The sequence below is a fragment of the Diospyros lotus genome, chromosome 8 (genome assembly GCF_014633365.1).
Source record: "Diospyros lotus cultivar Yz01 chromosome 8, ASM1463336v1, whole genome shotgun sequence".
Lineage (NCBI taxonomy): Eukaryota > Viridiplantae > Streptophyta > Magnoliopsida > Ericales > Ebenaceae > Diospyros > Diospyros lotus.
In genome coordinates, this window is record NC_068345.1 from 30,228,820 (window position 1) to 30,289,767 (window position 60,948).

At 37.1% G+C, this 60,948-nt stretch overlaps 2 protein-coding genes across 4 annotated transcripts; both read right to left on the minus strand.

Moving 5' to 3' along the window:
- Nucleotides 1–8,303: 8,303 nt before the first annotated feature.
- Nucleotides 8,304–36,710, minus strand: LOC127808042 (uncharacterized). Of its 2 annotated transcripts, XR_008024857.1 has the most exons (10): nt 36,393–36,710; nt 35,189–35,300; nt 15,793–15,983; nt 15,600–15,694; nt 15,085–15,513; nt 13,502–13,610; nt 11,928–12,573; nt 11,224–11,632; nt 11,022–11,150; nt 8,304–8,567 (listed from the first exon to the last, which is right to left on the minus strand). XR_008024857.1 is itself a non-coding variant. In XM_052346355.1 (9 exons), the coding sequence occupies exons 1-8, from the start codon at nt 36,525–36,527 to the stop codon at nt 11,029–11,031; spliced, it is 1,839 nt and encodes a 612-aa protein (XP_052202315.1). In that variant the 5' UTR covers nt 36,528–36,708; the 3' UTR covers nt 8,304–8,567; nt 11,022–11,028. The 2 variants fall into 2 exon arrangements, 1 of the variants encoding a protein (XP_052202315.1); XM_052346355.1 differs by lacking the exon at nt 11,224–11,632 and having other exon boundaries at nt 36,393–36,708.
- A 9,997-nt stretch (nt 36,711–46,707) lies between these two features.
- Nucleotides 46,708–59,502, minus strand: LOC127808786 (uncharacterized). Of its 2 annotated transcripts, none has more exons than XM_052347407.1 (2): nt 58,210–59,502; nt 46,708–47,134 (listed from the first exon to the last, which is right to left on the minus strand). In XM_052347407.1, the coding sequence occupies exon 1, from the start codon at nt 59,417–59,419 to the stop codon at nt 58,433–58,435; it is 987 nt and encodes a 328-aa protein (XP_052203367.1). In that variant the 5' UTR covers nt 59,420–59,502; the 3' UTR covers nt 46,708–47,134; nt 58,210–58,432. The 2 variants fall into 2 exon arrangements, with proteins under 2 accessions (XP_052203367.1, XP_052203366.1); XM_052347406.1 differs by lacking the exon at nt 46,708–47,134 and adding an exon at nt 57,357–57,610.
- Between the last annotated feature and the right edge of the window lie 1,446 nt (nt 59,503–60,948).

Consider the following 60,948-nt stretch of genomic DNA (forward strand, 5'->3'; position numbering starts at 1 on the left):
AGGTATATTGTAATCTCTTTTGTATTTTAATCGCCTAAGGCATGTGAGATTAGTAGAAATCTGATAGAACGGATACTTGACTTGATCACGAGATTGGTCTGAAGAGAACTAACACTTGTTCTTATTTTTTGTAATTTGTTTTAGTTTTCTCTTTGTGCAATACTATTTTTTACTTTAGTTGCGATCTTGTAATCTGATTGTAATCTTGAGATTTTAGTCGATTAACTAGAGGCGGAACCTATGCTGTGAATATAATCTATTTTGATCCAAATACGTAACTCGTTATGTTTATATTTTGCGTGTGTGAGTTGTGGTTGTAATCTTTCAATTTTTATTTTTGCTTTTACGCTTGATTTGGTGTTTGATCAAGAAGTAGGTTGGGTTATAAAAATCTACAATATGTATTCCTTACTTCTTCCTCTGTCCGTCGCTTCTTCTCTCCAATCAAGCCTTGAATTACGCAATCGCAATCTTCATCTCTTTTTCGTTGCCAATATTTATTAAATATGTATGGTTTTTGATTCCATTATCATATTATATAATATTATATGTCCCCAACTCTATCTTCCATAAATTAATATTATAAAGCAACAAACCAACTCTTCAATCTCCAACTCCTTTTAAATATATATATATTTGCATCCAAAGTCTTTCTCCTTTTTATTATATATATTGCAACACATCTCACTTAGTCCTCCTTTTCCAATGAGTCTCACTATTCGTACAGAATGAGTGTTATAGATTGCTTTATAGTAATGGGTTATCGTGATAAATTGGCAATATATTAAGCGATGAAAGGATATGTTATCGTGATATCTCGCCCATCTAAATGAAAGAGAGAGGGAGAGAGATGGGAGAAAACCCTTTCTCTCAATTGACAGAGCCCACCGACGACCAACCGACCACCAGCGAAGCCACCACTCTCCATCGGCGATTGAGAAAGTGGGAGAAGCTACTTCCTCCACAACCCTTTCCTTGACGACCGTTCTCCCGATATCGCCATATCCACCGCCTCCAAGCTCTCATGTGTATGTTATCTATATACTTCAATCTTACCTTAGTATCAGTATTATCAGCATTTCTTTGGTCGTTGTCTAGCTTCTGCAAGATGTCTAATAATGTGCATTTTTTCTTTTAATTCAATATTCATGGCATAATGAAAAATGCAATTCCAGGCACTATGAATCGTCTTATGTGATTCTCACCTTGTTTTAGTCCAGATCTAAGTTGGAAAGTTCTTAGCAGTAGATATGCAAGAATCTTTTAGATCTAAGTTGGGAGGTTTTTGAATTGGGCCTTTTAGTGTTTAGAGTTTACTTTCAGTTGAACAAGAAGCCTGAAACTAGAAACATAGAGTTTTGATAGACAATGATCTGGATGGGCTTTTGCATTCAATTGTCCAAGATGTACCAAATCAGAGTGATCAATCAATAATTTCTCCCTTTTCTTACTACTATTGACAAATAATTTTTATCAAGTAATAGAGCAGCTCAGATTTTCTCATATTTGATACAACAAATAGAAATAGTCAATAAAATGAAGACAAAATTTAATATGACCTCCAACAAGTGATTGAGAAGACAAGCTTGCATGAGTTGTTGTTTGAGTAGCAACAACCCAAGATTGTCTTGCCAGTGACAAAGATTTTGTTAGAAGTCAAAGTCAGTATGAATTTGCATGTAATGTCATGGATTTGAGTTGCTAAGATCACTAGTCAGTAGTCATAGTAGTCACTATTGTTCTTAACCAATTTTTGTCGAATTAATATCTCATGAATCATGATAACAATTTTTAAACTAGAAAAAATGTGACCCTGTAATACTCATAGGGTTATCTTCACCTTGAAGTGACTGCATGAATGTCTTTTTTAAGTTTTCCAACTGCAAATATTCAAGACAATAAAACTATGAAAAATTGGTTGATCACTATATGGAACAGTATGGACAGTTTACAGATGGGAATAGAACTGGAACATATAAGTGCCTATTCTTCTATAAATTTCAATTGATTGATAGCCAAAATAGAAAATTGTCTAAATTTTTGAAAACTAGTATTGCCACCACAGAAATGAGTGTGAATTGAACTGGAACATATGTCTGAGCTAAAGGTAAATATAAAGTCTAAAACCTCCACATAATGCTCATTGGGGAGATACATGACACTTTTGAGGTGTTCCCTTATGTACACTTATACTTTTTAAGTTCATCAAGATTTCGAGAATCAAATTTGCTAAAGAAAACAATAAAACACAAGTGGGTTTAACACATCCCCCTCAGATGTGCTAATCAATGTCTTGGCAATATCTCTACATATCTCAGCTTTGAAGCAATGACCATGTATTCCAACTATAACCACCATTTCATTCAGTGTGAACATTCATACATTTCATTCAGTATGAACTTGATATGGTATCATATAGCTCTCTTTGATGTTACTTACGACATTTTCAAGCTGAAAAAGGGTATGCTTATCGATCATGGGAAGATCACTATATGGAACAGCAAAATCAACCTATAAAAAATTCACAAAAATAAGAATCAAATTATTTAAAGCAATATTCTCATCTACACCAGTCTAGGAAATTGAAAATCGATAAAAACATAATACACAAATGGGGGAACTTCAATGAAATATGAACTGCAACTTTTGCTTTTGTATTGTACACAAATGAAATATGAACTGCAACAAATGGGGGAAGTCTGTGGGTCATTTGCTTTTGTATTGTACTGTAACTTGTGATATTTGGATCCTCTTTTACTCTCATTTGAATGTGTGATGGTGTATAGTGGGTGATGTTACAAATTTGTAAGTTTAATTGAAAATATCATGAAGTGAACTTTCTAGATATTTGTGTACTTGTTTCTTCTTTAGCCACTATCTGTGTAATTGGTTTACAAGTGTGCATTGAAACTTGATTTTGGTTTTGCACTTGATTTTGTACTTCGCTGCTTTCAAAACTGACCCATCACCTGCGATTGGGGTGACCAACAACATCCGACATTTAAGATGGTCGACAAAGGTTAGAAATGTCATCTTAATGAACATGTAATTATCTTGTATGTGTAATTGATGTTTTTTCTTTCAAAATTGATTTGTTTATGAAGGAAATGAAAATTTTGAAATTGAGAATGATGAACTTTTGGGAGAAGATGATAATGTGATAATAAGGGAGGATACGAACAGATTGGATTATGAATTGTTAGGAGAAGATGGTTCGCTTGTGCCTAAGGTTGGGATGAAGTTCAATAATGAAAATGCAGTATTTGATTTTTACAAATCATATGCTTATGAAATAGGCTTCCCAATTAGGAAAAGAAACTCGAAGAAGGGTGACGATGGAGTTGTAAAGTATGTGACATTCACGTGTAGTCAAGAAGGCCGAAGAAGTAGCACTGCAAGCACTTCTTTGAAGCCTCAACCAATGACTCAAATAGGGTGTAAAGCTAGGGTGTTAGCATGTTTAATGACTTGTGGGGTGTGGTGGATTAACTCTGTCATTCTTGAACATAATCATCTAATAAGTCCTTCAAAGTCTAGGTTATATCGATGCAATCGGGAACTTAGTGCACATGTGAAACGCAGGCTTGAAGTAAATGATGTTGCTGGGATTCCATTATACAAAAGTTTTAACTCAGTAATTGTTGAGGCAGAGGGATATGACCAAATGACTTGCGTCGAAAAGGATTGTAGAAACTACATTGAAAAAGTCAGGCAGTTAAGACTCGCAGAAAGAGATGTTGTTGCAATACAAGCATACTTCTCAAGAATGCAAATTCAATGCCCTGTTTTTTATTTCAGTATTGATTTGGATGACGAGGCTCGACTAAAGAACGTGTTTTGGGCAGATAACAGGTGTAGGGAAACCTACAAGGAGTTCGACGATGTAGTCACATTTGATACCACATATCTTACGAATAAGTATGACATGTCGTTTGCTCATTTTGTTGGTGTGAATCATCATGGCCAATCAACACTGCTTGGATGTGGTTTAGTGTCGAATGAGGATACTGAGACTTTTGTTTGGCTCTTTAGGACATGGCTCTAGTGCATGCATGGTCAAGCTCCTACTGGCATAATAACGGACCAAGATAAGGTAATGCAGAATGCAATTCAGATAGTTTTTCCAAACACTAAGCATAGATGGTGTTTGTGGCATATTCTTAAGAAGTTACCAGAAAAATTTGGGAACCATGTTCATAAGGGTTCTATACATTCAGCAATCCACGATATAGTATATGAATCTCAAACTCCTGAAGAATTTGAACAGGGCTGGACTTCAATGATTAATATGTACACATTGCATGAGAACGAATGGTTGGCAGGACTTTATATAGAAAGAAATCGTTGGGTGCCATGTTTTTTGAAGACAAGTTTCTGGGAAAAGATGTCGACAACACAAAGGAGTGAGAGTATGAATGCGTTCTTCGATAGGTATGTTAACTCAAGGACTTCGTTGAAACAATTTGTTGAATAGTATGAACGAGCATTGAAGAGCCAAGTGGAAAAGGAGTTTCAAGCAGATTTTAAGTCATTTTCTCAAATGGTCCCATGTGCATCTAGGTACGAAATGGAGAAACAACTTTAGTCAGTCTACACAATATAAAAATTCAGGGAATATCAAGAAGAGTTCATCGGAATGATGTATTAACAGATTATATCCACTGATGAGGGTTTTATGGTGACGAGATACGACGTCCAAGAGGTTGTTATGTTCGACGGAGGGAGGAAGAGAAAAGTATTTACAGTTTCATTTCAGAGAGAGGACTATCATATTGTTTGCAGTTGTCATTTGTTTGAGTTTAGGGGAATACTATGCAGACATGCTATCTCAATTTTGGTACGCAATGATGTCACTACGCTTCCTGATATGTACATATTGAGGAGATGGAGGAAAGATGTGAGAAGAGCCTATTCGAGGGTCGCAGTCAACTACGATGGTTGGGTCAGTACTCCCGAACAAAGAATATATGATGAAATGCGTAAAGCATTTGACGAGGTTGCAGACTTGGCAACATATAGTGAATCACAAACTCGGACAGTTATGGAGTGGATTGAATTTCAAATGAATGACTTATCAAAAATAGGAACAAGTTGTGGGACTAATATCCCGTCCCAACAAAGTGTTCAAGTTGCATCCGGAAGTGGGGAACAGGAAAATATTAGCAGTAGGAACATTCAAGATCTGAACTGTGTGCGTCGCAAGGGAGCACCGAGGAAAAATCGCATAAAAGGCGCATTAGAATGAACTTCAAAGAAATCCAAGGTCGGTTTTGAAAATTTTTGTTTAAAATGTGGGCTCATTTAACTTTTATAAATTGTTTAAAGAAATGGCCATTTTTTACAATTGGATGTGTTTTTTTTAACTATTTTGATATTCATCTAAGTCATTATTTGTTATTTTGTACAGTTAGGTTCAAAAACAATGAAATGCAAAAACTTGAGCCAAACTGCATCACAGGAGGGACTGGTCGTCATTCAGTCATCACAACAGTCACATTACTTGAGCCAAACTGCATCCATGCTTACTCCACTCTCGTTTTCACAACAGCTAAAGCTAATGATAAAACTATAAGAAACTTTTTCTCATACTCAGTTAAGATCACATTTGAAATCAATCACAATATGCCATATGTTGCACACTCATTTTCATACTCAATTAAGCTAATGGGTTCCATGAGTATTGGCACATACAGCACATAAATATTTCATTAGAGTCAAACAAAGCATTCTCTCATAATCGATTATGTCTTTCATCACACAAAAGATACAAATATTAGCACATACATCACATAAATATAATTTTTGTGGTTAATGTTACTTATTTATGTGCAGGGTGTTCAATCAACAAATGTGCAGAGTGTTCAATCAACAAATTGAAGTTATGCTTACGAAATGAGTTTGACACCTACAATAGGGATTAGTCAACCTTTGGTTCCAAATTTTTTGCCACTTCAACGTCCCATGACAGGAGAAGTTGCCGAATTAGTAGGCTGCCTCCAATTTGCGCCATGGTACACCACCCTTGTCCAATTGGACTTTATAATATATTATATATTATATATATTTAATGCTCGACCTCCCTAGCTTCCTCTCAATCCCTTTATAATATTATATATATATATATATGTGCATGGAACGCCCTAGCTCAATTCTCCAATTTGCACTTTCTTCTCCAATTAGCAGTGTTCTAAAAAGGTGCTAGGCGGTAGGCGCCACCTAAAAAATTTAATATTTTTTTAATATATTCTTTCTTTCCCCCGCCCCTCAAATTTCAACGCGTTCTTACTCCCCTCACCCAAAAATTTCATAGCGCTCTCACTCTCTCAAACCTATCTCCTCTAAGCACATCGCTGCCCCCGCCATTGTCAATCGGACCGCTTGCCTCTTCTGAGCACATCGCTGCCCCTCACCATTGCCAATCAGATCGTCGCTGTGTTACCACAGGTAAGTTCGAAGGCTGTTACAATCCCTGTCCAACGGTGGCGGCGACGACGACGACAACGGAGTAGGGCGACCCAGGCCGATGCGGCGACAACTGCAACGATCATCACTGATGGAGTCAGGTGAGAGATCTCGAGCCCAAACCACGTCTGGGCAGCCAAGGAGACACCTTGCCGCCTTGGCCGCCTAAGAGCCTCCTGAGCCCGATTAATTGGGCCAGTGCCTAAGGGGACGATTTGGAGGAACTCGCGACGGCCATAGGCCACCTAACGCCTCTCCGTCGCCTTTTAGAACACTACCAATTAGGCTTTCAATTGAGAACTACTTCATTATTAATTCTTTACTTATATTATAATATTAATTTTAAAATTAATTTATAATATATATTTTTATGTCCAAATCTTTGAATTAATATGCTTTGTTAGATTTCTATACGAGATTAAAATAATATAAAATTCACATAACACACATTTTAAGTAAGAAAAATAACATAAGATTAAGATAAAAATTAAATAAAAATATATATACAATTAAGCCCTATCAGTTGTCAAGCATACAAACAAGGAGGAAAATATACTTAAAATATAAAAGGCAACACATAAGAAAGGTCTTTTCTTTCAACTGTTGCCGGTAGAAAAGACAACAAATTTGCATCCACAAATAGCTTAGTTTCTGCAAAAATACAGTGGGGGTGTTGATTGAACCAAAGGGGTTGCCACCCCAACAAGCTTGTGATTACAAGATCCCTTTACAGCCTGGCCATGAACCAATTTCAGGGAAACCATATTGCTACCCTCACTTTCAGATCTCAGAAATTGAGAAGATTGTTTATTAGATGCTTTCCACATGTATAATTTAACATAACAACAGTCCATACTCTTCTTCGATTATTTGTTAAGAAACAAAATAGTTCGTGGAGGATGTGTGTTGATTATAGGGCTTTGAATCAAATAACCATCAAGAATACCTATACCAATTATTGATGAGCTCTTAGATGAATTATATGATGCTCAAATGTTCTCCAAGTTAAACTTACGATCAAGATACCATCAAATTTGGACGAAGATACCACCAAATTTGGATGTATTCTGAAGATATGGCAAAGACCACATTCATAACTCATCAAGGACATTACAAGTTTCTTGGATGCCCTTCGATCTTATGAATGCCCCATCGACAATTTAAGCTCTCATGACTTGGATCCAAAGAAAATTGAGACCATGCTCACATGCCCAAGCCTCAAACACTTAAGGCACTTTAGAGATTTTTGGAATTGACCAATTACTACTATAAATTCATTCAGAACTACAAAAAGATTGTTGCTCCACTTACTCAAATGCTCAAGAAGGATTTCTTCAAGTGGGATGAGTCATCTTCAAAAGCATTCCTCACACTCAAGGAAGCCATGACTCATTAGTCTTAGCTCTACCCAATTTCCCAAGAACCTTTATTGTCGAGTGTGACACCTTAGGACCTGAAATAAGAGCACTCCTTATGTAGGATCAACCAATTACTTTCTTCAGCCATGCTCTTCAAGGTAAACATCTTTTGTTATCCACTTATGATAAAGAGATGTTGGCACTGTTGTTAACAATTAAAACATAGAGTTCTTACTTGTGAGAAAAAAAGTTTGCCATGAGAATTGATCACCAAAGTTTGGAGCGTTTGTGGACCCAAAAGATCACAACAATAGCTCAACAACGATGATTGTACAAGCTGATGGGTTCGATTTTATAATAGAATATAAGAGTGGAAGAGAAAATATACAAAATATTCATTTTTATCTTTTTTGTTAAATTTTGATAGTTTATCAACTTTTTTAAACCAAACACATAATTATATAAATAACAACTTAAAACACATTTATTCAAACACGTTATTAACTTAAATACTTCTCAATATCAAGTTTTACACAACTTATAATTATAAGAGCTTAAAAGTCTAAAAAAAAAAAAAGAGATTAAGCCAAACAGGCCCTTATAGAGCTGTCTAAGTACTAACTCTTAATAGGGATCAGGTACCGTTCCCCAATCTGTCAAGTCTTGGACAGGTACAGGAGACTGCTTTCTTATCTGGGATGTACTTTGTCTCCACTCCGATCACAAAATGGTGCAAGCGATCAAAACCTAGAAATGGTATGCCCACGTAGCGGAGTTCATGTTATTCCAATTGCATGAATATCAGATGAAATAAGAAAATTGCACATCGACAAGAAGTTGGCACCAATCCCCAAGTATAATTACAAGTAGTGTATAATAACAGTCGAGTACATCCTCAAGTTACCCATCAAAGGAAAATAAGGCTATTTCCTTTTTCGTTTTTGGGCCATTTTCTGTTTTCAATTTTTGAAAACATCGAAAATACGTTCTCTTTGTTATTTTTTAAAAAGCATTTTCAAAAATAACTAAAAATTTTGTTAAGAAAACCCAAAACAACATTGTTGTTTTGGGCGTTTTTACTGAAAACACAAAACAAATGCAAAATGCGGAAAACAGGCCCCCCGCACCCCCCGCGCGCACACACGCACAGACCCACTACCCCCCCTCTCTCTCTCTCTTTCCCCCTCTTTCTTCTCTCCATTCTCCTCTCTTCTTCAGGCCATCGACAGCCACCGCCACCGCCGTCGATCTTCAACTCCACCGCCACTGCGACTAACACCCCCCAACGCCACCGCGACCAATACCGCAACCACCGTCATCGACCTAGCCCCCCACAGCCATCGCGACCGCAACCAGCACCCCCTTCCGCCATTGCGACCAACACCCCCACCGCCACTGCCATCGTGAATAGCACCCCCCCAACACAGAAAACCCTAGATGAAGAAGATGGTTGACTCTTAATTTGATTTTTTTTTGTGTTATTTAATTTTATTTATTTATTAATATGAATATATGATATGTTTTGTTTGTATTAATTTTTTTAAATGATATTTCTAAGGTTATTGATTTTTTTATTTTATTTTATTTGAATTTTATTTTATAGTTTAAAGTATTTGAATCAAATTTATAATTTATTAATAAATATTTATTATTTATTTTAAATTAAATTTATTAAATAAAATATCATTATAACAAAAAAAAAATTAAAATTTAAAAACAAACGTGTTTTCTAATTTTTTGTTTTGAGAAATAATTTTTGAGAATGACAAAAAGAACGCATTTTCAAAAATTTCAAATCAAATTCAAAACACAAAACTCAAAATGAATTCAAAACTCAAAACACAAAACTAAAACATAAAGAGAACATCACTTAAAAGTTTAATTTCAAGAGGACTAGTGCAAAAATCTTTACCACCCAGCTCAACATTCTTGAAAATAAATCCAATAAAAAATCATGGTACATCTGGGCAATATTTCCTGCTCTCACCGACAAAGAAGGAAAATTTTAGTGACCTAACAATAAACATCTACTAATTTTCACCTTACAATATGATAAGGTTTAAGAAAGGAACAGCCTATTCTCTTTGCTGTTTTTAACCTGTTTTGAGTTTTTAATTTTTCAAAACATTGAAAACGCGTTCTCTTTTCTATTTTCAAAAACGCATTTTCAAAAACAAAACAAAAAAATTGTAAAGAAAACTCAAAACATTTTGTTGTTTTGGGTGTTTTTTTATAAAAACACACACAAAACACGAAAAAGAGATAGCCTCCCTCCCCCTCCCCCCAAGCCCCAACCCCAGCCTCCATTCTCGCATCTCTTCTCTCTTTCCTCTCTCTCTCAAGCCTCGCCAAACACCTCTCCTACCATCTCTGTCGCTGTTAGAGCCGCCGTCAACCTCGCTCGCCATCTTCGTCACTACCTCGCTCGCCATCTTCGTCACTGCCAGAGCTGCCGTTGACCTCGCCCACCACCGCCGAAAGCTGGCTCTCCCCCCAAATCTGGCAGACCCCATCCATTCTCTCTCTCTCCTCTCTTATCTCCAAAACACCCAAAAATCGCAAACCCAAAAACACAGCACCGCCATCGCCATCGCCGTCGACCACATCAGCCACTGCCACCGGGACCATCGCCGTCAACCACGCCCGCCAAAGCCGTGCAAGCCGCCGTCTACCGCCCACCCCCTTGCATCGCGTCCACCATCATCGCCTCCCCTCCGTGTGAGACCCATCCATTTTGTCTTCTATGTTTTTAATTTTTTTTTTATTTGATTTTTTTTGTTTTGTTTTATTTGAATACAAATATGTAATATAATTTTTTTGTATTATTTTTTTTAATAATAATTTATTAATAACTGTTTATAATTTATTTTAAATTAAATTTATTGAATAAAATATTATAAAATGACATTTTTCAAAATTTTAAAGTAACCGCGTTTTTTAATTTTTTGTTTTAAGAAACAGTTTTTCAAAATGACCAAAAAAACATGTTTTCAAAAATCTCAAAAGGGACACTCAAAACACAAAACTAAAAATGAATTCAAAACTCAAAATTAAAAATTGAAACATAAAGAGAACACCATCTCAAGTTCCGTTATGAAAGTACATTGCTACACACTGCAAAATACTAAATTTAACTCAACCAAGCGTGATGTATCCGAGAACCAAGTCCAAACAGGAAAGAAAAGATTGCAGAAAACTTACCTGAGTCTCATTTTTTGGTTTTATCAAATACTTCAATGTATCTTTTCGGTATTCCATATTGCTCAACTAGATGTCTCCCAAGATCATCGATAACACCCCCCTGAACCAGAACTTCATGTCCCTTCTTACCTGAATATAAAGAGAAGAATGTAAAAGCATGCAAAAGACACTCTTGAAGCAAGCAACCGCGGAATCACACTACCTGTGTTCCAAAACAGCCAGATGAAATGAGAACAAAGGAGTTCAGGACCAAGACACATCCAAGGACCCCAACCGAGACATCCAGCGAAAAGATGTATATTGTATATGGTAATCTACTAAAATAAAGATTTCATTCTGCATATATACACTCAAAAGAAACTATTATTGGCAGCGTGTAGAAGGTGCACACTATCATTTGTCTCATAAAATTCCTCCCTCCCTCCCTCCCCCACTTTCCCTCCCTCACCCACCTTTCACACAAACATAATTTCTCCTCCCTCTCCCTGTTTTGATATTCCTAACAAACCCTTTTCTTTCATCCATACAAATGCAGCACTGTATCTCTTATTTCTCCATCATTTTCCTTCTCTGTGAATAACAGGAGCACTGTAATCTGATTATAAGGTTGGCTGGGAAAGAAATAGAAGACTGGTATTCAGTTTAGAATCATCAGATCATTCCAAAATGACAGCAGCACACAGAAATCAGAAAATAAACTGAGGCGAAACACTATCTCCATAGAGTTTTCTCACCAATACAGTATGCATCAGACTGTTCTCGCTGAAACAGAATGGTATACTACAATGAACTACAAAGAAGACAACTTGAGATATGTCTATCTTATTTAAAGAATGCCATGCCTATTGTCTGATAACCACCAGAAAAATAAGACACACAAAGGAAATGGATAATAAGGTGGCATACCTGGTAGTTCTGCCACTGACGTGCTACAAGCAAATTTCTTCTGCAGCTCTGATGCCAATGTTTCAGCATCTATCAAAAATGACTCCAACCCTGACAGTTTGGTCACCTTCTTGTTACCTTGCCTTCGCTCTGTCATTATTTGGATTGTTTTGAGCGCACCTTTGCGGACAGCTGATTCACTTCCTCTAGTAACCCTGTGATGAGCTTGCATTCTGTTTATGAATGTAGAACCTAATTCCTTCTTATGAATTTCAGTTGGATAAGTTGAGCCTTTTTTGACGGTTCCCTTGTACAAAGCATCACATAGCATTGCATCCAAAACCACAGTGGACTTATCCATTGGTTTAACTAGGTTTTCTTGCTCGACATACCTGAATACAACTTCACTTGCTTCTGAGGCACTGTAAAATTTACCTGCATCAGCTCCTACAGAAGCAAAAATGCGATTGACATGCACACTTGGTTTATAGATCTCCACCACTTCCAATACTTTACAGGATCGTCCTTCACTGGTATTGTGATCAGCAGTTTGCTCATTTTTCTCCACTCTCCTTTTCTCTGGCTTGAAGGAAGTGTAGGCTGGATGATTGCGGTTAACTGAAACTAGAGTCACCTCTTTCTTATGCTTGTCTTCTTTTACTGACATCTGCAAATGGGAAAACAAAAAGAAAAAAAAGGACATCATATTTGTAGAGAATTATGATCTTTAGACTAGGCAACCATGTATCTTATATTTTAGATGTTCTTTATATCTTTAGAATATATTCTGCCCTTTCATTAGAGTAGGAAACAAGTATATAACCCTTGTACACACACCCCATTCAAGAAATATGAAATATCCATACAACCTATTGTATTTTCACAAGATACCCTAAAATTCTACAGTCTTAATTTACAGATTGCAAGGAAGCTAGAATCTACCATCCATATATCAAGGAGGAAGAAATATATTTCTGTGCTGACTCATTATCATAGAAATTATACTTTTCCAATATTTTCATTTATTGACAAGACTATATTCCTATTCACTTAGGAAATTACTTCACGCCATACATAACGGCTTATATGCTTAGCATCATAATCATAGCAGAAATAAATGGCCTATATCAGACAATTTTTATCTATTTTTCTTACCATTTCATGTAATCAGAACCCTCAGCTCCATTTTTATCATACCAATGATATTACATGTACAGATTTAGCAAATTTGAAGTCTTGGGTATCTTAGGTCTTTGGCTGAAATCTATTGACAACACAAATCCGTCATCCTCAAATTTACTTATTTTTACATATATGTTGACACTACAACTAACATAAAAAATTCATTATTATTTTAATACTAATTATGTTTGGTTGAAACCTTATACATAACCAAATACAGAACTTATGCTTGATAAAGTTAATTTGCTTGAAATAATTTAATCACTCCTGCTTCACATAGAATTCATAGTTTAAACAATATTGCATGGTTTTAGTAGGAATAACCACATCCACAATTGATATATTTGATGATTGTATCCAGGCCTATCATGCTTTAAATCAAGAAAACATTTTTGAAGAGGCAAGAAGTGTACCAATCCTGCAGACGATTTGGATTGTAACCACTTGGATAATTTCTTATATGATGACTTCTTGATATCCAAGCTGAGACCTGAAGGTCTAGAAGGTAATACATGACTTGACCTAGAACAACACGACAAACATTGTCTAACAAAGATGAGTGGAGGAACAAAAATGGCAGACATAATCAGACATGCTCATTTACAGGGTAAAGTGACTTTCCTAGCTTTAACCAGAAGTATCTACAAAAAACAAGCAAACTGTAATACAAAAGTTACACGGTAGCAGCAATTTGAACAAAAAACAAGAACATGTTTGTACAAAAACAATAAATTACACAGATTAAAATGTTTGAACAAAAAGAATTTCCATAATTTCTATGCCAGTACAATGTGCCCACATATTGGTCGCTCCAACCCCATGAATACAAAGGTTCCCAGCCAGGAGCTGGCATGACCATTGAACACCAAAAACTAAAAGGGTGACCCTCCTAACCACCTAGTCACCAAGCAAAAGACTAGGAGGTTTGATGTGAAACCACATTGTTTTTCTTCTTTTCTGTCCCCCAAATACATCCATCATCCTTGTCCCCTGTCAAGGTTATACGCCAATTTATCACTCCTGCTGCACATAAATCACTAAGCCACAACAAACTCGACCCTTCCCTCATTCAAAAGAATCTGAATTTACTAGAAAACTAAAACAAAGATAGACACAAAGGTCACATTGTTTGTGAATAAATTATACATCAACAGTCAACACAGATAAATTTTCACAAAAACAACATAGCAAGCTTTTACCCCACTATGTGGGGTCAGCTATATGAATTCTAGCTTTCTATTCTGTTACGATTTAGCAAGGAAAACTGATATTATTTCCAGTACACTACCTCGATATATGGATTTAGGAGAAGCACTACTCCACTACCCCTCTTCCTTAAAATAAGAAAACACTTAGCTAACCACCTAATCTGAAACAGATCACTCGCTAAGTTCATAACTTAGCCCACTACTACGTAAATACAACTGAAAAACACATCAGCAATTACATGGAAAAAAACAATAATTCACACATCAGATAATTCTGAAAAATTATCTGTTATTCCAGACATATTCATTTCTATCTATGAATTTTATTTTCTGTCACGCTCCATAATTAATATCAAAACTAAATGTCTCCCACCAAGTTTTTCTTAGTCATCCTTCACCTCTTTGGCTAATTATTTGTTCCATTCCATCTAGTCTCCTTACACGGGCCTCTATTAGTCTTCTCCTCTAAAATTTCACTAGTTTAAAAAAAAAAAGTCCACTACACCATTCCAATTTTAGAACACAAGTAGCATCCAACGTTCATAAAAAAATGAAAACAAAAAAAATGTACTCAAAAGACTTTCAAATTTTAAATAGACCTAACTTCAGCAAGTCATCACCAATGGACAAGATACAGTGAAAGAGCACACATTTATCCCAGTCATAACCATTGAGCAAGCCATGTGGTTGCCTAATGTGTGTGAAGAGCACGTACAGGATACATGTCAAATTTGGACACAACAATCATTTGGAGTATCTGCATAAAAGATGAAGAATATCAATCTTACCATAATGTACTTCCAGAAATGGGAAGATCTTTATCCTTCACTGTTGTATGCAATGCTTGCAAAAGGCATTTGTCCAAAAGTGCATCTATATCATCAGTAGATAGACTATGCTGGTCCTCAACATTTAATTTGTCAGTTGACACATTCTTAGTTAATTTTAGATCATCCACATCCACCACAACTGCTTGTTCAACAATATTGTCCCTCAAATCAGTATGAGCTACAGAAGCAGGATCATGGTCAGAAGAAGCATCTATAGCATCACTGCCATCCCCTGCTTCTTGATTTTTTATGCTGTTTTCTTGATCATTTAAGGCATCAGATTCATACAAATCAGAAGTTTGAGAAGTAGATGACAAAGAAGGATTTTCAAAAACAACGTCTTCTAGAAAACCAGCATTCGGAACATAATGACCTTCAACCAAGCCCCTGGGGAAAAAAAGCCCAGATAAAGGCCATGTCAGTCACATTCTACTCAATTTGATAGCTAAAATATGTGCCATATGCCACTTTACCAAAGTGAGTCTCGGTAATAATGAAGTATTCTCAAAGCCTTTCCGCGCAAACCAGCTTTTAAAGCTTCCGTACTTCTGATGGTGGTGATCCCAACCTGAACAAAAATGAATCAACAGAAATAACCTACATAATTCAGCCAACAGCAAGGGCATCAGCTCTACAGATTTAAAGGCAGAACAGTTAAAAGCTTACAGCAATTGGTGCCGGGTTTCCAGGAACTTTCACTGCCCATGGTTCCCCAGCTAAAAATGATGGTAGACCTTCTTCAGGGATGTAAATACCAGGGAACATCAAATCCGCTCCTCCAAGGATAAAACGAGAAACCTCACCCCCTTTCAGAAAAAATGCAGGCAACATTTCAGGGACCTTCCAGAGAGCATAAACTGCCAAGAAAGGATAAGGAAACAATTAACCCAGTGAAGAGTGCACCTGTGCAGAATTATTAAGACTTTCCCCAAACAAATGAGCCCCTTTTCTACCTCTAGCACAATAAAGGCATAACAAAAGGACAAGATTCACAAAAGAAAAAGTTACCATATTCCACTGACTATATCAAATGTAGGGAGACAAATTCATATCTTGACATCCCAACAGAAGCGCACACACCAGAGAGATCGCAATAATAATGAAATTTGAGCTTTCATTTATTCCATGTCTCAGTAGGAGCATCAAAGTTAAGCATGCCAAAAGATATAAAACTGACACTAAAACTGAAACCCCAGTTGCAATTACGACGTGAGTGAGTTGAGGTCAAGTGAGTTTGATTGTGCAAAAGTGTTTGGTAGATGACTAAAGTTGAGTTCAAATAAAATGTTAAATGACTAAAAAGGACAAAAATTATAGTTATATATAAGCCAATTATCAGGCAAATTGCTCATACACCTCCTAGGATTTCGACCTTTTGCCCAAACACCACTTATGGTTTGTTTTTAGCCATCCCTGTTCTTTTCTTAAATCGCCAAGATAGCCCTTCTGTGACTAACATTGTAAATTAAATGAAATTAAAATAAATAATCTATAATTAAAAAGAAAAATTAAAAACTAAAAAGAAAGAAAAAAAAAAAAAAAAAAGACAACAGCCATAACCCATCTGGGTTCTGACAGCTAAAACAATCATTGGGTTGCAATAATGGTTCTAGCAGCTAAAACCCATCTGGGTCACAACTATTGAAACCACATTGATGGTGTCACGTTCCTAGGGTTTTCCAAGGATGTAGAATGGAATTATGGAAGAAGTTGGAAGTGAGAGAATAAAAAGGGAGGGAGAAAGAAGGAGGAGGGGGAATTCAGAAGAATGGAAGGAGAATTAAGAGAGAGATAGAATTCAAATTCATTCATAAGCTGCCTATTATCTACTCTTCAGCCTATTTATAGGGTGTTACAGCCTTTCAGTTAGTAACAAACTGAAGTACAACACTATAACAGCCTAAGGCACAACTAAGGAAAAATACTTGCAAAGGAACAATTACTCCTAATGCCCTTGGGGTCGTGACAGATGGTTCCAACAGCCAGGACCCAGATGAGTTCCAATGACAAACTTCAATATGTTTTTATTTTTGTTTTTTAATTATTAATTAGAATTAATTTTAATTCATCTAATTAACGTCATTAGTCATAGAAGGGATATCTTGGCGATTTAAGAAAAGTACAGGGATAAATTTAACTTGAGGGGTGTATGGGCAATTTACCCCTAATTATATATAAATTTCATCATTACATATAAAGTATATTTTAACAAATCTTCGTATAATTTGATCCAGTTGAGTTAAAATATCAAATGACTAGAAAGGACATATAACCAACTACGAGTATCTTACAAAAAGTTGGATACTATATTATTTAAAATGTATATTTTAATAAATTTGCGTATAATTTATAATTACAGAATATGTAATTAATATGAAAATATATTTATTTTAACAAAAGAAAGAGAAAAAGAAAGAAATTTGGTTAGGGTTTTTATAGAGACGGGGAGAATTAAAAATTGTATTAGTTCTCTTAAAAGGGTAAATTTGTCTTAGGGTTTTGGTGAGGTTGAGTTTAGCAATCTTCATTTGCAATCCAGCAAAATGGATATGAACTAAGCATGGCGAAGTAATGGTGTCAACTCTTTGCTAGAGTAAATACAACTGAAGCAAGCCCCCCTCAAAATTTGGTTAATCACTCAAAAACCCCTAACTCATCATGTAGGGTACAGCAGCCAAACCTCCAGTATTGTCAGCAACCATTTGAGTTGCTCCAACAAAAGCTTATAGAGGGACAAAACAATTTGTCAGTCCGAATGAAGGTCTCTAGAACAATTAGGAAAACCTACTTCAGCAAAGGAAGACAGACTTCTTTCACCCCACACCCAGCCAAGTTCCCTCTCAATTAGCTCTGGGTAGCCACAGAAACTCACCCCTAGATTTTCTTTCTTCAGCGTTGGCTTTTCACTTTGGTAGACAAGCCTCTCTTGTGTCGAAAGGTCCTCTATGTCCTCAAAGGCTAATGGCATTCCCAGAAGTAACACGTGTGCTCAGAAGCCTGCTGCACATTGTTTACATGCTGAGGACTAAAAGATCCCTTGACAATTTCGACTTACTCAGGGTTAGAGGGCTCAAGTATTCCCCAATCTTGATCTGAACCAAAGAGAAGCCTGAACCCACAAACTCGAAGAGCCCAGATACCCCAGAGACTCAGGTGCTGCCTCCACAACCAGGCTAATTTTTCTCACTGGATGCTACTGCTGTAGGATTGTCAGGATCCTATCCAAATCAAAGTCTTCATCAAAAGCTCAACCAGATTGTGAAGGATCTATAAGAAGTAGATTGAGGAGTCAGAACAGGTGCAGCATTTGAGGGTCAAACTATCAACCAGTTCCATGATTAGAAAGAAGAACAGTGGCAACTTCTTGTCCAATCAGTTCAAAAACTAGGAATGTTTGCTCGACTTACCTGAATGTCCAACTGGACAATGGCAATTCCTTTGGTCCAAAAATAGAATTTGGACTCAGAACTATACTCAATATACAAGATCAGGAAAGAAAAAAGAGTGGGGAGGTTTATCCTCCTTGCTTGAATGTCAGTAGAACCACACTAGAGCAAGTGGCTTTCGATATATCAAGCATACTGTTCCAGCCACAACCACCCTGTTCTTGTTTGTGAAGCACAAAGTCTTGTCCTCTTTAAAGAACATGGGAGCCCTTATTTTGTTGAGTACCCATGTACATGAGAAAGAAAGCTGTCCGAACGCCTCCTCCAAATCCTTTTCATCGAGGGGCAATTCACCAATGAGATAACCTTATTACAACTAACTTCAAGTAGGTGAGGCATGTGGACATTTTCCACACAATAGAATATCTTGAGCCATTAAGCATCTAGAGGTGTCTTGATCTGAATAACCTTGGTCAAAACAAATTGCCAAGCCACCCAGCAGGTTTGATACCACTCACCTCCAGACATGAACGATCTGTTACTGCAGGCAGATTCAGAGGCACAACCCAAGAAGTCCACATGTAGGTCTTTTGGTTGAGGGTCAGCGTCTATCACCTTTTCCCTCTAAAAGGAGTAAGGTAGCAGTGGCATGACAATGAACTAAACGTAAAGCCTCCATCCAACTCCCCCTTGATATCCATGACATCAAAAAGCCTTCCACATATATTACTGCACACAAAGTGATTTGATGCTATCTTCAAGGACGGGGCCTCTCTCCTTCATACTTAATCTGAAACTCATGAACCAAAGGAGCAAACTCAGGAGATTGCTGAAAAAGATGGAGAAGAGACATGGAATGTCATCCCCAAACGATACAAGTCAAAAAATATGGCAATTCACTCCATCAGTGGGAGGATCCTTGAACATATGCCAACAACCAACTAGTCAAATACCCAACCAAGTGTAACTTACAATGCAGATTTGGCTCATTCACCACCTCCCTTCCATCTTCAAACTTTTGCTCTAGCACATGCTTCCACCAACATCCTCTCCGCAAGCTAAAAGGCACCTTACTCCCGCACAAAGGCACCTCACAACACATGCCATTCATGTGGGAGCAAAATAACTACCAAAATCAAAAAACAAGTGAGCAGAATCTCCCTGCTCCAACCCAAATTGAGTGACAAGGACAAGAGTGTAAGAGCTAGAGAGAATGAAAACTGAAAAGAAATGAAAAGAGAGATAATCAAAAGTGTAGAGACTGAATTGAATGAATATTACAGCAAGAGCAGTGAGTTTATATATTGCTCTGTTGTTCAACAACCTAACAGACATGCCAGCTGTCAGTAGCGGTTGGTTTGTTACAAACAGAAAACACCAGCAAAACAAGAAACTGAATAAACTCTCCTCCTCCTGTTCTCTACTTCCTCTATCCTTCATAATTAGAAGTAATACTCCCCTCAAACGACACCTAGTAGCTTTCATAGAAGTAATGTGCTCTGCTTGCTCTAGAGTCTTTAAAATCTTTTAAAACTCCATCTTCAGCACTATCCTTCGAAGGAAACGGAGAGGAAATCTTCAAATGTAACTTGTGACACAAAGATAAGAACCTAACCCAAGAAAACCCCTTGGTAAAAACATCTGTAGTCTGATGCTCAGATGGCACATATCTGATATCAACATCACCATTCTCAACTTTTCCCTGGACAAAACGACTATCAATCTCAATATGTATAGTCCAAGAATGAAAAACAGGATTTCCAACTATATTTTTCAATGCTGTATTGTCACACCACAATACTGGTGTTTTGGAAAAAGGACAACCAAGCTCAAAAAACACGGACTTTAACCACAACACTTCTGTGACTCCTTGAGCTAGAGCTCTGTATTCTGCTTCACCAAGTGATCTGGCTACTATTGACTGTTTCTTAGAACTCCAAATAAGTAAATTTCCACCCAAATAGAGACACAGACCACTTATAGATTTTCTGGTAACCCTAAAACCAGCATGATCTTCATCTGTGTATACCTCAATATTTAAGTGAGATGAGGGAGTGAAGAAAACTCCCAGTCCAAGAGTACCTTTAAGATACCTTAGTAGTCTCTTACAAGCCCGCCAATGCTGCAATTTAGGAGCCACAAGAAACTGACTCAACCTGTTGACTGTAAATGCAATATCTGGCCTAGAATAGGCCATGTTGGAAAAATTAAAATCAAAACCTGGTTCTTTCTCTCATGGCCGAGAACTAAGAGATAAGGTTGTTAGGAGTTTACAAGATTAAAGGGATAAGGCAGATTGCAAAAGATATCCAGTAGTTTCAAAGTTCAGTTGATGAACTTTATCTTCTAAGCCTCATTCAAATTTGTTCCTGTTTTTAGGAGATATTGTAGATGATTTCTTGTATATATATTCCATACTTGAATACAATGGAAAATCAAGTAAGTTTTCCCACCCAATTATTCAGCTTATTTCATTCTTGTTCAGGACAGATACTGAACAGAACCAGCAATTTTTCTATATAAAGTAGGATTAGAAAAGACATCACCCCAATTAGCAAATTGAGTACCAACTGTAAAAGGTGTAGGACTAAGTTTACAATTCTCCATACCAATTTTAACCAAAAAGTAAGTAGCATACACTTGGACTTTGTGAGATATAAGCCAGTAGAATTCCTATGAGCTTCGAATCCTAGAAAATAACTCATTGAACCAAGAGTTTTGAGGGAAAAAGTGGCATCAAGGTCATGAATGAAAGATTGTAGGAGTGCAGAGTCTGAATCAGTCACAAGGATACCATTAACACACACCCAAACAAACAGAACAACTGACTGAAATCTTTTAATAAGCAAAGAGGCATAAGAAACTGCATTCTGAAAACCCCAAGATTTAAGAGCAGTCAGCTCCTGGGGCTTGTTTAAGTCCATAAAGACTAAAGAGACTTCTTATGTTTACACACATGAGCAGGATACTTAGAATCTTCAAACCCCTCAGGTTGAGACATGTAAACTTCTTCTTCAAAATCTCCATTAAGAAAAGAATTATTTATATCAACCTATTGAATGTCCCAGCCAAATGTAATTGCCAAAGAGATAAGAACTCTAATAGTAGGAGCCTTAATCACTGGACTGGAAGTTTCAGAATAGTTTCACAAAAGCATTCAGCAACCAATCTAGCTTTGTACTTAAGAATTGAACCATTCGATTTATACTTGACCTGAAAGACCCATTTACAACCAATCAGATTCATACCAGAGACTGTGGAACAAGTTCCTAGGTCTTGTTATTTTGTAAGGCTGCAAATTCCTCTTGCATAGCCTTGAGCAATCTAGGATCTAAGAAAGCATCTTTAAATGAACAAGGCTCCAGTTCATTCACTAAGGCAATTGGCGATGGAATAACAGATGAAATGGTAGAAGAAGATGTGAGTAACTTGCTCTTTGATCTGGTAATCGTAGGATGAACTGAGCAAGGAAGAGGATTAGGTTTTTGTTGGGAAGTAGGCAGAGGTGGAACTGGAACTGAATTCAGGGATTGCTAAGATGTAAAAGAAGATTGTTCTTGTCGAGAAGGAGAGGTACCAAGAGGTTGTGCTATAGAAGAACAAGGAGATAAAAAGGACTGAAGATACGGAATTGGAAAACTAGAAACTGAATGTTGGTGAATAGAAGATGTTTGGAAAAAGTCTTAAAAGGAAATTTAGACAATAAAAATTACATGTCTAGAAATATAGATTCTCCCTAAAGGATATAAGCATTTGTATCCTGCATGCATTTGGCTATATCCAAGGAAAGCACACTTAGAAGAATGAAAATCAAATTTATGATAGTTATAGGGTCGAAGATAAGAAAAACAAGCACACTCAAAAGGTTGAAGAATGGAATAATGTGGATGCTTGTTATAGAGCAGCTCAAAGGGAGAAGAAAACTTTAGAGCTGAAGAAGTTAATAGGTTAATGAGAAAAAAACTGCAGTTTGGAAGGCTTCTACCCAAATTTAGAAGGGCATACAGGCATGAGCAAGTAGGGTTAGACCTATTTCAGCAATGCATCTATGCTTTCTCACAGTTTCATAAGGAAGAAAAACTTTAAACTCCCCAACATTGTCGGATTGAAAAGATTAAGTATAGTATTATATTGCAGTTCAGCAAGTTTATCAAACTGAACAAAGGTAGAAGGGGCTCCAGATTTTAGTTTCAAAGGGGATTCTATTTATTATAGATTCTTTTTATTTGTGATTCTATATTTTTCTTTTGTTTTTTACATATTCATTGGATTGACCTTGGCAAGCAGGATTTCTACTTTGAGATTCTGATATATGATTTGCAACTTGTATTAATATTTATATTTCAGATAGATGGTTTATTTATTTTTTTTAAATTATGCAGTGTTTTTTATTTTTGATAATTCCGGATGGCTTGTTAAATTATGAAATGCTATAATTCTTTCATCTTTTTACATTTTAACTACACTGGAATTAACCAACCATAATTTTTAGGGACAAAACAAGAAATTGATTAAATAATGTAAAATAAGATTTTTCAATAGGCAAAAATTTAAGTGGGACAAGGGGGGTGGATTTCAGAAAACAGACTAAATGGGTGATAAATGAATTATAATTGAGTACACAGGTTGGGTAAAAGTGGGCGGACCATGAAGGGGTTGGGTGTTAAACAGGAGTAGTCTTAACCAGGTCAAGTTATGGTCCTCAAACCCATTGCCTACTTTCCATCCATATCATCATTGGTGTTGACTTGGATTGTCTAGACCATCTTAGAGAGTCAATTAAATTACATCTATGTGATGTTACTTCTTTTCTTCACACAAACTCATGTTGCTTAAAAAATAACCAAAAAAAAAATCTACAAAGTATGAAGCTTGAAAGGTTTAACCAGAAGCAAGATTTCAAGATCAAGACTGAATACGGGGTTTGGAAATGTTGATGTTTGCCTTGAGTTAGCCTAGAAGATCAGTGAAGACAGTGGCTTATATCAGCTAAGGTTTATATAGGCAGTTTTTTTTTATACCCTAAATATAATTAGTAAAAGTTTGGAGGTTAAAACTGGAATTATCTAAGTCCAATCTGTTAAATTGGGATGTCCGCCCCTATTATAAATAGAGGGCAAGAGTTAGCCGGTAGGTAAGGGTTCTCATTCCTATTGTAACGAGTGTTGTAATTGTTTTGAGAAAAAGGCTAGAGAAAATGTAGCTTTGTAATCTTGGGGAACAACGGTTGTGTAGTACTTGGGAATAGAAGGGAGGGAACTTGCTGTTGTACTGATCATTCTTTTGGAAAAAAGAAGACTACTCGCAGGGTGTTTTGACTGCTGGATGTAGGGTTGCAACACTTGCAATCCGAACCAGGATAAATTTCGGCTTCTTGGTTTGGTTTTCTGGTTTCTGTTTAGTTTTGTGAATTATTTACTTTCTGTTTGTGTTAATATCTCTTACTGTTGATCCAAGAGTGGGAAAAGAATTTGAGAAAGAATTGTTTGTCTAAATCTGCCTAAACCAGTGAGTCTAAAACAACACTTTGGTATCAGAGCCTTCCCCTAGGATAAGCTTTCATTTCGTTTTCTTGGTGTCTCTTTGTCATAATAGTATCAAGAATGGCTGCAACAAGATACGATATAGAAAAATTCGATGGCCATAATGATTTTGGCCTTTGGAGGATAAAAATGAAAGCACTACTAGGGAATTTAGGACTAGAAGAGGCTTTAGATGAAGAAAAGAAAATACCCGACACTTGTATTGAAGAACAGAAAAAGGAAATAAGTCAACAAAGGAAAGAAATCAATAAAAAGGCATTCAATACTTTGATTCTAAGGCTAGGAGACAAGGTGGTGGGAAGTCTCTAAAATGACTACCGCAGAAGCCCTTTGGAAGAGACTAGAGACCTTATACTTGACCAAAACTTTGTCTACCCAGTTATTCTTGAAAACCAAGTTTTTCACATTTAAAATGGGAGAAGGTCAAAAACTACAAGAACATATAGATGATTTTAACAAATTATGTCTAGACTTTGAAAACATAGATATCAAATATGACGATGAGGATAAAGCTCTACTCCTTTTGCATTCTTTGCCAAAATCCTATGAAACTTTTGTTGATATTCTAAAACATGGAAGAGACAAACTGTCCCTAGAAGATGTTGTAGGAGCCTTAAACTCCAAGGAATTACAACAGAAGGTTGAAGGCAAGAATTCTATGGGTGATGCTCTTGTTGTTAGGTGAAGACCAGAAAAGAGGGATCAAAGGTTTAGGGGTAGGTCAAGGTCAAAATCTAAAACCAGTAGGAAACCTATCAAATGTTTTTTCTGTCATGAAGGTGGTCACATCAAACGCAATTTTCCTAAGAAAAGAGGGAATTTCAGGGTAAAGCGAACGTTGAAATATCATCTTCAATTTGTGAATTTGACCATGACAGTGCAGATGCACTAGTTATATCTAATACCAAGGATAGGCAAGTTTGGGTGTTAGATTCCAATTGTTCCTTTCATATGTGTAAAGTATAAGGACATTAATGGTGGAAAAGTATTGTTAGGAAATAACCAAGAGTGTAAAATCAAAGGGATTGGGGATGTTAAAATTAAAATGCATGATGGAACAGTGAGAATATTGCCAGCTGTTAGATATGTCCCAAATTTAAAGAGAAACCTTATATCTCTTGGAGAATTAGATAAAAATGGTTAATCCTATAGAGGAGTTGGTGGAGTCCTTAAGGTAACCAGAGGCTCTCTCATGTGCATGAAGGCAATCCTTCAAAATGGCATATATGTACTGCAAGCATCCACAGTTGGTGGAGAGGCAGCAGTAGGAGAGGATATATCCTATGAGCCTACTAGGTTATGGCATTATAGCATGGCTCACATTAGACAGAAAGGGCTTAAGGAATTGGCTAAACAAGGGATTGTAGGTGCTGGAAATGTAACAGCCTTAGATAAATGTGAAACATGCATCTTTGGGAAATCAGCTAAAGTAAAATTCCCTAGGAAGGCTATCCACTCCACTAAGGCCCGTTTAGAATACATTCATTATGATCTGTGGGGACCTTCCCAGGCCTTATCTCATGGTGGAGCTAGGTATTTCCTGTCAATAATTGATGATTATTGTAGAATGGTTTGGGTTTATGTATTGAAATCAAAGAATTAACACTTTTGAAACATTTAAAACCTGGAAAACTATGATAGAAATTAGAAAGATAGCAAAATTAAAATCATTAGGACTGATAATGGGTTGGAATTTTGCAATAAGGATTTTACCCACTTATGTAATCAAAATGGTATCCTTAGACATCTTTCGGTTCTAGGGAATCCCAAACAGAATGGTCCAGCCAAAATGATGAATAGGACTCTATTAGAGAGGGTTAGGTGCATGATAATCCATCCTAGGCTATCTAAATTTTTTTGGACAGAAGTAGTTACTACCAGTGTTCTAAAAGGTAGCCTATGTGACACTTGGCAGCCGCGAATCAGTCCAAGTTAGAACCATTGGGCCCGATCAGCGAGTAGCCGCTTGGCCTGGGCCAATTATCATTCCCTCTCTTCGTTACTCTCTCTCACCACCGATCTCGTTGTCTCTCTCTCTCGCCGCCAATCTCATCGTTTCTCTCTCTCTATCTTGCCGCCGATCGGGCCATTCTCTCCTTGCCGATTCTCACTCTTCTTCCTCCGGTACATATGGCCATCTTCCTCCTTGAACCTTGCTACTTGTTGCGCCATCTTCCTCCTTGTTGCTTGCTGCAGCAAGCAGCAAGATGGCTTGCAGCAAGCAACAATGGTTTGTTGCGTGCAGGCAGGCAACATTTCGGTCGCCTAACTAGCGCCTAGTGCGTTTTAAAACATTGGTTACTATGGCAGCCTATGTGATTAATAGGTCCCCATCCGCAGCCATAGGGTTTTAAAAGGCCCTATGAAATGTGGACGGGTCATAAACCTAATATAGACCATGTAAGGGTGTTTGGGTGTATTGCTTATGCTCACTCTAAGCAAAGTAAGTTAGATCCAAGAGCAATTAGGTGTCTCTTTATAGGATATCCGAAAGAGGTTAAAGGATATAAATTGTGGAGTCTAGATCTGGATATGCCTAAGACATTTGTGAGTAGAGCTGTTACATTTGATGAAGAGACTACTATAAAAGATTTTGAGGAAAAGGTGAAATCAAAGGATGCTAGAAAAGCCAAGGCAGTCGATGTAGAACTGCAAGAGGAAACCAGTGATAGAGGCCTAGATAATTTCCCATATCAGGAGTTAGAACACCAAGAGGATTATGATGAATCCCCCGTAGTCAGCAGGAGGAATATGAAGCATCCTCTTTTGGGCAGCAAGAGGATTATGAAGAATCCTCCAACTCAGAAAATCCCTGTGATCTGGAGAGGTATAACGTTGCTAGGGATAGACAAAGGAGGGTTTCAAGGCCTCCTGTGAGATACATAAATTCTGATTTAGTGTCTTATGCACTGTCAAGTGTAGCTGCTAAAATAGGGGAAGAGCCTTTATCATATGACGAAGCAGTGAAATCAAAGAATTCTCAAAAATGGCAAGAAGCCATAAAGTTGTCATGACCCTAGGGTTTAGCTAGGGTCTTAGAAGGAATTGGAAGGAATTTGAGGAAGAACATAGAAGAATTGAAGGGGGAGATTGAACAGAATTAGGGAGGAAGTATGGAGAAATGAGAGGGAGAGAAGAATTGAAGGGGGAAATTGAACAGAATTAGGGAGGAAGTGTGGAGAAATGAGAGGGAGAATGGAAGAGAATTGTAGAGAGAAATCAATTCTTATTTATCAATTCAAAACATAATCCTCCCCTCTTACAATTGGCCTTTTTATAGGCATAGCTAGCTTTTTAACTAATTTCTAACAGCACCCATGTGCTCCTAACAAACAACCAAAATCCCTAACAAACTATTATACCCTATTACAATAATACCCCTAACTGTAATTTTAACTCAATTACAGCTTTGCCCCTATAATATCCAAGGCTCATGGCAATTTCCCCTCCTTGAAATATTTCTTATCCCCAAGAAACTTATAACCACCTAGCCGTTGCTTCTTTATCCAATGCTCATCTTCACCCACTGGTTTCTTCTTCGCCTTTTATCTCTTATTTCCCTAGTCTCTCGCTTCCTCTTTTCTTTTTCCTCAACAGTAACATCATTATGATTTGCTGCAACACCAATTTTAGCCATCAACCTCTTCCTTATTGCCGTTAAAAATGGTTCTAAATGTGCCGTCAATCCTACAACCCCATCCTCCAACTCTTCTGGCTTCAATGTTAACTTTGCTTTGTCTTGTGTGCCCGTGCCAATGACATACATGTGAGATGTTCCAAGTAAGGTTCCCGATGCAATCCTTTGTTCCTTCTCTTTAGACTCCTTATTTTGTTGTTTCAGGAGATCAATGGCATCAGGAGTCTCAACACCAGTGGCAGAGCTTAAGAGGAAGCCAACTGATTGAGTGTCATCCTCCACTTCCTCCTCCCCAATCCTTCTTCCATGTACTCCTCAGCCTTCTCCATAGCCAAGACCAAGGGAGCAGTATGTTTAGACCCTTCCATATCTTCAGTAGGGGCCTTCTCAAGTGGAAATACTTTTACTTGTTGGTAGCTGGAGTACATCGAGGATTTACTTTCAACAAGGCTATCCTCCTTTGGTTGCTCCACTTTAAGGAATTCCTCCTTGTTAAAACTTCCTTGATAATCATTGAAGTATTCTAAGGGGAAGTTGTAATGATACTTCTTAGTCAGTATCATTGCAAATTCCTGTAGCTTCTCGCAAAACATTCGACCGAATTCTTCACACTCTTCATGTATTTCACTGGTTGTTTCCTTGCACCTTAGATTGAGCTGATTATCCATTTTCTTTTCCAATGTCCCATGATTCTGGCCAAACTCCTCATGGTTTTTGTTATATCCAACTGAGATTATAGCATTCTGCTTCATGTATACACTGTCCCCCCTAGCTTCACGAGTAGGACACCCCACTGAAAATTCAGCCTTATTTTGCTGCAATTGAGTCTCCCATGGCCTCATGTGCACACTGCCCGCCTTGGCAGAACTTTCACTAGCAGAACGAGACACAAGCCAAGAATTCAGAGCACTGTCCATCCTGAATCCTCAACACTTCTCTTCTGTAACTGCCTCACCCAGTCACCTCTAAAATTGATCCAATAAGTGGCAAATTGCAACCACTGTTCTGCTTCGGAGTCAATCCTATTTTAGGACCAGAATAAATGGCATGTTACAACAACTTGATTGGCCTTCAAGAGTCGCCTAGGGCTACCGAATATCCTGTATCGCTTGCTGCAATAATACCTAATACTTGTTGGAATCACCATCGGAAACACCGGCTTACTACGCCTTCCAGTTCACAATTTCTTGGCCTCGAATCTGGTTCTGCTTTGAATTGGCTCTCCAGAATGGTTGGAATCTCCTTCCAATCAAGGTGGAAAGCTCGTTGTGACACCCAGTCGCTTCACCAGCACGGGTCGAAAGGCAACCAAAACTGTAGCACACAGTGCCTTCAGATCAAAGCGGCAACACCCACAAAATTCCAGTCGGAATTCCAATCAAAACCGCCACACCATAGCCGCACCTGTAAGAAGCTTATCAGGCTGGGCCAGAATGGTCTTCCGATTTGGTCGCAACTCTCTGGGTCATCCGCTTCACCTCTAACGAACTCACCCTCGCCTCAACAGTCGCACTTCAGTGGTCGTGGACCACCCTCCCTTCGTTACCTTCCAGCCAAACCAAAAATCACCTTCAAGGATCAGATCTATCATCGTCCAGAATCACTATCGAGAACCACCATCGAACCAAAGATCACCGTCAACTCTTTGTTGCCTCCTGAGGTCAAAGATCACCGACTTAGCAACCCAAACCCAATCGCTCCAGAATCCCGGTCGAAGTTGCCTGGGTCCTCTTCTCCTTAAGATCCAACAACAAGTGTCTTCTGTTACCCAATCACTTCTCTGAAACGCCTCTTGAATCCACTTCGCCTTCTTTGTTCGACTCCAAGATCCGATCGGAACTGTTGGTCTTACTCGCCTACAATACCGAACTCAATTGAAACTGACAAAGTTCTTGAATCAGTGAAATTGTCTTCAGGAAATTCCTGGGTTGCTTCTTCTTCGCGTTTTGGATAAGGGTTGCCACAACTTCGACCTTGAATCGATCAGAATGTCACCCACGGATTAACTGCTCTGCTTCGAATCAGCTTGATTACTTCATAATCGGATCGGACAAGGACAACTACCGAATTGCAACACTCACAGCCGAGGAACAACTGTTCTGATACCATTTATCATGACCCTTGGGTTTCGCTAGGGTCTTAGAAGGAATTGAAAGGAATTCGAGGAAGAACAGAGAAGAATTGAAGGGGGAGATTGAACAAAATTAGGGAGGAAGTAGGGAGAAATGAGAGGGAAAATGGAAGAGAATTGTAGAGAGAAATCAATTCTTATTGATCAATTCAAAACATAATCCTCCCCTCTTACAATTGGCCTTTTTATAGGCATAGCTAGCTTCTTAACTAATTTCTAACAACACCCATGTGCTCCTAACAAACAACCAAATATCCCTAACAAATTATTATACCCTATTACAATAATACCCCCTAACTGTAATTGCAACTCAATTAAAGCTTTGCCTCTATAATACCCAAGGGTCATGACAAAAGTCTAAGATGGACTCTCTTAAAAGGAATAAGACTTGGATTCTTGTAGATAAACCCTTAGGAAAGGGGGTGATTGTCTGTAAGTGGCTATTTAAGATTAAGGAAAGTGTTGGAAAAGAGGATAAACCTAGGTATAAGGCTAGGCTAGTGGCTAGAGGGTTTACCCAAGTGCCCTGTATAGACTTTAATGAGGAATTCTCACCCATGGTGAGGCATACCTTAATAAGGACCCTTCTTGCAATTACAACCCAATTAGACTTAATTCTAGAACAAATGAATGTCACTACAACCTTTCTACATGGAGACTTAGAGGAAAACATTCTAATGGGACAGCCTAAGGGTTTTGAGGTTAGAGGGAAGAGAGAGCAAGTGTGCTTACTTAAGAAATCTCTCTATGGCTTAAAACAGTCACCTAGGCAATGGTATAAGAAATTTGACTCTTTTATGTTATCTCAAGATTTTAAGAGCAGTTCCTATGATAGTTGTGTGTATTTTAAACATATGTCAGGGAATATATCCATATATCTTCTCCTATATGTAGATGATATGCATATGCTGATTGCTAGTTAATCAACCATAAAAATAGAGAATCTTAAGTTGAGATTAAAGTCAGTGTTTGAGATGAAAGAATTAGCAGAAGCTAAGAAGTTATTAGGCATAGAAATCAGAAGAATATATAGCAAAGGCAACTGTCTTTGTCTCAGAAATCTTACATAAGCAAGCTGGTCAAAAGATTTAATATGTGTGATGCAAAGGATGTCTCGGTTCCTTTTGCACAACACTTTAAGTTATCCCATGAGCAATCCCCTAAAGATGGAAAAGACATCAAGGAAATGAGTAAGATCCCTTACTCTAATGCGGTTGGGAACCTAATGTATAGCACGGTCTATACAAAGCCGGATTTAGATCATGCTATGAGTGCCTCTAGCAGGTTTATGGCCAATCCAGGTAAGGCTCATTGGAATGTTGTCAAATGGACCTTTAGGTATGTTAAAGAAACACTAGGCATGGCTTTGGTTTATGGTGGAGTTAAGATGGAAGGAAATCCTTTCATCCTTGGGTTCACAGATGCAGATTTTGCTGCTGATATGGATAAAAGAAAATCCTCAACAGGTTATGTCTTTCAGCTTTGAGTTCTACCATTAGCTGGAAAACTAACCTACAACTAGTGGTGGCATTATCCACCACCGAAGCTAAGTATAATGCATTAACAGAAGCAATTAAAGAGGGTCTTTGGCTTAAAGGTATTATTAGTGAACTCCTAGGTAGAGATGTCAAGGTTAAGTTGATGTGTGATAGCCAAAGTGCTATTCATTTAGCTAAAAATCCATCCCACCATGAAAGAACCAAACATATAGATGTTAGGTATCATTTCATTAGAGAAATCCTTGATAAGGAAGTAATAAACCTAATACAAGTTGTAGGAGAAGAGAATGCAGCAGATATATTTACCAAATCTGTTCCTAAATCTAAATTGCAGCATTGCTTAAATATTCTTAATGTTTGTTGTGTTTGAGTGGTCATGTATGTCAAGCATTCCCAAAGGAGAGCAGAACCAGTCTATCAAGTGGAGAAAACTCAAGGCAAATGGTGGCGTATTGTTGATATGTTTGCCTCGAGTTATCCTAGAAGATCAGTGAAGATAGTGGCTTATGTCGGCTAGGGCGTAGATAGGCAGTTAGAAATAATACCTAAATGTGATTAGTAAATGTTTGGGGGTTAAAACTGTAATTATGGGTTAAAACTGTAATTATCTAATTCCAGTTAGTTATATTGGGATGTCTGCCTATTATTATAAATAGAGGGCAAGGGGTAGCCGATTGAGAGAGTTCTCATTTTTTGTTGTAACGAGTACTGTTCGTTCTAAGAGAAAGGCTAGTGGTTGAGAGATAGCTTTGTAATCTTGGTAGCAAAGGTTTGATGTACTCGGGAATAGAAGGAAGGCAATTAGCTGTGTACTGATCGTTCATACTGAATAAAGAAAGCTAATCGAGGGGTGTTTAACTGCTGGACGTAGGGTTGCAACACTTGCAATCCGAACCAGGATAAAATTGGTTTCTTGTGGTTTGATTTTCTGATTTATGTCTCGTATTGTGAATTCTTTACTTTCTGTTTCCATTAACATTTATTTCTGTTGATCCAAGAATGGGAAGAGTATTTGAGAGAGATTAGTTCATCTAAATTTGCCTAAACCGGTAAGTCTAAATAAACAATTTGGTATGACAATACAATGGAAATAACCAGGTATGACATTACCGGTTATACCCCCAACTAATTAGTTACCATTAGAAAAGAAAACCCTAACTCGCTAACTAACTTGTCGCTTGGAATGATGACTTGCCTTCACTGATTTCTTAAAAAACTTGCTCGATGCAAACTAAACAACACATCCCATTTTTGTCTAGTTTCCAACATAGAAAGCTAACTGGAGCCTAACTACAATTTGGTTAGGGTGAACTATGGTGAAGATGACAGTTGCCAGTGCTAACAAGAAAATACAAAATCTTAAACATGGTTTTCTCACTTGAAACTAATTTCACTAGTGATACTTGATTTCATTAGCTAGCTGCTAGCATGGGCATGATGCTTGAGCCTGGTTTCCATATATGACAAACAATCTGTCATTTTAAGTTTCCTATGGTGAGTTATGGCCAAAGTTTTGGTTTCTTACTATTTGCAAACAACATCAACAGCAATTTGAAAATGTACTTTAAATTCCATGTTGAGAGTTTAGGTTGTGGGCCCTAATAAAGCCCAGAAAATTTACTTTTGCCGCCTATAAATGGAACTGCAATCATCTAAAGTTTTCCGCTCACAATGATGAAAGGAGTTTAAATCATCCCCTTATAGGTAAGTGGTCTGAAACTTGCATATCTATCAACAAGCATGTGTCTTAAGGCTTAAGTGAGCAATTAGAGTGGTTGTCGATCCTCTTTTCAATTCTGATTAAGACCAACCATTGAAATTGATATAGTTACTTTTAGTTTAGTTAAAGAGCTATTTTTTAGTTAGACTTCTGGACCTCTTCTAGCTCACAGATAAGAATGTAAACTATATAGTGAGATTTGAGTCATAAGACGTGTAAAAGGTTAATTGATTATTTGATACCTAGCACATAGAATAGTTCAGTAGCTTTGAAAGGTTTTTTCAATGGGTTTTCTCAATTGATTTGCAGCATCATACTCATTTGAGACACACCAGAACAAGCTTACACCACAAAGGCTTATAACCAATCTTAAGGATGGTAGTATAGGGAGTTACAAAGAGATAGTTGTCAGATACCATTAGCTATAGAATCACCTAAAATCCCTCAATGGCCAGGTTTCCCTTTCTGATTCTAGTGCAATTCTATAACTAGAAATGGTCTTGGAATACTTCATTTTGATAATGAGGTTTGAATAGAAATGGTCTAGGAATACTTCATTTTGATAATGAGGTTTGAATTTTGAGAAATCAACCCATTGTTCATTAGAAAATGACGTCATGTACGGAAAAGGTTTACTAATTGTGTGTGACTAGTTTATTTCTGCCTATCTTAAAATTTATTACAACCTTTATTGCTACATGCAAAGTTTTTCATCACTGACTGTGTACAAGAAGCACCATGGGCAGACAACAATTTGTTTAGGAGAGGGATAGGACATGAGAGAAAGATACATAATGGAAAGGAATAAAAGTGGAGTAAATGGAGAGGCTGTTACTCTCCCTCTATATTCGCAAATGAGGGAATATAAAAAAAGAGTAAGGTAGACTGACCTTGCTAAATGGAGAATAATAAAGTGAAGCAAATGGAGAGGTTGTTGCTCTCCCTCTATATTTGCAAATGGGGGAATATAAAAAGAGTAAGGTAGACAGACTCAATGTATAGAGGGAGAAATTGTTACTCTCCCTCTATATTTGCATATTTACATAAATGATAAATACATCTACAAGTTTATAAGGTACATAAGATTATGAATTTGATTGCAATTTGTACATTGGAACAAAGTTGTAGATTGTGAATTGATATTGTAGCAAACAGCAGCTATTATATTGGTATTGCACACAGGTCAAATGGCAGTAATTATATTATTATTGCACACAAATCAAGCAGTGGCTACTATATTAATACTGCATATGTATCAAGTAGCAACGATTATATTTATGTCAAATCATAAAAGAATAATCATTTTGACATAAAAGAATAATCAGGGTTTTATTTGAGTTAGGATAATATTGAATTTTTCCAACAATAGAGAGGATAAGAGAAGATATCCCCAGTGCATAAGACTCCCCATTTTGTGAGGATCAGCAAAAATTTATTTTTTGTGCACCTTATTTAATCATCCAAAGAAGGCTAAACCTTTATCCTCCCACTGCCCCAACATTACTCCCCACCCAAACAAAATGTAATAGACGAAAAACCTTACACATGTCTTAACCTCTAAGAGGACCTTGTGAAATTTGATTAGTTGAATGGTTGCCTTGGATTATGTCTACTTGTTCGATGTTATTTGGTTCTTTGGTTGTTAAATTCTCACTTCAGAATTCTTATGGCTGCCATTGAACCTTCAGCCAGAGACTTCTAGATTTGAGCTTTAGCTACCAGGATTTCTAAACAATCACTTGATTTTCTTTACGAGCATGATCACTAGAGACCTAAACAAAATATCACAGTATTCTATTAATGATTTATACTATGGTTAACTTGTGTTGTAATTAAAGAATTTATGTTACTAGTAGAGTTGATAACAAGGTAACGAAATACAGAGGGAGAGAGACAAGATAAAACTAGTGATGGTCTTAAAAATAGTAGACTTGTAGCTTGCTGCTTCTTATCACTTAAAGGATCTCACCCATTCACATGGTAAAAGATTCTTCTAATAATATATCATCTAAGAACTGAAGTTGGTAAAAAAAATCAAAATAAATAAAAAATGGTGCATAACCATCTATTGACATAAACGAACAACAGATGGCCCCCCCAAAAAAAAAATCAAAAGAAAATTTATGGAAAATAAATAGTAAAGTACCTGTAGGGAATACTTCATTGCCTCGACCATCAACATCAAAAAATATAGGACAATCACCCTCCAGACCATACACATGAACTCGATTTGGGAACTTCGCAACCGTTATCTCTGCCTAAAAAAGTCATTGGTCATAACAAGTTTCAATACATAATAGATTTTTTAAGATATTGTGATATCATTCATATGCTAAAGCCAAAACTACAAATACTAAGGTTGTTTTCCCTTCATGGTGAGCCTCACCATGATGAATCTTTATAATGAAATTTTGAAACTGTCATACTGAAATATCATTGGCACGACAAAGATGCACATTAAACCAGTATGGTATACTCATTTTAAGCTGCTGAAGTCTCAGTTATATCTAGAATCCAGATGCAAGCATAGATTTAACTACATACGACAAAAAAATTTCTTCGTAAAATTTCCAAACTCATGGTGAAACAGTTCTCCAGATATTTCTTTTCAAAATGCACAGAAACTAGTGTCTTCGTAGCTGTAATTTAAGGGCTTTCATAGGCAACATGGTAGAGTGCATAACTATATATGGTTCAAATAAAAAATAACAATTAAAAAATATCTCACAGAGACAAAACAAACATAAGAAATGAGTGTCAAACCAAAGATGGACGTTAGCATTATGCAATTTTTTTTACGTACGTATATCTAAACATACAAACACGTAAACAAAAATATGGTGCAAACAGAAAAATTAATCATAATTTTGACAATTTTTTATTTCATCCTTATACGGAATCACCCATCAAAGTAGTGTGTAATCTGAAATCAACCAATGGTATATCATTATTGCGTATATTTTAATATAAACGTCATTGTTAATAGCATTTTTCCCTAAAAAACCAATACAAGCACAATGCATAAATGCATTCAAATGCATGCATGTGTAAACTATATTCACATAAATTAAATGCACTCAAAAATAAAATAAAATCTATCCTCGTCACATGCTAACAAATATGACCCATTCTGTTTTCCCTTCCATTGTAAAGAAAACATAGTGAAAATTACAGCATCGCAAAACCTCAATACCAAAATATAACATTCAATGCCAATAAGTTGAAACGGTTTAGTTTCACTCAGCAAAGAGGAAACTTCGATTTTCACTGGCAAATGGTCAATTTCACCGCCAAACTTCAAAAACAAAATAGAACGGAAGGCAGAGCCGGACTGTAAAGAAATCGATGACCTTGGGGGGCAATAAGGCATCGAAATCAGCATCGGAGGCATTGGGGAAGCGTTCTTTAACGGTTCTCTTCAACTTCTTACGATCGGCACCTGACAGCCGCTGCTGCGTCTTGGCCTCCACTGGCTTCTTGAACATTTTCGTTTCCTACGAATCTGCTTTTGCCTGAAAATAAAAATCGTAGGGTGGATAATTGGAGAAGTTGAAGCGGCCGATCAGAAGGGTTTACGCCGCCAAGTATGCCGAGCAAGTTTCGGGCAAAGGCAAAGGGAAGTTTCTGGAACCGAGCGAGGCGGTGGATGGTACTCGTACCTGGTTATCTTGCGTCGTTATATCAGTAGTCCTACGATAAATTTTTTAAAACAATGTTATATTTAAATTTATTTAAAAATACTTTTATTTTCAAATAATTATAAAATAGGTCATTTTAGCTTCCCATCCTGTCGAGATAAGTTATTATGCCATAAAGATATTGACTCACCATTCCATGATTATATCAAGATAAATACACAAGTCGTATTTGAAGTCTAAAAATTATTATCACAAATTATTTTGTCACGTCATCAATTTAATTTTTATCAAGACCATCACAGTCATATTTAAGAGTACAAGCCTAGACCACAAGTGCTAAGGATATCATTGTAAGTGTACAAGCTTGGACCACGAATGATGGAGCAGAAGCATTGAGTATAAGAGTAAGTTATGGTTATGAACTTTTTAGTTGTGGAGTAGGAGCCTCGACAGACATAAAAAAAAAACCTGCACCCCTTACTTTTATGTGTTTGGAGTTGATTGATTGTCAATATTTCTATTCAATGTTGGATGATGTTCCTCAATTTATGATTTTTTTTTGTACATAAGATATTTTCACATTAATTTCAATTTGGATGCAATTTTTTTGTGTACATATGGTTTTGATAGAGTTGATGTTGGCAGGATTATTGTTTGAATGTGATGTTCATATAACTATTTAGGTTATGTGTACATATCCTTTCGAGTCAGATAAATCAATTAACATGTGGCATATAAATTGTCACACGGGTGGATGACTTCCCCAGTCATGCTCCATGCAAACTTTAAAAGGACATGTTTGGAACAAGCCTTTTCCATCGATATACAAATAAAAATTTTAAAATAAGCTTTTTAATTTTAATTTTATTTTTATTAACAATTTTGTGTGTGTGTGTGTGTGTTTTCTATCATTGATACCGCTGACAACTCCTCCCAACCTTCTCTCTAATCATCAATATTTGAGGGTCGTGTTACTTCTCAAAACTTAGCACCGTCAACTTAGTGAGACTCCCAATTTTGAATATTATCAATCTCCTCTTTTGCACAACTTTTGTAGAAGTCACCAAGAAGGAAATATTGAAAAACATATACCCTTAAATCACAAGAACTGATGAACTACAAAAGAGAAGAGATTGAATTACCCTAGGGTTAGCTAAGAAAGCCACTTCGATACTTAATTTAGACGTGAGCAATAAAGACTAGAAATCTAATGGTAACTTAAGATTAATGTTGAGAATGAATGTTTATCTTGAAGAATAGATCATCCCCTATTTATAGTAACATAGAGATAATAATTTGCTTAAGATTATTTCTTTTTGTTAAGCAACATTTAGGAGTAGTTATCCTAGATGAACTTGAAAGGATTAGGATTACCCTTGCAAACCCTTATTCATAAGATTTGTGAGAAGGGTATATCCCAAGTTTTTCAAGATTTGATTGAATCATTAGATTTTCAATGAAGATCCTAATCAAATTAAAAGTCCCAATATTGAGCAATATTTGTTTGTTTGTGGGTTTATGAAAAACTTCTTGTTTAGGTCGAACATGGCCCCTATGAAATACTGAGGCCTAGCTAGTGGGTTGAGGCTAACCAAGGCCTAACTAGTCGACTCAGGCCAAGTCATGACTTGGCTAGCAAATCGAGGTCAAGCATGACATAGTTAATGGATCTAAGTCAAGCATAACCTAGCTAATAAAGTTGATTCTCAAGTATGATCAGAAGTCCCTTTCTTCCTTAGTCCAATATCATTGAAGTAAGGAAATAAAAGTAGCATCACTCTCTTACTAAATCTCTAAGGCAAAAAATGGCTCATAAATATTGAGGTTGAGGATGGCCTTCAAGTGTTGCGGGTGAGGTTGGGCTTTCAATGTTGAGGCCAAGGTTGGCCTTTAAATGCTGAGGTTGAGGTTAGGCTTTAAATATCGTTCAAAAGTGGCAATTTGAAATTCCAAAATTCATGAAGAACATCAATGAACTGACATGCAATTAATGGCTCAATCGACTAGTTCAACCTTTTACTAAATCTACCTCCAAACATCTTTTTAGCCCGTGATGGCCACGCACCCTCCCAATAAGGTTGTGATTCTTATTCACAGGTAAGCATGTGCCTAGCTAACTTTTAAAGGAAGATTGTGCCCATGATTAGTCCATTTTTCCTAAGAATATGTAGCGTAGCTTTTGCCTCTTTTAGTATAAATTCCATATGACAATTCAAACTCCTTTTTCTTATTTCACACTTGTTCACAATATCCCTAATTAAGCTTTATCCTTCCTACCTTCATCTGAAATTATTGTCTCTGTCCTTTCATAATTTTCTTTAGATTAGATGACTTCTTCTAGCCCAATCAAGTTGAAGGCCTTAAACTTATAGCTTGGGAGTAACGCCTAGCAAAGAACATCAAAACCAAATAGATGTCTTCTTAGCAATAGGAAAAGTTCTTATGTAAATACAAGATTCTAGACAATTGGGTTATCGAGCTCAATATGAATCTTAAGGCCTGCCAGCTAATCATAGAAAAAGTTTGTATACCAATCTATGCATTTGACTTTGGTTTCCAGCTACCTTATTTGGGATTTCCTTCATCGATATGATATTATGTCTACAAAGCTCTATTCTTACACTTAGCGATACTTGATGGCTTTTCTCATGGTTTACTCTGCGACTAATGTCAAGGTAACACCTTTTCTCATTCAATTCTAGTTCAATCCACTTCATGATTTTAGGGGGTTGGATCTACTTTTCCCCAAAGAGATGATGTCATTCTAAACATTCAAAGCACGAGGCTGAAGAGCTAATTCCTAGTGGTGGCTCCAAATACTTGGATGACTAGAAAGATGACTACGTTTGCATCTACCCCTAAGCAAATGATTATTCATAGGGTGTCTAGTTCACTCGAAATGCATGGATAGTACCAAGGAAACACAAGGTTCCCTTTGAGAAAGACATTTGGGAAAAAATGACACAGTTGTTTAGCACCTAGGGCACTTTAGTTGATTTTAAGAAGGAAATATTCTTAAATTCCCTCCTCATGAACTTTGAGCTTCTCGATAAAGCCACATATGTCTTTCTTTCAATGAAGTTGTTTTCCTTCATTCTTTTTTTTTTTTTTTTTTCAAGTGAAGACTATACCCACATTGTACTCACAATAGACCTTTATAAGGAAGTGTTAAGACTTTCTTGACTCACAAGGTCCATCTATGCTCAAGGTCGTTGAGGAAAGGGCTAGAAGAAGATGACTGGCCTCGACCCTTTAAGACGTTTTTCTAGTAAGCCCTTGATAAAGGTGGTTTGTCAAAAAGCCTCAAAGGAAAATGAGTTGGGGAAGCCAATTCGCAAACATTCATGGCTCCCAAAGGTCTCAAGGATAATTTGGAAACTCCTTGAGTGAAGTTGGGTGCATACCTAAGGCAAACAATTTCTCACATCAAGGAATAAGAGGTGGAAGAGGTCGAGGTACTTCTGGTTCATGCATTGAGGGTCTAGACCTTGATGCAAGAAGTCATCCCTACTTAAGATGAAGACTTGGAGAATAATTACCTAGTCAACAAGATCTAAAAAGAGGCTAATATGGGTGTAATCCTAGCTTTGAGGCCTTTCAACACCTTCCCCAACAAAAGGGCTTTAATATAAGCCTAGTTTGGGGCCATGTTTGAGGATGAAGTTGTGGTGGGAGTTCCAACTGGGATAAACTAGGCTCAAGGTCACACTTGAGGGCGAGGCTATTATGGCATAAATAGTTGAGGCATTTGAAGGTGATGGGGTGCATTCTCAAGGTAAGGCCCTAATGATTATTTCAAGGTTGGTTTATTTCTCTTTCTTTCTTCTTTTTCCTCTATTTAACTCTTGACTACATCTTTTCCTTTATAATCTTTGTAGAATCTCATGATCTATCTCGAAGTAACACTTAACCAAAAGTGATTCTTGGAGAAGCATGTTACCGATTGTAAAGCTTAGATATGAGGGTTGGAAACCCTATTCGCTAAGCTTGCTTCAAAAGGTTCAGATGAGTCAGTGTTTGCCTTAAGAAACTAGTGATGAACCTAAAGTTGAAGTTACAAGATTTGTCAAAGTCATGAATCTTGCTTAAGGTTGCGAACCGAGGTTTGCAAGTGAAGACCTCAAGGGTATCTTCTCGTTACAGAGCTCAAGGAATCGCACCAGCAATTGTCCTAGCATGCTGAGCACATTTCCAAGAATGAGCGAAAGGTGAAGGAAAAGCTCAAGGTATTAACCTCCATTATAATACTCTTTGCAAAATCTATAAAAGGGGGAAGCCAATACTTTGAGCCTTAAAAGCAATATTGAGAGCAAAGGGACACGACGTTCCAAATTTATGGGTAACGAGATGAGGCCCTAGTTAAGGTAGAGAAGGTCACATCTCTAGTGGAGAAGCTCATAAAGGGTCAGTAACTTCATAAGTCAATTGAAGGAAACGGAGAAGAAAGTGGTTGATGCCTTGTAGTTGTCCACTTCAAGCGTTAATGAGGTTTCTTTAGCTTTTGCTGATCCAACGCTCATGTTACAAATCTAAAGCAGACAACTGAATAAGGCTTTCATTATCTTACTTGTGAGATTAAGAAGCATTTTCTGATGTAAATGTAGGATCAATTGTATTTAATTTATAATTTTTTTCCTATTTTTTGCCTTAATTTTGCTTTATAGTTGTAATTACCTTGTAATTCAAATCTCTAATAAATGGCTTACCCATTTATGTTTTAGTCTATTGCACTAGTCTTCACTTTTTTTTTTCTTTTGTGCATGTGTTGCATTTTGTCATGTGCTCCTTAGTCATTAATCAACGTTGTTTTGAGATTCTTTGAGGATTCAATAATCCTTGGGGAATCTAACTCCTTGGGTTAGGTGGGAATGATCCAACCACCCAAGGTGGTTCAAATGCCTTAACTATTGTTGATCTTGTTTGTCTTCTCTTCTTCGAATTAGAATATTTTCTTTCTATCATCTCTTTTTTTAGGGTGATCCCATGTAAACACCTTTGGAAGAGTGGTATGACCACGAAAAAATGGTTGTACAGCTTGCTAAAAAAGGGTTATCATGACCCTAAGTTGTGTGGTTCAACACTAGCTAGTCAGTTATGGACCCTTTTATCTTGGTGAGTAGAAAAAATGGTCTAGTTTATGACCCTCGACACAAGCAAGTACTAGTCATTTTACATGAGATATTACCATCTATTTGTAGCAATATATAGATAATTATTCGCTTAGGATTAAGTTTTCTTATTAAGTAACATTTAGGAGCAATTATTCTAGATGAACTCAAAAGGATTACTATTACCCTCACAAAACCACCTTTCTAAGATTTAGGAAAATGGATTTATCTCAAGTTTGTCAAGATTTGATTAGATCATTGAATTCTCGGTGAAGATTTTAGTCGAATTAGGAGTCTCAATCCTAAAAATGATCAGTTTGCTCGTAAATATGTGAAAGACTAGTCGTTTGGGTTGAACAAAGCCCATATGGAGTACCAATATTGAGCAAGGCCAAACAAGGCTTGACTAAGGGATTGAGGTCCAGCATGAGTTAGCTAATATATCGATTCCCAAGTATTTTCACTTCTCCTAAACTATCAATATCTAAAAGTTTTGACTCTAAAATATCTAGTTCAATTATTAGACTAATGTAGGAATCATATTACTCTCAAATTTTGGAGCTTTCAAATTTGCAAGACTCCTAATTTTGAGAATCTTGCTAATCTCCTCTTTTGCATGACAACTTTCATAGGAATCACCAAGTAGTGAGGAGATGTTGAAGGATTTGGAGGGTTTATGGCAAAGTTTTTGGTAGTGAGGACTGTTGAAAGAGAAATAAGAGTGTATTTGATTACACATTTTTACCATAAAAAATGTGTAATTATTACACATATTTTCTATGAAAACTGTTAGAACGGGAGATGCTATGGCACACACCAAGAGGGGGGGTGAATTGGTTATTTTAAAAACTTAAAACTTGATAGAACTTGAAAACTTTTTTGACCCAATTGAGGTTTTAGTGACTTAAAACATAAAACATATGAGATGATAAATGTAAAGCAAGAAGAATAAAAGACACAAAGGATTTATAGTGGTTCGGCTTAAACCAAGCCTAATCCACTACCTTAGCTCCCACTAAGGATTTTAAACCAATTCACTAAAACCTCCTACTTACACAAGTAGGCCCTCTAGCTACACAAGCTAGGAAATACAACCTCCCAATTTAATGGGCCCTCTAGCTACTGCTAGGAAAATACAACCTCCCAATTTAATGGGCCCTCTAGCTACACAAGCTAGGAAAATAGTCGACTATCAGGATCATTCTGTTGACTATGCTTCAAAATAGTCGACTATTTTTTATGTTCTGTCGACTATTTAAGCATCTGTCGACTATTTTAGCATCTGTCGACTATCGAGTAAAAATAGTCGACTATGCCTTTTGATCTGTCGACTATTTTTTATGTTCTGTCGACTATTTAAGCATCTGTCGACTATTTTAGCATCTGTCGACTATCGAGTAAAAATAGTCGACTATGCCTTTTGATCTGTCGACTATTTTTGTTCGATAGTCGACAGATGCTAAAATAGTCGACAGAGGCTTAAATAGTCGACAGAACATCAAAAATAGTCGACTATTTTGAAGCATAGTCAACAGAATGATCCTGATAGTCGACTATTCTATAGAAAATCTTGAATTTTTAATACATCCTTAATTGATTCTGTTAGAAACTCATTTTGATTATCTTTAAAGCAAGTTGAGATGATCAAAAGTTTAATTTGAAACAAATTAATCAAAAGTTAAAATTTGAAACAAATCAATCTTGACAAGCAAGTTGAGATTATCAAAAGTTATAATTTGAAACCAATCATTCTTTCATCCATACTCAAAATTTCATATCTTGCTTTAAGACTCATATACTAAAAATGCATTTTCTCATTCATATAGTCCATATAGTAGAAATTGATTTTCATATAGTCATTATCAAAACTATTTTATTACTAAGAGTGAAATATCAAAAACAATCAAACACTCTTAATTTTTCTATGGAAAATATCTGTATAGTATAAGTATTTAAAATTTATTTCTAAGGAATTTATTTTCTAAGGAGGTGGGGTGATTTTTGTTTTATAGGTAATATAATGATTGCCTAGAAAACAAAAATCACCTCACTCCCTTAAAAAATAAATTCCATGAAAAGAAATTTTAAGTGTTTGTACCATACACAAATTTTTCATAAAAAAGTTAAGAGTATTTGATTGCTTTTATAGAAAATATGTCTAATAATTACACATTTTTTTTGGTAAATATGTGCAATCAAACACACTCTAATTGAAAATAAAAACAAAAAAGGTGAAAAACTATGTTTTGTTGTTTTTTCAATTTTGAAAAGTTTTTCAAATTTTAATTTATATTTCAATGCAACAATGAGTAATCAAACATTGTTTTTCTATTTTTATTATCTAAATAGTAAAATAAAAAAATGAGCCCATATTGCCCTTTATTGGAGCTCATATATACTATGTGAATTCCATAAATTGTTATCAATTACAAATGCCTACTTTCAAGGGGTGGAGTTAAAGTTGAAGTATAAGCATGTCTAAATGAGAATCCCTTAATCCTCAGCTTTAACCATTTTATTAAAAAAAAAAATGATTTACCAACTAATAACAAGTGTGTAATTTTATCAACAATCATGTCAACAAAATCACAAAATTAATGATAAATCACATGGTCAATTATTTTAAGATAAAAAAGAGTTATTTCATATTCACTATATATCTTTTTTTCGTTAAAATACTCATTGTATATCTAAATTTGAAAAATATTATATATTATTATAAATATATTTTGTCGCCCATGATGCTATAACAACAATTATCTTAATGGTCTAAAGATAAATGATTTGAAGTTTTGTATGTTAGTTATTAATTACTTATATTAGCTCTTTTTATTTCATTCTGAACTAATTTTGAAATTAAAAATACTTAAAACACTAGAAAAAAAAGTTAATAAAATTATTGAACTCACAAACAAGGTTTCCAAACAAAGGATGAGAATTATATCATGTTATTTTGTGAATATGTTAAGAGTTAATTGATATTTAATAATATCATGATATGTTTATTATTTAAATTATTATTATAGGCGTGACCCATGACCGTGATATGCACAAGTTAAAAAATACATCGAACAATTAAAGTTTAATTTTTGTATGTAATATTTGTATAAAGATGGATTTGAATGTCATAATATAATTGATTTCATATTAAATGTGAGTTATCATGAGTTTAAATCTTGTTTACACAATAAATTTTATTTTATAAATAAAATATTAAAAATATTACTTTAACAGAATTTAGAAGAAATGTGTTTATTTGCTTAAATAATAAAATAAATTTAATACTAAATAAATTCAATCCACCAACATATATATATATATATTGGCTAAAGTACCCATCATGTAAATTTTGATTTAAAATTATATTTGTTGATTATTCAAATATCAAATTATTAAGTTTTTAAAAAATAATTCTAGAAAATTTGAACTTGAGCTTGAACCCGAACTTGAGCTAGAGCTTACCAGAAACATGTTGAGCCCTAGCTCGAGCTCGGGCTCGCAGTAGGCACTCGAGCTTGGCTCGTCAACCTTTTAACAAATCGAGCTTAAACCAAGTTTTAAGCCTTGAGGTTGAATTTGCTTGTCAAGCTCAGCCTAACCTCAACGAAGTTTAACTCGGCTCGATTTGATTATAATTCTACCACTCATGCAATATTTAAAAACAAAAAACATTTGCTACAATCTTTTTCTTTTCTTGTTTTTTTTGGGGGGGGGTGACTGGCAACCATTGTCACGCAGATACACATTTGAAGAATTTTGGCAAGATTCATTGCTGTCAATAGAAGTGATCTCCTTGTGTGAGAAAGCAACCTTGATCGTTGCAGTAACACGTGGGTAGAAAAGAAATCTCTCATTGTGGAAATCATTCAATAGCAAATCAACAAGTAATTTCTGAAGCGTGAATATCATAGAGTGGACCACCATGCCAAAGTGTGTATTCATAACTAGTCAATAGGAAATATTTATTTGGAGATATCATCCAAGTTAATACAAGGCAAGGAATTGCTATGTATAATAGAGAGAGCAAGAATTAGGACAGAACAAGCAACTAAAAGGCATTTTTGATAGCTGCAACCTACCCAGATTCAATTCCAACTACTTCAGTCAACTATTTCCACAATGAGTAGTAGTGTATGGCATTTTAGAACTTGTGATCTCAGCTTTCTTTATATATTTTCTATTTTCTTACCATGTTCCTGCTCAGGCGACGACCAATACTCCTCCTGCTCCTGCTCCTGCTCCTGCTCAGGCGGCAACCAGTATTTCTGTTCAGGTGGCATCTCGAACGTACCACGCAAACCTTCAATGCTGTAAAAATTGTGAAGAAACTATAGGGAATGTCATCATGAAATGTGCAGGTAAATCATCGGATAGTTTTCTTTCTTATACGTACTGATCATGTGCAGTGGATTTTATTTGGTTTTGCATGTTAGGAGTTTATTCTGTAAATGTTAGCCTGGCGAACAACAGAGTAGTTGTCACAGGCAATTTCAAGGAAGAAGAAGTTAAGGACAGCGTTTGGAAGAAGCTGAAAAAGAGATTAGTATTGCAGTAGAGGACAATGAATGGAAGGGCAGCTAGCAGGCAAGCTCCCATCCAATCCTGAAGACGGAAGATGAATAAAGAAGATGGAAACTTTTAGTACATGTTATCATGTACTGAATATTAATTAATTGATATGTAGTTTCATCAACATTTTCTTAAGAATTTATATGGTTCTTAAATGTCAAGTCACTATCAAAGAGGAATAATAATAATAAGAGAAAAGAAAAATAGCTACATGAAAGTGAAACGGCAGGAGGCCTTAAAAGCATGGGAAGCAAGCATGAATGAATATATTCATAAAAATTAAGAAATAATTATCATTTTCATGTGCATATATGAAGTAACCCTCGTGAATGGATGTATTTTCTAGGATGATAGTGGGCCTCCTTTGCCACAATTGGCTACAATGTTGCAAGCGTACTCCAATCAAAGTTTTGTCCATCAAAAATAGCAAAGGTTTCCAATCTGCCCACAGGCCACATCCATGGCCTACAGGAAAGAGACAGCTTTCAAGGGACGGAACTGCAAGGAAAACATCACAATTACATACAGAACTGCGGAACAACACCAGCTTATTTGTGTCTTCTTCTCCTGTTTCAGCCGAGGGTCTCTGTTGCAATTTTTTCTCAAACAACATTACTGAATACCCAGGAAAAGGGAAATAGGTCCCAGAATTTGTCAACAAAGAATAAGAGGGTACATTACCCTAGTGTCTAGCACTTGATACCTCCGGAGAAGGTGACTGACCCCTTGTACTGCCTTGAGCCTCACATAAGCGTTACAGCTTGCCACTGGAAACTCCTGATTTTTTGCATAAGAATGTAAAGAGGGCAATACAAGCAAAAGGAGAGAGAAAGCAGGAAAGCTTTGCAAGAATTCAATGAAAATGCAAAGATCCAAAAAGAAGGACCAGAGGTGTACACGTGAGTGCACAAGGGATGAATGTTGAGCCCGCAATTTTTTAAATTTATAAATATAAAAAAAAATGGTATATGAATATACAATTTGAGTGTGGAAGGGACAACCAGCCATGAATTTGGGCCAGCCCACTACCGAAGCTAGCCTGCACAAGTTGTTGATTATTGGACCCATGCACTAGCCCATTAAAGCAACAGCCCGTGGAGTATCAGAGGGCCCTAAATAGTCAGGGATATTGACCACTGGTTAGTTAATTTGTTATGGCAGTCAGCTTTATTTAGTTAGTTAGTTCAGTTGGTTTAACTAGTTGTGCAAGTGGTTATCAATCATGTAACTAACTAAAACAGAGCAAAAAGTAGATGTACATAAATAGCAGGCATGATATGGATGTATGAGACTGAATTAAATAGAGATTTAGCTTTGTTATTCCTTTACCCCTTGTGCTAAGCTGGTCTTCCTTGAGTTTGGTTTCGTTACATGTATAAGAGCAGAGATCGTAGGGATCTGTTTGATTTGAAGAATAACGTCCGCTATTCTTGTCGAGGTCGGTACTTCCTTGATCTCTAATCTCTCTGTTTTCTTGATCGAATTAGTAGTTTATGGCTTCAAGCAGAAACAGTATTGCAACTAGAGAAGAGAATTAGAACCCTAACCTTGTAATAGGGGAGATCTACTACAAATTCATGCCCCCGATCATCCAGGTATCTTCTCAGTTTCTGCTCCGTTGATTGGTCTCAATTATAGACAATGTTCTAACACGCGCTAGGCGCTAGTCGAGCGCCAGATTAGAGCCTAGCGCCTAGGCCGCCTAAGCAAGGCCTAGAAAAACTATTATTTTTTAAATTAAAATTCATATTATCCCAAATGTACATACAAATCAAAATTCATATTATCCCAAATACACATAAATTAAACAAAAATTATGAAACATTAACATAGATTATTAAGTTTAGGGTTTAGACTCTTGACTTTGTGAAACACAACTTATGGGCATTACAAACAATAGATCAAATAAAGACATAACAAAAATAATATAACCAACAACAAAATACAAAATAGACAAATCAACAATACAACAAAGTACAAGCAGCAGCAACAGCAAGGAGCTGCTATAACAACGCTTGGCGAAGGAAGGAGATCGAGAACCAGCAACTGCTACAACAACAAGAAGAACTTCAAACCCAGATGATGGTCATACGTATTGGAGGAAGAAGATCGAGAACGGCAGGGAGACGATTCGTGGTGGCTGCAGTAAGGAGAGAGCCAGCGACGAGTCAGGTGGCGCGTGACAAGAGAAGATACAGGCAACCCAGGTGGCATGCGACCGAGGCAGATAGGTGGTCGCAAGTAGCGCCAGCAGCTAGGTGTCGCCTAGGCAACCTAAGCGCCGATTTGGCCAAAGTAATCGGCCCGACGCCTAAGGGTGTTGATCAACAATCAATCGCGGCGGCCAAGGGTTGCCTAATGCCTAGGTGGAGCCTTTAGAACACTGATTATAGATCATGGAGTAAAGGAATACAAATTGCCCTAGGAGCTAAGAATAAGCTAGGGTTTATAGATGGAAGGATTCCGATTCCAGAAGAGAGTAGTGCAGATTTTAATCTTTGACAGCTAAAGTCTCTCAACTCACCACTTGTACATGCTACTTTACAAGTTTACTCTCAAAGAAATTGAACAAAAACAAAATATAACCTAAGCATAATAACCTTAGGTATGAAAAAAGGATAGAATCAATCAAACTCAAAATTTGTATTGAATGAAAGTCTTATATATACAGGTGTAAGACTACGAATTTTACTCCTAATTCTATGAGATATAGGATACAAATTACAATTTGAATAAGTTCTAGATAAGTTAGGATACAAACGACTTAATCTTCAAGCAAAACTTATCTTCTTTTTCAACTTATCTTCTTCAGATTTATTAAGCATTTTATTTGGCTGCTTTATCCTTCTTTTATTTAAATGACAACACTCCCTTATCCTTCTCCTTTACCCGAATCTCCAACACCCCCCACCCCTCAAGTTGGTGATAGATATCTCTCATTTCCAGCTTGCCAATAAGTGACTCAAATCCAGATATTGACATGGCCTTTGTAAATATATCAACCTCTTGACTTGCTGTAGGTAGATAGGTTAGTTTTATGTCTCCTTACTCGATCTCCCTTTAAATAAAATTCCTATCAATCTTAACATGTTTCATTCTATCATGCTAGATATGATTGTTCACAATACTTATAGCTGACTTGCTATCACTATAAAGTTTTGTTGGTGGGTTTAGAGGCATTCGTAGGTCTTCCATCAATCTTCTTAACCAAATCAGTTCACAAATGCCTTGGGCAATTACCCTAAACTCTGCTTCAGCACTACTCCTTGTCACGACTGACTGTTTCTTACTTCTCCATGTCACTAAATTCCCCCAAAGTTTAGTGCAAAACCCGGATGTTGATCTACTATCCATTATGGATCTTGCCCAATCAACATCAACAAATCATTCAACTCCTCTGTTATCCTTTTTCCAAGTGCCTCCTTTAGGTATCTCAAGATATGGTAGACTACGTTCACATGTTTTTGAGTAGGTGAGTGCATAAATTGATTCACAATGCTCATGGTATATGCAATATCTGAGCGACTAAGTGATAGGTAGATTAACCTCCCAACTAACATTTGATACCTTCCTTTATCAACAAGAGGATCCTTATCAGTTACTGCACACTTCCAATTTCTTTCAAGAGGTGTATAAGTGAGTTTACTCCCCAACATACCAGTATCTCTTAGGAGATCAAAAGTATACATCCTTTGAGAGATTAAAATGCCTTGTTTGTTCCTTGCTATTTCCATCCCAAGAAAGTACATCATTGTTCCCAAATCTTTAATCTCAAATTCCTCTCTTAATCTGTGTTTAAGTGCAGTAATCTCCTGAATATCATCTCTAGAGATAATAGTATCACCAACATACACAATCAAAATAACCCTCTTTCCATCTACTCCATGTTTAGCAAATAAAGTATGACTTGTTTCCCCTTACTTGTACCCAAATTTTATAAGAGTAGAACTAAACTTTTTAAACGCTGCTATTGGTAATTGTTCCAATAGAGCCCATCCTTTTCCTCAGCACTGTCAATCACCTTCCCTGAAGACCGGTCCTAAAAACACAATGAGAGGAGGAAAATATTATGTTGCAATCCACATCCTTGGTTAATTTGCTAACTGACAACAAATTACACTTTAAATTTGGCACATATAGAACAAATTTAAGTTGCAAACTAGACACATATACATCCCCTTTCCCCCCTAACTGAAGCCATAGTACCATCTACCATTAGAACTTTTCAACTCTTTTATCATTGAGTTGGAGTTGATTGAACGTGGTTGTAGACCCGGTTATATGATCGGATGCACCTGTGTCTACAACCCAGCACCTTCCCTTTAGTTTCTTAGACCACAAAGAGTATGTTAGATTACTTTTTTGGGCCATTGATGTTGTGGGGTTGGTAGTTGAGGTATCTAACTCTTTTACAATTTGGGAATTGCTCAGAAGACTTCGCAAAAAATCCACATGTTCAGTAGTTAGGTTTAGATTTATACCTTTATTCATGTTAGGGGCTATTGCTAAGACATAAGCTGGTTTTTCCTTCTCATTTTTATTCATTGGCTTCTAATTTGCTGGCTTCCCATGCAATTTCTAGCATGTATCTTTAGTGTGGTAGGGTCTATTATAGTGTTCACACCACTATTTTTCCTTAGGAGGATTTTCACATTTGGTTAAAATTAGTGTAGAACTTGCCACTGGTCCAACTGCTACCTGGAGCATCACTCTAGCATGTATCTTTAGTGTGGTAGGGCTTATTACAGTGTTCACACCACTGTTTTTCCTTAGGAGGATCTTCACGTTTGGTTGAAATTAGTGCAAAACTTGCCCTTGGTTCAACTGATGCCTAGAGCATCACTCACTTCCTGCTTTCCTCTCTTCTAACTTCAACAAACACTTTCCGAAGAGATAGAAGTGGTTTAGTACCAAGTAGCCGACCCATGCAGGTCATCTAGATCAACATTAAGGCCTTGGAGGAAGTAAAAAATCCTCTCATTTTCCGGCATCTTGTTGTACTTTAGGTTGTTTGTAGAATATGCCCAACTTGGATCATAGAAGAGATCCATCTCCTGTCGTAATTCCATCAATGCATTATAGTATTCAGTTACCCCAAGAGTACCTTGTTTAGTGGTCCTTATGGCTGATTTGATCTCAAAACAGTGGGTTGTGTTTTCTAGATTAAAATAAATCTCTTAGACAACATCCCATATTTCTTTAACATTCTTGTAGAATAGATAAGTGCGACCAATCTTTGGCTCCATTGAGTTTATAAGCCATGCCATGATGATCGAGTTTTCTGCCTCTTGTCTTTGATATCCAACCGTATCTTTTGGTGGAGAAGAAACAACCCCTGATAGATAGCCAAACTTACCCTTGCCTTTAATCACCAGCATAACATATTGAAACCATTCTCGAAAGTTTCTTTCATTCAATCTGTGTTGTGTGATCTGCAAACTGTGACTATTGGTTGATAGAGGAATAGCTGAAATTGTTGTAGAACTGCTGTCGATTGAGGGTTTGAAGTGAGGGAGGATTCTGCAGTTGCATGAACTACATCCTCAGGATTGGAAGAGGCCATAATATCTTGATTCTCGACTAATAGGAATTGAGCTTTGATACCATGAACAAAAACAAATATAACCTAAGCGTAATAGCCTTGGGTATGAAAAAAAGATAGAATCAATCAAACTCAAAGTTTGTATTAAATGAAAGTCCTATATATACAGGTGTAAGACTAGGGCTTTTACTCTTAATTCTATGAGATATAGCATACAAATTACAATTTGAAAAAGTTCTAGAAAAGTTAGGATACGAACGACTTAATCTTCAAGTAGAACTTTTCTTCTTCTTCAACTTATCTTCTTCGTATTTATTAGACCTTTTATTCGATTGCTTTATCCTTCTTTTATTCAAACAACAACATTCTCTTATCCTTCTCCTTTACCTAGATCTCTAACATAAATTAAACAATTACTTGTTCTTCCAATACTGTTGTTCCTACTACTTTACCGCACTTTCATAATGCTTTTACAACTACTTCCAGTTGTGATTTGTGGCATAACAGATTAGGGCATCTACCCATTCGAAATTTGAAATACATACCTGCATTGAAACATTTATTTGTTGATTCTTTTTCGTGTGCAATTTGTCCTTTGGCCAAGCAAACTAGATTGCCATTTCCTCCTCATAGCCTTAAAACCACTAATTCTTTTGAGCTTCTCCACATTGATTTCTGGGGCCCATATCCAACCACCTCCTTAACTAGTGCAAAAGTATTTTTTGACCATTATAGACAATTATTCAAAAGCCACTTGGAAATACATGGCTCAACACAAGAACCAAAGCCTTTTTATCCTTAAAACCTTCTTCAACTAGTCGAGAACCAATTCCAAACCACAATAAAGGCCATTCGAACTAACAATGGCTCAAAATTTCTTAACCACTCTGTTTCTACTTTGTTACAGTCCAAAGGTATTTTGCTCCAAAGAACTTGCACCTATACTTCCCAACAAAATGGAGTGGTGGAGCGTAAGCATGGATATTTAGATTTAGTTGAGGTGGCAAGAGCTTACTGCTCCAATCTCACTTGCCTAAAAGTTTTTGGCCTGAGTGCGTGTTAACTGCCACTTACCTCATAAACTGAATGCCACTGTCAATTCTAAATTGGGAAACTCCTTACTTTCGATTGTTTCACAAAGAACGTGACTGTACCCATTTGAAAACCTTTGGTTACCTTTGTTATGCCACAAATACTTTCCCTCACAAAAATAAGTTCTCTCAAAGAGCCATTAAATCTATCTTGATTGGTTATTCTCTTTATCAAAAGGGATATAAACTTTTTGATCTTACAGCCCATACTATCTTTGTTAGCAAAGATGTTACTTTCTTTGAATCCACTTTTCCCTTTCAAGGTAGTGTGCTTCCTTCATCTCAAGACCGTACACCCTTACCTCAAATTCCTATCAGCCTTCCTACGCCTGCACCTATTTCCTCCCCCACATTATCCTCATCTCCTTTGACTGACAAATCACCAAGCATCTCTTCTCCATCACCTAGCTTACAATCTCCTCTACCTGAACCCTGACTAAGTACCCGAGTTCACTACAAACTAGTTTGGCTAAATGACTTTGTCAGCTTGGTTCAAATTTCATCTGCCCATGCTTCCACTTCTACGTCACCAAGTAACATTCACCTTTGTAGCTCCAAATCCTTCATTTTTTCCCTTGATTATATCTCTTTCCTTAATAACATATCTTCTGTCCCTGAGCCATGTACTTTTAATCAAGCATCTCGTGATCTTAACTAGGTTACAACAATGGAACAAGAGCTTAATGCTCTAGAACTAAATGACACTTGGCAAATTGTTGATTTACCTAAGGGTAAGAAACCTATTGGATCCAAGTGGGTGTATCATGTGAAATATAAGCCTAATGGTGACATTAATAGATACAAAGCACATTTAATAGCCAAATGTTACAATCAAATAGAGGGACTGGATTATAAAGATAGGTTTTCCATTGTGGCCAAATTAGTAACAATTCATTTATTCATTGCAGTTGCTACTGCTAAAGCTTGGCTTATCTATGAAGTCGATATTAATAATACCTTTTTACATGGTCACCTCGATGAGAAGGTTTATATGACACCGCCTGATGGTTATCATGTTGCTCCAGGCAAGGTGTGCTTGCTAAAACAATCATGTTATGGATTGAAACTGGCTTCACGCCAATGAAACTTGGAATTCAATGGCTTTCTTCTTCAACTTGGTTTTGTTTATCCCCCATATGATCATTGTCTCTTTATTCACAATACGAATTCTCATTTTGTTGCTTTACTTGCCTATATTGATGATGTACTCATCACTAGGGATGATATTGACTTTATTCAGTCTACTAAAATTGCACTTGACAAGCAATTCACTATCAAGGACCTTGGTTTTCTTAAGTATTTCCTTGGTCTAGAGGTTGCTAGATCCTCATCCAAGACATTTCTATGCCAACATAAATTCATCATGGACCTAGTTCTTGAAATAGGTCTGCAAGATGCCAAAGCATCATCTTTTCCTATACCCAAGGGTTTATCCTTGGAACCAGATCAAGGTACACGTCTTTCTAATCCTGATCAATATTGGAGGATCATTGGTAAGATGCTTTATATTAATCTTACAAGGCCAAACATTAGTTATGCAGTGCAACACCTTAGTTGATTCATTACATCCCCTTGTCAACCACATCTTAATGCAGCTCTTCAGGTAGTTAAGTACTATAAGGGCATAACTTCTCACGGCCTTTTCTATCCTACTTCTGCCCCTTATCTCTTTCAGCTTATTGTGATGCAAATTGGGCTTCATGCACTTTCTCCCGCAGATCTTTAACAAGGTTTTGTGTCTTTCTTGGTGGTGCTCTAGTCCCATGGAAAACAAAAAAACAACATGCAATCTCTCAATCCTCCATTGAAGCTAAATATCGCAGCATGACATCAACTACTTGTGAGTTTATTTGGATCTCTAACATCCTCAAAAGCCTCAATGTTCAATTTCCTTTGTCGATTCCTCTTCATTGTGACAACAAGGCTACTTTTCACATTATTGTGAATCCAATTTTCCATGAGCGTATTAAACATCTCAATATTGACTGTCATCTTGTCCGCGATTATCTAAACAAGGATTCATTGCGCCAGTCTTTGTTCCTTCTTCCTTGTAGCTATTGAATATGTTCACTAAACCTCTTTTGGCTACTCATCATCAATCCATGTCTGCCAAGTTAGGACTATATACTCCCCAATCTCCAACTTGGGGGGGGGGGGGGGGGCGCTCTTGACCACTAGTTAGTTAATTTGTTATGGCAGTCAGCTTTATTAAGTTAGTTAGTTCAGTTGATTTAACTAGTTGTGCAAGTGGTTATCAACCGTGTAACTAACTAAAACAGAGCAAGAAGTAATAGTGTGGCAGGCATGATATGAATGTATGAGACTGTGAATTAAACAAAGATTTAGCTTCATTATTCCTTTGCCTCTCATGCCGAGCAAGAAGAAATAGTGTGGCAGGCATGATATGGATGTATGAGACTGTGAATTAAACAAAGATTTAGCTTCGTTATTCCTTTACCTCTCGTGCCGAGCAAGTCTTCCTTAAGTTTGATTTCATTACAAGGGAACCCTCATTTGCCTTTTCTTTCTAGACAATCTCTCATTCTCTCTGCCATGACAAAAACTCTAGCCCTAACCCTTGATTTCAATCTTTTCCCTTCTCTTCCTGTATGTATACCACCATTTTCACCGGGGGGGACACTAGCCCTAACCCTTGATTTCAATCTTTTCCCTCTTCTTTCCTTATGTATACCATTGCTTTAACAAGCAAAACCCATTGATCTAGCAAAAAAGGGGATTTAACTATTTCAACAACAAGTTTGGCCAAAATCCTATATTGTTTGTGATTATAAATCTTTATGTATGTGCGTGTGTATTTCCTCCCCTTATCCCATTAACCGTGTTCTTGGGTTTGTGCCATGTATCTAACCAGTTCCTTCTCTATTCATGTAGTTGGCCTTAGTCTGTGTGTGGATGTGAGTTCTTATTGGTTTCTTGGGTGTCGGTCTCTAGGGATGGTTAGTACCCCTGTTAGCCTTAACATGTGTGTGCGCTTGGCATTGTTCTTGATTTTTTGGGCATTGTTGTTTGGGTATTTGGCATTGTTACCCTTTTTTATGGTTTTCGTGTATGTCTGTATTGTTTCTAGTGTATTATTAATCAAATCCCCCCAGGGCGAGACCCCCAACCCTTTGGTGTCCCTTATGCCCATGGTAACATCATGTGGATAGGTCTTTGACCATCTTTGGCTAGAGGTCGAGTCACCATCGGTGGCCAATATCCAACATGCACTTTGATGGGCCCCCTTTTGTCCCATGTCTTTTGGCTCTTTAGGGGTGCTCATTGGAATTTCAAGGCATGCTCAACAATTTTCTTCAAAGTGCCTCGACCAAAGGGTTCTCCACATGGCTACAAGCAGCCTCGTAAATTACCCTTGTGAGACTCCTTTCTTTGAGCTTCTTCTTAAGAGTGATTACCTTGACTGGGAGAATGCAAAAAGTGCCTTGACCTAAGTTAGAGCCTATCAACCTCTTTAAAGCCATCCTCCTGAGCATATTGCCTCAACATATCCTCTTAGCATTGTCTCAATAATTCTTCCTCACATAGATCTCCTCGACAATTTGCCTCCTACAACATCTCTTCAACTATCATTCTGAGGTTATTCCTTCAACTTATCTTGCCAGCTTACCTCAAGACCTTAGGTTTTAGGTAGAGCTTCGAGGCCATCTCCCTGCACCTTAGGATCCCCAAGTACTTGCAAATTGGAGGTTGTATATAGGTTTTTATAAAAACCCTTGGCCTCTAGTGTTAATGTGGTGCTGACGCCTTGGTCAGGCATTTAGACAAAAAGACTATCCCTAGAAATAATGTGGGGATCCATCCTTGGTCGGGCTTGAGACATGGAAAGAAAAAAAGACATTTTTTCTTTTCTTTTCTTTTCTTTTTTTTTTTTTTGGGAGGGGTATTGTCTTGGAGACCATTTGTCTTGACCAAGGGTTGTTATGGTCATATAGAAAACAAACTAGCTATTACTCGGGGCAGACAGTCAAGTTCATTTCTGTTATTTCATGTTTGAGAGCCACGGAGAAAGTCCATTTTTCTCCACCATTGACACCTCAAGTGGGAGTAGCATACCAATCAAGCCATTCATAGATACACTAGATTAGCCCAGCCTTCTATGTCCTCCATCACTGCTGAGACCCAACCTTATACTGTTCCAAAAACCCTAGAACATACAGACACTCTCATTAGACAGTTCAACAATCTGCCTCCTCTTTGTAATGATTTTCGTAGTTCTCCATTTCCTTTAGCAAGAAAAGTGAACCAAGTTTTCTGAGCTATGGCTAAAAACTTGGAGCCTGTTTGAAAACGTTGCCGTTTTCAGAGTTTCCATTTCCTTTTGAAAAATTCAAAATGGAATAGAAAAGGCCAAAACAGTTTTTGATCTTATGTTTCCATTTAGAATTTTGGCAACAGATTTTGAAAATAAATGGAAATTATGTCAAGGGTTTTAAACCCTTCTTGCTTCCAACATTTCCTTTTCATAACAGCAACTTAGTCCCTCAATGTCTTTATCTATTCTCACAGACCTCCCCTTTCACTCCTGGCAATGTAGACAGCATCCAATGACTCAAACCGCTGATCGTCTGGTGATCCTCTGCGACAGCTCAGACGCAGTGTCTGGCAAACAACCAGATCGTCAAACAAAGCTTTAGCAATGAATCAATCAAATAAAAATTCACATCAATGTGACTCTACAAAGAGAAAATAGTCAGATTTGGATGTCAATGGGCATAACTTGTGTGAAGTTCATCACATAATGGAAAACTAATGCTGGTAAGATTGGCAAACCATTTGAAGCTCTATAATAGCACAATATACAAAATGAAGAGACTAAATAGATTTATAGAATCTAAACCAGAGGTCAATCAAACTGCCACCTTCTCATCATTTAAGGATCAGCCAGATTCAATTCAACAATAACAGCAAAAGTTAAAGCTGATTTCAGTTTATTGAGTGATACAATAAATCTCTGCACATAATTCTATGTAACAAAGACGAGGTTGGAAGTTACTAACTGGAATCTCCATTGACATTCATAGGTACATAATGTTACCAATTCAACGAAAAAAAAGTACCCTGGATCCATTGGCAAATCACATTCTTGCATAGAAAAAGTTAGTTACACGTCATCTATGTGACAGTCGATTTAAACAAAATAAAACCCCTAGAACAGATGCAATTCTACAAACGAGAGCAACTAGTTACCAGAGTACTACCTATAATTCATGAACTCTCAAGTTTCAGCAGCTTCATTCTCTTCTCTGCCTTCAAACAAAATGGGCATTTGCTTCTCATCTCTTTGAGCCCCCGATGCATCATAATATATACAGCCTCCCATTGTTCTTCGGGTCCTTTTGGGTATTTTCAGCAATTTCTGTCTCCAGGCACCAGGCGTCAAGCACTTGATGCATAGTTGGTAGCCATGTACAGAATTCTTAGTTAAGCTACCACATTCTTCCTAGGCCTACCCCTCTTTTTAGAAGCTGGAGTCGGATTTGCTTGTCGAACATCCTGAAAACCATCAGCCGGAGCCGCAGCTGCCACCGGTGCCGCTCTGGCTGTGGGCAACTCTTCTTGTTTTTTCTCACTGGCCGAATTCGAAACCGTAAACCCTAACGGAAAGAAACCCCAACAGCAGTAGTATGCCTCCTTCCCCGGAACCAATGGCGGTAAGGACGGAATCATCGCAGCGTGAAATGCCCTCTGGCAGTTCTGGCACCTCAGGCAACAATCCTCGTAAACCTTAGGGTATTCATACAAGTTATAGCAGTACGGGCAAGCGGTCCAGAAACTGGACATTCTCGCCTCGCCGCCGCCGCCGGCTGCTGCGGCGTTGGAGTTGGCAGTGCCCCTGTCACCGCTGCTATTCCCGGCCTCCCGCCAACCTCGCCTCACCGGCAATTTCTGCTGCTGTTGTTGATCAAAATCCAGATCCCTACGAAATTGATGATGGTGGAGACCTCTCTGACTCTGATTCTTCAAAGCAACCAAATCAACCTTGGAATACAAGTTCAATTGGCCGTCGAAGTGCAATTTCTTCCTGGTATCAGACAACACCGCCCAGGCATCGGCCACAAGGCGGAAGGCAGAGTCGGCTAGGGCGAACTTGTTCTTGTCCGGGTGGAGGAGCAAGGCGAGGCGCCGGTACTGCTTCTTAATGAGGTCGAGGTCGGGGTCGTCGGAGGAGAGGGAGCGGCGGTCAATCTGGAGGATGGCGTACCAGTCAAGGTGGTTGTTGACACGGCGCTCCGAGGCGAGGAGGACGTCGACGACGGCGAGGATCTGATCGGAACCCTCGAGCAAGGGCTCCGTTTCCTGGGCCAGTATCGCGAACTCTCTGGATCCGTTGAGGTCTTTGCCTTGCAGCAGCTTCTCTGCGATCCCCAGTAACCGCTCCGCTTCCGCTCTGTTGGCGTTCTCCCCCATCTGTATTTCCTTTTCCTCCTCGTCGGATTTGTCCTCAAAATTGAAATGAATTCAACTGCGAAGGATAAAAGAGCCAGATGGATTCAATTCACCTGGGTTTTTACCTTTTTATACTCCTTCCTCTCTCACCACATAATATAATATAAAAGTGATATATAGACGCCTCAAGGACATAGCCAAATGATAAAGGGGTAGGTTAAAAAGTTTGTCTGAAGATTTTTAGTATAGATTTGATTCTTAGGAGAAATAGAATGTTTCCTTTTAAGGGAGGATCTTAGGAGTGATATTAGTAGTACTTAGGCCTACCATTTTAATTACTTGGGCACATTCCTCAATTTACTTCCTCAGTATAGTTCTAGGGGTGGAGTGGTTGAGGACGTTAGTAATGGAACGTAATCCAAAAAAAAAAAAAAATGTGATCTAAGACGTTTTGGAGATCTGGTTTCACGTCTTCCAAATGTTGATGAATACAAATAAATGTTTTCCAGTGATTTTTACAAATTTTGAAACATTTTGGATCGTTTTATAATATTAATTAAAATATTAAAAATATGTTTGACCCATTTGGGCCCACAGCCCAATCACAAAACTCAAGTATATTCTTTTCTCTAATCTATTGATAATTTATTATTTTATTTTTTTAATTAACTTGAATATCAAAGTATTTGTAGGTGTCAACCACTCCCAAAGTCTATCTCTTAACCGAGGTTGCCTCCAATTGTCTTTTTTTGTGGGCCAAAAAGAACATTTGACCTATACTTTAAGGTCCAATAAAAGTTATCTATCTCATAATTTCACCAGAATCTTTCCAACCAATTACACCATCTTCTCATGGTGTTTATCAGAAGCGTCCCTAACTAATAAGCTAATACCCCTCCCCATATTTTGCTTTGTTATGTGGAAGGATTCAGATAATATTAGCTCCCACCTTAGGCCCCCATCAGACCAAAATATTTCCTAGTCCAAATTCTATATTTGGATCCAATTTATATTTTTTTGTGCATTAATTATCACACATTCATTTATCCAACAAATGTTGTGTTTTTGGCACAGCGAAATACAATTTCTGTTAGTTATTCCTTGCCAAAGAAAGAGTCTTGATGGCATTTATTTATAATCTTCTCTCCGGTAGAGCTTCTGGAAACGACATGGAAACACCTGGCCCAGGCAGGCCGGACTCCGCCCCCTATTTTGACGAAGGAAATGTTTTGCACGAAACTGGAGCAAGGAGACCGTGCTGCTGCCCTCTCCTTTTTCTCAGGCCATCATTATGGCGAGTTGTAGGAATTCTCCCACAACGAATGGCTGAATTTTTTGAAAGAAAATACCCATCGCTTCCAGAAAGAGACCGTTGTGAGGTTAGTACACGAGGGGCAGCATCCTCGTGTCTAGAGGTGACTCCCAGCATCTATTATTTCAAAATCTGGTGACAGCCAGTAAGGAATTTCTGAGGACCAATAAGATAGAATCTAAAATTGAACATACAAACTCTCCGTAGACTTTATTGAAACAGCTATAAAATTTTTGGT

Excerpts from the sequence above, each read along its gene's own strand:
- LOC127808786 (XM_052347407.1), bottom strand. The coding sequence starts at position 59,419 with ATGGGGGAGAACGCCAACAGAGCGGAAGCGGAGCGGTTACTGGGGATC.
- LOC127808042 (XM_052346355.1), bottom strand. The coding sequence starts at position 36,527 with ATGTTCAAGAAGCCAGTGGAGGCCAAGACGCAGCAGCGGCTGTCAGGT. Across the intron at positions 35,301-36,392 it reads ATGCCTTATTGCCCCCCAAG|GCAGAGATAACGGTTGCGAA; the intron begins GTCATCGATTTC and ends TGACTTTTTTAG. Across the intron at positions 15,514-15,599 it reads TATTACCGAGACTCACTTTG|GGGCTTGGTTGAAGGTCATT; the intron begins GTAAAGTGGCAT and ends TTTTTTCCCCAG.